Genomic DNA, 60,265 nt, shown 5'->3' with positions numbered 1-60,265 from the left:
CACAAATTCCCAAATTCAAAATTTTTACCAGGAAGTAGTTGGGTTTGGTATGAGATTTCATCCAAAATCCCAGAAAATTCGGACGAGGAGCAGGGTGGGCGGTTGTTGCAGAGAAAGCTGTTGTTTGTTGACATTTTGGACTGTCGTTGCCTTGACGTTTTTGGGTTTGCGTCTGGGGAAGAGGAAGACGCTGGCAGGGGGCTGTTTTGGTACTGTAAGGTTGTTGTTTATTGTATCATAGCGTTGGAATTGGAAGGGGAAGGGGATGGGATCGGCTGGAATTGCTACTGTACGTATGTTGGTGTCGGCTGGGAATGTTTTGGAATTGCTCTTGTATTGTTACTGTAAGTAATGGATTAAAAATATTGGGTGTTTCTTTGGTGAACAATTGAAAATGGGCCTGGGTCAAGTGGAAAATGTGGGCTGGGAAATTGAATTGGAAATGGGCCAAAATTGGCCTGTTGAATTGGGTTAAGGATTTGATCGATTTGATTGAAATCGTAGCCAATTAAAATTAAGAACTTAGTCGAATTGAATTTAATTAGCAAATTCGACCGAACCTTAAATAAGACGAATTAATATTAATTAATTAACGAGCTTCTTAATCTTAACGAAATAAAATAATCAACTTAATTAGCAAAAAAAACTAATTATTTCAAAAATATTATAAACTATTATATGACTAAACTAATTAAAATATAAAAAATATAAAATCTTGTTGAGATGGTTTTCGAATATTCATAAAATACATTAATTATATACATAATTACATAAAGCATATATATTATCTAAAAATTATAAACAGTGACAAAACTATTTAAAATAACTTGCAAGCTATATTATTATTATCACTATTATTATTATTTTATTTATTTTTATTATTATTATTATTATTTTTTTTTTGAAATTCTATTAAACTAATTATTTTAAATCGTTTGAAATTGGAGAAGCTCGAAATGATTAATTTATATTGTGGAGGGTCAAAATTGGGTGTCAACACTAAGTCTGTAACTCTAGAAATTTTGTGAAGGGAAAAGTTAGAGTGGGAAGGGGTGTACAAGTCTAAGCAAGCTAAGATCATATCCTTCATTCGGGCTAGGAAACTGGTAGGGCAGGGTTGTTTGGCTTATCTGACTCATATTCTGGATATGGAGGTTGAATCTGTAACACCTCGACTTTTCAAAACGTCTAAATTAACTCGTATCTTCGTGGAAAGATAAGGAGGGTGGGTAATAAATTTAAAATGATGTGGTATGTCATATTTTAAGTGTTCAAGGGTTGTATCTCAAGTTTTGAAGTTAAATAAGTGGCAAAATAAAAGTTGGCGAAAGTTATCGTAGGTTCCTTTTTAAAGATTTCTCTGAAACTTGGGTCAAATGTATTGGATGTTTTCTCCCAATATATAAAGAGTTAGAAGGCCTATTACCCATTAAATGGATGTCCTACGAGTCTAGTTTGCAATGCACAAAACCCCGTATCAAATCAACATCAGAGTAAAAAAGTTATGAGGGTTTTACTAGGGACTGCCGGGGAAGAATCCGGGTTGGGTAAAAAATATGGTATGTCGGCATATTTAACGTCTTAAGCCATGAAAACATTTCATTTCAGTTCCAAACCAGAGAGAAAGCTTAAGAGAGGGTTCCTATGGAATTCTAGCATGATAAAAGTTAGTTTTTAACGATTTCTACCATAAAACATTACCCCTCGTGCCTAGAAACATAATCCCTACACGTGGTAATCATTTTTCCCTTCTATTAGCTGCATTTGAAGCTGGTTTTTGAAGATATAAATTTGTAGTTATTGGTGTTTCTTCAAGGTTTACACTTGGTTAACTAAGGTAATCATCTCGGGACTCTTTTATGATTGTTTTTATGAATTTCTATGGACGTTTCGACAAGTTGGGGCAATATGGAAAATCTGCCGATTTAAGATTATTTATGAACTATTTATAGGTGCGTACCAACTTTGTATATATAGTGTTTGCGAAGCTTAGGACATAAGGAACAACTTTCGTGAAGGAACTATGGTCTTTCGAGCGTTAATTAGAAAGGTATGTTAAGGTTATTCCCTTCGTTCGACATGTTTCCTTAGAGGTAGTTAACGTTGGTGATCTTGTTGATGTAATTGTTAGTGGTTGGCTGATTGGGTGATATAAACCCTTATTTTAGGGACTCACGATCTATTAAGAAAGACCCTAAGTTAGGAACGACTTGGACATTATTCATACATATTGTTTATAGCTAAATTGCTCTCATTTAGCCTATTCAATTGTTTGTTGTCGCGCTTAGGGCTATTGTGGTTAGTTGTTGAACTATGAACTGCCTATGGGGGCTATGATCTTGTCTAATAGGACTATGTTATTGCCATAGAGGACTATATGTTGCCCACGGGGCTATATTGAAGCCAAAGAGGGTTATGCGTTGCCTACGGGGCTATTTTGATGCCAAAGAGGGCTATATGTTGCCCGCGGGGCTATATTGATACCAAAGAGTATTATGTGTTGCCTACCGGGCTATTTTGATGCCAAAGAGGGCTATGTATTGCCTATAGGGCTGTGTTGATGTAAAAGAGGGCTATGTGCAGCCCACAGAGCTATGATGTTGCCTAGGAGGGCTATGTGATGCCTACGGGGTTATATCGTTGCCAAAAAGGGCTTTGTGACTTCTTACAAAGACAAATGGCTACCGATATGGGTATGTATATTGATTTGGCACCTTTTGGGCTTATGGGGGCCTAGGTAGGTGGTATGTTGTTTGTACCTGCCGAGCTTATGGGGGCTTGGTTAGGTTGATGTTTGATCATTTTTGTATTTTTAGATTCAGTAGTGGGCTAGCATGCTTATTTAAAATTTTGGTTTCCTTACGTGATTGTTTTTTGTATTTTATGATACTTGCTCATTTATTCTATAACCTTTCATACTCTATACATTATTTTGTACTGACGCCCCATTGCCTTGGGGGCGCTGCATTCATGCATGCAGTTCCTGACAGACGACCTAGTAGACCTCCTCAGCAGTAGGTTTGACCTCTATCCGATTGGCTAGCCCCTTTCCTCCGGAGCTGCCAGAGTTGGGAGGTTTGTTACCTTTTGTTGTATATATCTTTATGGGTAGGCTGGGCCTCTGTCCCGCCAATCTTTACTACTCTTAGAGTCTTGCAGACTAGTGTGTGGGGTGTATAACTACGTTATAGCCATACTGGTCTAGGTTGTTGCTTTGCTGAAGCTTGTGAGTTGTTTGATGTATTGTATTGATATATTCCTGCTGTTAGTTTTGGTATGGATATCATGGTGGCCTCGACGGCCCAATCAGGACTTCTGTGCTAGTTAACTATTTATTTATATGATATCCTGGGAGTAGCTATGTATTTTATAAATCAGTTGATAGGGGCCTTGCCGGCCGAGGGTTTAGTTTTAAGCTGAGATATACTTGTTGATTTCCTTGATTGCGTATGGCTGCCATGCGCTAGTAGCAAATGGTTCAACAGGATCAGCTCGAGCTTAAGTTTTGGCATTAGGATCCAGTTGCGCCCTTCGAGTTTGGGGCGTGACAAAATCTCCATATATTGAGTCTATTCCTGTGGTGTCAGAATTTAGAAAAGTGTTTCTTACTGATCTGCCTAGTATGCCTCTGGATAGAGACATAGATTTCTGCATTGATTTAGAACCTGATACTCGTCCCATTTCCATCCCTCCATATCACATGGCTTCGGTGGAATTAAGAGAGCTTAAGGCTCAAATCTAAGAGCTTCTTGATAAAGGATTTATTCGTCCTAGTGCTTCCCCGTGGGGTGCTCCAATTTTGTTTGTTAAGAAGAAGGATGGTAGTATGAGAATGTGTATTTATTACCGGCAATTGAATAGGGTCACTATTCGAAACAAGTACCCGTTACCTCACATAGATGATCATTTTGACCAATTGCAAGGTGCATCAGGTTTCTCCCAGATTGATCTAAGGTCTGGCTACCATCAATTAAAAATTAGGCCTGATGATGTGCCAAAGACAACGTTTAGAACCCGTTACGGGCACTATGTGTTTCTAGTTATGTCTTTTGGTTTGACTAATGCGCCCGCAACTTTTATGAGTTTAATGAATGGGATGTTCAAGTCATTTCTTGATTCATTCGTCATAGTCTTTATTGATGATATTTTGGTCTATTCAAAAAGTGAGGAAGAGCATGCCGACCATCTTCGTATTGTTCTAGGTGTTTTTGGGGAACAAAGGTTGTATGCGAAATTTTCTAAGTGTGAATTTTGGTTGACTTCTATTGCATTTTTGGGACATGTAGTTTCAAAAGAAGGGGTAATGGTAGATCTCCAAAAGATTGAGGCGGATAAGAATTGGGTTCGTCCTATCTCTATGATGGAAGTTAGGAGTTTTGTGGGGCTCGCTAGCTACTATCGTCGATTTGTGAAGAACTTTGCTTCTATCGCCACTCACTTGACAAATTTGACCAAAAAGGAGATGTCATATGAATGAACAAAGAAATGTGAGAAGAGCTTCCAAAACCTCAAGACCCTCTTGACCACCGTACATATTCTAACATTACCGGTTGAAAGTAAAGATTTTATAGTTTATTATGATGCTTCACATTCTGGTTTGGGTGCTGTGTTAATGCAGGATAAGAATGTTAAAGCTTATGCATCGCGACAGTTGAAGGTTCATGAGAGGAATTATCCAACGCATGATTTGGAGTTGGCAACGGTAGTATTTGCTCTTAAGATCTGGCAGCATTACCTCTATGGGGTCATGTGTGAAGTATTTATTGAATATCTTAGTTTGCAGCATGTGTTCACTCAAAAGGATCTGAATTTGAGACAACGAAGGTGGATGGAGTTACTTAAAGATTGTGATGTCACCATTCAATATCATCCGGATAAGGCTAATGTAGTGACAGACGCTTTGAGTCGAATATCGATGAGTATGGGTAGTTTAGCTTGCTTGGTGTAACCAAACGACCTTTGGCTAAGGAATTCAGACCTTAGAGTCTAAGTTTATGCAGTTGGGCATTTCAGAGAAAGGTGGAATGTTAGTTAGCATTGAAGTTAGGGCCACATTCATTGAGGAAATCAAGGCCAAACAATTTTAGGATAAAAAATTGGTTGAACTTAAGAAGAAGACTGCGACTGGTAAGGCACAAGAGACCACTCTTGATGCGAAATGTGTGCTCAATTTTAAAGGAAGAATTTGTGTTCCTTGAGGTGATAACTTGATTCAGAAATTGTTGACAAAATCCAATGGTTCACGATATTCCATTCATCCGTATGTGACCAAGATGTATCGAAATTTGAGGCGAATTTATTGGTGATCGGGTATGAAGAAGGATATAGCGGAGTTTGTGGCTAAGTGTCAAAATTTTCAACAAGTAAAGTATGAGCATCAAAGGCATGCATGTTTGCTTCAGAGAATGCCAATTCCGGAATGGAAGTGGGAAAGGATAGCCATGGATTTCGTGGTTGGTCTTCCCAAGACTTTGGGAAAGTTTGATTCTATTTGGGTAGTGGTTGATAGGTTGACTAAGTCAGCCCATTTTATTTCGGTAAGAATAGATTATAATGTTGAACAATTGGCTAAGGTATATGTGAGAGAGATAGTGAGGTTGCATGGGGTGCCCCTTTCTATCATCTTAGACCGTAGTACGCAGTTTACCTCCAAGTTTTGGAGGAAATTACACTATGAATTGGGCACACACTTACTTTTAGTACAGCCTTCCATCCACAGACGGACGGGCAGTCAGAGAGGACTATTCAAGTGTTAGAAGACATGTTAAGGGCATGTGTGATTGACTTTGGAGGGCATTGGGATAAGTTCTTACCTTNATTACTTTTAGTACAACCTTCCATCCACAGACGGACGGGCAGTCAGAGAAGACTATTCAAGTGTTAGAAGACATGTTAAGGGCATGTGTGATTGACTTTGGAGGGCATTGGGATAAGTTCTTACCTTTGTGTGAGTTCTCTTTTAATAATAGTTATCACTCCAGCATTGATATGGCACCGTTTGAAACACTCTATGGGAGGGGATGTAGATCACCCATAAGATGGTTCGAGGCTGGAGATGTGAAACCATTGTGGGTTGATTTAGTGAAGGATGCTTAAGAGAAGGTGAGGAATATTCAAACTAAACTTTTAGCAGCCCAGAGTAGAGAGAAGAAGCATGCAGATCACAAGGTGAGAGACATGACATTTCAGATTGGTGAGAAGGTTCTTCTTAAGGTATCACCCATGAAAGGGGTGATGAGATTTGGCAAGAAAGGCAAGCTAAGTCCGCGATATATTGGTCTCTTTAAGGTTCTCAAATGTGTAGGGCCAATGGCGTATATATTGGCTTTACCTCCTAACATATCAGGAGTTCATTCGGTATTTCATGTGTCCATGTTGAATCGATATCATGGTGACGGGGATTACATCATCAAATGAGACTCAATTATGTTAGACAAAGACCTCCAATATGAGGAATAACCGATTACAATTCTTGATCGTGATGTATGTAAACTGAGGACCTAGGCGATTAAGTCCGTGAAAGTTCAATAGAAGCATCGTCCAGTTGAGAAAGCTACTTAGGAAACCGAGAGGGACATGCGAGACAAATATCCCCAGTTATTCGTCGATTCAGGTACAACTCCATTCCTTCCTTAGCCTATTTTTCCTAAGTTGTCACTCGGGGACGAGTGATGAGTAAATTGGTATCTATTGTAACGAGCGGATTCCTTCGTTATAGAAAAGCCAAAAGGGAAAATTTTTGGGTCGGAAAAGTTTTTCGTAGTAACTTGGAATTTCCCAACCTAGTCCAGATTTGGATGAAATCAGAGTCATTAAAATCTAGGGAAATCTGGTAGCAATTGGGTGATCTAATTATGAATTTGATCATATGAGTAGATAGCTGAGACATTAAACAACTAGTATGACTTTACGAGATTAAATTCGGATGAGTAGAACTCCTGAAATTGATCTTAGCGTGAACGGGTAGTTTTTGAGTATCGTTGGTGGAAGGTGTGTTGTAAAATGGGGGTCTTGGAATTATTAATTTTGTTGACTGGTTCTGTGCAAACCGCTAAAGCGGGATTTTTCGCGCCAGGGCGAGACCGTTGTAGAGGCCGCCATAGCGGGACAAACGCTACTTAAAGTCGAAAATAAACACAAAAACATTTTATTCTGCAATTTTCGAACTTGAGAGCTAAGGAACGAACCTAGGGGTTTTCTTAACAGCTTTCCACCATTCTTGAGGCTAAAGGTAAGATTTTCACTCCCCGAATCCATTTTTCGATCTGTAGAACGTAATCTAGCGGGTAATTATCGATGGGGGAGGGTTTTGTATAGAAGTTCTGGTGGAAAAAGCCCTAATCTGGGTACGTGGATCATGGGTTTGATCTAGGGTTGATAAAATTATTGGTAATTCGGGTAATTAGTTATTTTTTATTAATTCCTATGTTATATTAATTGTTTGTAGACCAAGAACAAGCGAAACGAATCCGAAAGGGGAAGAATGAAGTTTCTTAGGGGATTCAAGCTTGTTTTGAGGTAGGTGATGGTTATGATTTCATGATTATGTGATATATGTTTGTTCTTGCTTCATTTTAATATGTGTATGTATTCGAATGTTGCACTATTGATTACACTAGTTGTAAATGAGATAGATGAATGATGAATGCCATGAATCATGACTTAATAGTATGATCTTGAAAATATACTGATGATTGTGATTGTGGCTTGTTGAATGGATCGGGTGTTGCGTTCCAACACCTTAACTTGGATCGTTTGCCACGTTTTGATATAAATATGGGATCGGTTGCCATGTTTTGGCATAAACATTGGATCGGGTATCACATTCCGGTATGCTAACATTTTGGGTTTGGGTTCAATGAGAGAACCAATGACTTGATGTAATTGTGAATCTTGAGAAATGTGACATTGCACGTTGTTTATAAATAATGATGATATTGTATATGTTCGGTGTATGCATGTTATTATTATTTTGTATTGACTTATATATGTTACACTTAGTGGGATAGCCGCGTTATCCGATCAGTACACTATAGTTGTGTACTGATACTGCACTTGCTCTTTCTTTATTGAGTACTGGGCATCTTCAGGCGGTTATTGACAGACCTCGCTTAGAAGATCAATGATCGCTTTGAATTCAAGCGTGAGCCAGTTCTTTCGGGCTGTCATGAGCTCTCTTCTTGTTCAGTCCATTTCATTCGAACTTAGAGTAGTTCATTAGTTATCTTATGTTTAGTTGGGTTGTACGTATTTTCCTTTAGACTTTTGGTTCATTGTTAGAGTTTTGGTACATTGACTTTCAAGTTCTAGGTATTTACTTCCGCATTTGTTTAGTTGTTAGACTATTGGTTTGGAGTTTATGGGAGCTCCCTATTTTTTTCCTTAACATTTAACTTGTTTACGTAACTTAAATGCCTTAATATTTGATTAAGTTGGTTAGCTAATTAGTATAAATGGTTCTCCCACTGGAGGGTTAGTGTGGGTGCCAATCACGATGGTGTGGGTTGTGACATTAAAAATATTTAAATGGTCTATGACCCCAGAATCCTACCCCACTTTTTCTCACCTTTTCACCTTTTCATAACCTAACCCTAGAAAATAAATCCAAAAGAAATTAGTGGTTATTTATCAAAATGAATTTTGGTAGTGTCCCTTTTGCCAATTAATCTCACTCGAGATTAATTGACAAATGGGACCCTACCAAAACTCGGGTGGAATCACACTTGACATTTGAAAATAATGTTGAGGCAAGACCTTCACAAATGTACAATGATAATATTGAAGCAACTTTGGTTTTAAAGAATGATGATTTTAATGACCTCAATGATATTACTCATTTGGAGGTTGAAGACTTCTTTGGAGATTGTAACTGATGTTTGATTTTATTTTATGATGTAGAATATGTTGTTGTTTTTATGTGCCTTTGATTATCATTTTTTTATGTTACTTTTATTTCAAAATTTAAAAATAAATAATATAAAGACTTAAGTTTTCTTGCAATGTTGCTAGTTATCTTATTTCTTATGGTGTACTTTTATTTTATGAAGATAATAAAATTTCTCAGTCTTCAATTGGATCCAAGATGAGTAATGGAGATGCGTGCCTTCTGAATAGTTCTACAACTCATACTATATTGAGAGAAAAGAAATATTTCTCTCATATAATTATGAAAGGGGCAAATGTTAATACAATATCTGGTAGTACAAAAATAATTGAGGGCTCTGAGAGAGCATCATTATTACTACCCGGGGGGACAATATTGACCATTAATAATGCTTTGTATTACAGTAAGTCTTAGAGAAACTTGTTAAGTTTCAAGATTATTCGCCAAAATGGTTATCATATTGAGACTGCTAATGAAGGAAATGTTGAATACCTTTATATTACTACAATAAAAGAGGGAAGAAGATTTGTGCATGAAAAATTAAATGCACTTTCTTTTGGGTTGTACCACACAAGTATTGATGTGATTGAATCACATATCAAGATGAATAAAAGGTTTATTGATCATAATGATTTCATCATTTGGCATGATCGGTTGGGTCATTCCAATATAAGATGATGCGCAGAATTATTGAAAATTCACATGGGCACACTTTGAAGAATTCGATATTTCTTGAACCTAAAGAATTCTCTTGTATTGCTTGTTCCCCAGGGAAATTGATTATTAAACCATCAGCAATTAAGGTTGGGACTGAATCCCCTACATATCTGGAACGTATACAAGGTGATATATGTGGACAAATTCACCTTTCACGTGGACCATTTAAATACTATATGGTCTTGATAAATGCATCTACAAGATGGTCACATGTGTGCTTATTATCAACTCGCAACATGGCTTTTGCGAGATTGTTGGCTCAAATTGTAATGATTATTGTATGTCCATTGGAATAACAGTTGAACATTCGTTGCTCATGTTCATACTCAAAATGGTCTAGCAGAATCATTGATTAAACGTCTTCAATTGATAGCTAGACAATTACTAATGAGGACAAAACTTCCTCTTTTGGTATAGGGGCATGCTATTTTGCATGTAGCAGCACTTGTGCGCATAAGGCCAACCAGTTTTCATGATTTCTCACCATTACAATTGGCTTTTGGGAAGGAGTCAAATATTTTCCATCTTAAATTTTTTGGATGTGTGGTATATGTTCTAATTGCTGCATCGCAATGCAGAAAGATGGGTTCCCAAAGAAAGTTGGGAATATATGTTGGGTATGAATCTCATTCTATTATAAAATATTTGGAACTTATGACTAGAGATTTATTTACAACAAGATTTGTTGACTGTCATTTTGATGAATCCGAATACTCAACATTAGGGGAGAAACATAAGAAATTGGAAAATGAGATAGATTGGAATGTAGTATCACTATCTCATTTAGATCCTTGAACAAATCAATGTGACCAAGAGGTTCAAAAGATGATTTATTTGCAAAATATTGCAAATTAACTGCCAGATGCATTTACTAACCTTCCAAGGGTTACTAAATCTCATGTTCCAGCTGCAAATGCTCCAATTAGAGTAGATATTTCGATAGAACAAATTGTTAATGCAAATGAGTCTAGACCACATCTGAAACATTTTAGACCAATTGATTCTAAGGATAAAAATCCTCGAAAAAGAATAGATGAAAATGATCATAATATGAAAGCGCGCGAGTGCTCAAGGAGAGCCTCAAGACATAACAAATGATGAGACAACAGAAAATGTTGAGATATCTGAAAATAATGTGAATGAAGAGATCTCAATAAGTTATATCTCGACAGGGAAAAGGTGGAAGAGAAATGATGTTGTCGTTGATAACATTTTTGCTTATAATGTTGCTATTGAAATAATGCAACAAGATGAGGATCATGAATCAAAATTTGTCGATGAATGTAGATAGAGAAATGGTTGGCCAAAATGAAATGACGCAATTCAAGTAGAGTTAACTTAACTTGAAAAACGTGAAGTTTTAGGATCAATAATCCAAACACATGAAGGTGTCAGGTGATGTTTGCATAATCAAGACACAACATCTGATTCAAGTGTCTACGATTGTACAATAGTAATATAACCCAACTGAATCGGTAGGGGTTGAGTCCCAAGGGAGCGGTTTTTGAGAATTAAGAGTTAAGCACGAATATGCTAGAGCTAACCATAGCTAAAACATTATCGAGTAAAAACATAATAAATTAAGGGGTTGACACGAATGTCAATTATCAATAGGGGTTTATAGTCGATTAACAACTAAAACAGCGAAAATACAAAGATGTGAATATAGGAGACGAGATTCTTGGGATGTGATAGAAATACGGGATAAACAACACAATCGGGTAAATGCTATTGATAACCAATTGTTGAGCATTTGTAACTAGGCTAGACTTTAGTGGGGGTAAATTCTCTCTCGAGCAACTACCCCGAATCAACTTGATTTCTCTCGAACACCAAGTTGCCACTTTTAAGCACAGCCTCCGCCTTAGCCCATTCACTCTCTCGAGCAGAATGTGTGGGAAAAGGCCTAGGATTTACTCTCTTGAGTTGAACCCATGACGACCCAATAACCACCGGCTATCAATTTAGTAGTCTTAGTTTTAAAACCTCTCTCTCGAGCAAGCCAAAAATACTAAGATGAAATCGTATTTGCAACTACAATCCCATTAAGTTCAAATATAACTACTAAACGAAATTACATTTAAACAGCAAATAGACTAACAATAAGCAATACCCAACAGGAAATTTAACCCATATTCACAAAATCACACCCTAAGAATTAGGGTTTTAGCTAGACATAGAGAAAAGGAAGAAAATGATACCAAATCGAAGTAACATCAACCAGGTATGATTTATATTCACTTCAATCGAGTCTAAGATGAAGAATCTTCAACACCCACTTCCAATTTCTTGGAATTGGAAGTCTTCAAATCTCCAAAATCTAAGCAAAATATTCTCTACTTGAAAACTTGGAAAAATAAAATGTTGTATCTGAAATTACACACTAAGATTAAAATTCAAACTAGTATTTATAGTTGTCAAAAAATGTGCTGTGAAGGATCACTCGGCGCAGTTAGTCGGGATCGCCGAGTTTGGTCTGCTTCATCGCCTTTCAGCTCTTGCCTTCAGCATCTTCGCGTTCTGGATCATTGGGTGATTTAGTACTGCTTTGCGGAACTATTCGGCAATACGCCGACTGCTCCTTTTCATCGCCGGCTTGATCTTTTCTTTCAGGGCGAAGTTAAGGCCATTCCAAATGCATTAGGTGACTCGCCGAATGCATTAGGCGATCCTCAGGCCTTCTTTTATTCGTCTTTTCAGCCGTTTTGTTCCTTTTTGCCAAGTAGTGTCCATGCTTTGCCTCAAACTCCAAATACCTGAAATATAAGGATTTACATCAGTTATTGAGAAAAAATATGCATTTGAGGGCACTAATTCTATTAAAACAAAGCCCTAAATGAGTCCAAATTGTGGACTCATCAACACCCCCAACTTAAACTTTTGCTTGTCCTCAAGTTCGGCAGTTCAAAAAGGATGTCTCGAACAGTGTTACATAAGACTCAATCATGAATGCACACACCAAACTCAATTTACTCATGCGAAGATCAAATGTGCACTCAAAGTTTCAAGTTGTGACACACCATTATCAAAGAATCTCCAGCTCACTACACTTGCTTCAAATGCAAGTTCAAGCTCAACAAAGGAAATCAAATGCCTTCACACAAAAGAATGATTCCATAGCCACATATAATGGTTCAACAATTTAAGGTTCCGGAATCAAATGCAACGCTCACACTCACAAAGAAGAACACAATGCATGCTTTCACCCATAGGTTTGCCCGTATTTTCCAATAGACAATTGTTTCAGCTCACTCAAGATCAAAAAGATCTTTTGAAGGCTTGTAATGTGGTTGAGTGCAAATGTATGGTCATTTAGGTTCAGTGACTTCCATCCTTATGAAATGTGGTGCTCACAACACTTCATTTCCTCTTCATTCATCATTTTCTTTAGTCCTCATAAGTCATTCCATTATTCACTTTCCATGGATTGTTCGGAAACCTCATTTCCTTTGTACTTTATTCCACAACTTTTTCATTCTTTTTCTTTTTCTTTATTTTCTTTCCCTTATCTTTTTTTTACATGGAGGGGTTCCATTTTTCTCAAAACCATGGGTTAAAGAAGACTTTCTTGCACTTCTTGACTTGCCTTCTCTTTTCACCACACCCTCAACTTAGGCTTTTGGCCTAAGTTGGCTATTCACTCAACCAAAAATAACGAGAATTATAGGTAGTAATTTTTTAAGAAAGGTCATGTTTTCATCAAGTTTCTTCCAAACAAAGGTAAGGCTCAAGGGGTGTTCAAAAGAGTTTCACTCACTCACAAGGTAGGCCACAAAAGAGGTATATGCCAAATTGGCTCACACTGTTCGAAGTTGCCTAAGATCATATCAAGAGATAGCCTTACTTAGTCGGCCGGACTAACGGGGGCAAATTCTAGGTGTTGTCATGCATGGTTCACAGTAAGCTCATCACACAAGACATAGACACTAAAGTGAAACAAGACTCCACAATTTTGCGAGTGTGCAATAATCATCACAAGAGACTCGATTTGATATTTGGCTAGTCAGAACGAGATGCAAAGAGTTCACATATTGTCTATGCAACTTCATTTGGCCTCATCGTAGCCGCACATTCATGTTTGTTCGATTATGAGCACTATTTAAGTTAACGGTATTGATCAAAACCAATACTCAAAAAGGGGTGGCAAAAATATTTTGGAAGGGTCAAAAATCATTTTTAATTTAAAATCAAAGAGCCACAAGCTCAAACCTTCCACAAAAAGCAGTGTCAACACAATTTAAACTAAAAACCCAATATATAAACAAAATAAGTCATAATCAGTACACAAAGGTGGGCATCACCGCACCACAAATAAAAAAAACATTTGTCCTTAAATGCAAATAAAAATATCCAAAAGTCAAAATAAAGTAAGACAGAGAGGGAGGTAAAAAGGGGATCCTGTCTATGCAGTCGCTCTATCTGTCTGGCATCAGTGCCCGATGTGGTAGTCTGGCCTTGGGCATCAATGCCCGGAATCACCTCATAAGCAACAACTCCACTTGAGACAACCATGGAGGTCTCTGCCAGTGATGTCTGCACAACCGTCCCTGTAAGATCTGGCAAATCTTTGAATATGTTCTCCGCATGTACCCCAATCTGCTCCTCGTCGGTTTCAGCATTCTACTCCTCAACTACAAGCTCATCCCAGGGTGCACTGCTAGTAGTATCCGGAGGAATCCCTGATTTCTAAAGGGCATCCACGTCATCTGTAGCCTGAATTAATAAAGTGAAGTCTGTAGACTTCAAATAGTCTATGTCCTTCCTCAAATATGCTACCTCGGCTTTTAAAGTCGTCACCTCGGATGCTACCCCATGTCTACTCTCACAAGCTATGACTCTCACAGCCAACTCATCACCAGAAGTCTGAAGGGGGTAAGTGTAGCAAGAATGGCACTCTCGATCATTTCTGGGATGGATCTCTCAAGTCGGGTCGCCCTCACATCAGTTGATTCGGCCAAGCGTCCCATCTTCAGGATCATGGCCTGAGTGATTTTGATAGGCTGGGAGCAGGTGGAGGTGCCCGAAACCTGTGAAGAAGTGGGAGGGGTAGAAGTGCCTGAAGTCCTGGAGGCCGGAGTAGGCAGGTAACGAATCAACATCAATCTCCAGAGAAGCATTTGTTGGAGTTTCTCTCCTCCCGTCAGCCTCCTCTCGTGTGTACTCAGCATCAATACGCCGTATGTCAGTGGAGGAAGATGGTATAACCTCAGTATTTATTGCCGCATTTCGAAGTACATCAGCGCGCCAACACAACTCAGTGATCAGGACCGGCAATGGAAGAGAATTTTGTCTCTGTTTGGCTCTCATGGCTATCTCCTATGAAATCAGAAGTCCTAGGTCGATGCTCCTCTTGGATATTATGGACCCTAGGCATGTCGCCTTAGAATGGCGGAGAACAGATTCATTCTGGGATGGCATAATGCTGCTACTGATAAAGCCAAACCAGAACCGGGCAACAATATTCAAAATCCCTCTTCTCAGTAAGGGTGCCCGTCTCGATCCACCTCGGGTTGGTATCATAAATCAAAGGTACCAGCCACCTCTTCAGATCATCCAAGGATTGCGCAATAGGCAATCCATCATACGGGTGTGTAGAGTGCAGATCTCCACCTAGTACAACATTAATGTACTTATTGTTGCACCCGACCTTCGTGCGTCGGACCATGACCGCCTTAACCGATCTGAAATCACTGGCCTTCTTCTTGCTCTTGGGAACCAGATCACAATAAGCTGTGTAAAACTCATGAACCCAAGATGGAATATAGGGGTCTCGGGGCCTAGTGAACTGCTTGAACCTGTAGAATTTGAGGGTCTCCTTCATATTTGAATACTTCCCCTCCAAGCCTTCTATGGAAATCAACTTTTCCTCGAGGATGGTTCGTAAACCATCACCTTTCAATCTATTCAGAAGCCTGGGAGGAGGAACAACAGGAAGCGTAGGGGTCACATGAGGTGCATGCGTTGGCACTGATTTTGTTGTAGGAGGGGTGGCAGCTGAGGGAGCTATGGTGGACCTGGGTTAAGATCTTTCTCGTATCTCTTCTTTTCGGGAAACTAAAGGCTGCTCGTCTTCACGCTCAGACAAATTAGCCTAGGTGTCAATAGCCACTCTCTCAGCTGAGTGTTTCTTTCTTTTGCCTTTTTCTCCCTGTGGGAGTTCTTGCCTTCTCCTCTTTTGAGTGTTTGCTCCCACTTCATTTATGGTAATGCCCCTTGTCTTTTTCTGGGATGGCCTATCTATATTTGTTCTCACCATGTCTGCAAAACATCGGAGAAAAGTTAGTAAATATTCATATCAAAGCACAGAAAATTTACTGCAGACATACTCGCCGATCAAGTCAGCGAATCGCCGAATCTCTTTAGTGGGCTAGATCGGGCTTACCGAAGGGATTGGCTAAAAAATTATAGCAAGTCGGCGATGGGAAGCTCTTTTCGGTGAATCGCCAAAAGCTACCAGCGAGCAAGGGTTTAGGGGTGCAGACAAAGAACGAACAAGAAGCCTTTCAGCGAGTCACCGAGTGCTTTTGGCGATATCAGACTGCTCAACGAAAGTTATAGAATCATTCATCAAATGAAGAATGAAATTAAGGGCGAGATAAGGACATTAGGTGAACCGCCGAGTGGTTCGGCGAGCTCGACCCAGCTCGCCAAATGGCTCAACGTGCCTATTTTCAACCCAACTTCTCGAATTCAACCCCGCAACCCCTAAAAACAAAATCAAAGCATGAACTAGTACAATTAAGCCCAGACCCATGACACACATTGCCCTGAGATATTCAGACTTTTCCCAGTTTTGCTAAATTTGGCCATTTGACGACTTTTGCCCTTAAGAATGGTGTAACCCACTCCATCATTGTGCAATTTACTCCATTTAGCATAAATACGAGCAACTCAATTTAAGACAAGAAAATACGAGCAACTCAATTTAAGACACGAAATACGAGCATTCGACGATCAAAACAATATAAGCAAGATTATCAAATTAAAATTGGCATTTAAGCATTGTAATCCTATCAGAGAGGCCCAGCACACGACAATATGATATGATCATTGCAAATGAGTACCAAAATTTCAAAAGTAAACTCGGGGTTTGGAAAACTAACGTTTGTGCCGATTAAAGTACTTTGAAATGCTAGGTGGTAATGAAATCCAACTCCGAGCACAAATCAACAATCAAAATTCTTATGGAATGCAAAAGTATTTAAAATACTAACTTGGTGTGAGTTTGTGAAGTTTAAAAGCGAAGGAAAGTGAAGAGTTTGAAATTCTAAAACCTTTGGTCATAAATAACCGTCCAGTTCGCATCCATTCGGTGACATTAGTATTGCTCATCGATCTACTTAGCGAAGCGCCGAGTGGTCACTTACCTCACCGAGTTTTACAAGACCTTCAGTCAAAGTGAGGGTCCAAGCGGCGGTTTACATCGGGATCGCCGACTATGTCGGCAATTCGCCAATAATTTCATGTGTTCGCCGATTGTTACAGACTCTGATGTAAGAGTTTCTTGAGTCTAACGGTGGTTTGGGTCGGCGTCGCCGACCTCCTTGGTGATTCGCCGACTGGACTTATGTTCCCCAACTTACACTTTTCAAACACTATCCACACTTCAACCTGTAAAATCAAAATACCATTATATGTAAAACAAAATTAAAGCATTAAAGGGTTTTGGGTTGCTTCCCAAATAATGCCTTAGTTAACATCGTGGCACGACGCAAGTCACCATTCAAATCTCTTAATCGGGGTTAACCCTAGTATCACTAGGCAACCCCTCTTGGTGTTGTGACTAAAGACGAGACAAGACAACATTTGGCCTATTTGGGCGTCTTGTAGCTGAATGATCATGGAATGGGAGGTCGTCATATGAATTAACATTTCAACATTCTATTTTATCTCATTCAACACTCTATCTTGTTCCTCAATTTTGTGTAGAATGAGTGAGAGAACCTCTCCATTTTGTCCACCCTCATGTTAATTCATCTTTTTACACTTGCGAGCGGGAAGGTACTTGCTCTTCTTGTTGGAACTTGCTTCCAACTGCATTACTCTTTTGGACAGTTCGTCCAGCTGAATCAACAAGTCGGCCCCTTCTTGACCTTTCTTTATTTCCTTGCTGGCTTTAACCAATCCATCAAGATGCTTGACTACTATTCCATAGGGTCGTTGTGTCAAACACCCTCCAAACAGTTGATCAATCACACTTCTATGCTCGGGACTAAGACCTCTATAAAAGCATTCTAGCAGCAATTTGTCTGGCAGTTCATGATTTGGGCATTGTTGTAGTGATGCCTTAAACCTTGGACACATATCATGAATAACATCGCCTTCCAATTGTTGGAACGTTAGAAGGTTATCCCTAAGATTCAACAACCTCAACAGAGGGTGATCCATTTGGGTAACACTTTCACCCTTTATACTCATTTCTCCTCTTTCAACACAAAAACAAGCAAGACAAAACTAAAAATTAAGTAAGTAAACTACGACTAACAAAAGAAAAATTCAACTCTACTAATAACTCTCAAGTAACACCACTCTCCGACAGCGGCGCCATTTTTGATGTTTGCGTAATCAAGACACAACTTCCAATTCAAGTGTCTACGATCGTACAATAGTAATATAACCCAACCAAATAGGTTGGGGTCGAGTCCCAAGGGAGTGGTTTCTGAGAATTAAGAGTTAAGTGTGAATATGCTAGAGTTAACCATAGCTAAAAATATTATTGAGTAAAAATATAATAAATTAAGGGGTTGACACGAATGTCAATTATCAATGGGCAGTTTGTAGTCGATTAACAACTAAAATAACAAAAAATACAAAGATGTGAATATAGGAGACGGGATTCTTGGGGTGTGATAGGAATATAGGATAAATAACACAATCGGGTAAATGCTATTGATAATCAATTACTGAACATTTGTAACTAGGCTAGACTTTAGTGGGGGTAAATTCTCTCTCGAACAACTTATCACGAATCAACTTGATTTCTCTTGAACACCGAGTTACCGCTTTTAAGCACAACCTCCACCTTAGTCCATTCACTCTCTCGAGCCGAATTTGTGGGAAAAGGCCTAGGATTCACTCTCTCGAGCTTAACCCATGGCGACCCAATAACCACCGGCTATCAATTTAGTAGTCTTAGTTTTAAAACCTCTTTCTCGAGCAAGCCAAAAACACTAAGATGAAATCGTATTTGCAACTACAATCCCATTAAGTTCAAACACAACTACTAAATGAAATCACATTTAAACAACAAACAGACTAACAATAAGCAATACCCAACAGGAAATTTAACCCATATTCACAAAATCACACCCCAAGAATTGGGGTTTTAGCTAGATATAGAGAAAAGGAAGAAAATGATACCAGATCGAAGTAACATCAACTGGGTATGATTTATATTCACTTCAATTAAGTCTAAGATGAAGAATCTTCAACACCCACTTCCAATTTCTTGGAATTGGAAATCTTCAAATCTCCAAAAGCTAAGCAAAATATTATCTACTTGAAAACTTAGAAGAATAAAATGTTGTATCCGAAATTGCACACTAAGATAAAAATTCTAGCTAGTATTTATAGTTGTCAAAAAATGTGTTGCGAAGGATCACTCGGCGTAGTTAGTCGGGATTGCCTATGCACTCGACGATCCGCCCTTTGGTCTGCTTCATCGCCTTTTAGCTCTTGCCTTCAGCATCTTCGCATTGTGGATCATTGGGCAATTTAGTACTGCTTCGCAAAACTGTTCGGCGACATGCCGACTGCTCCTTTTCATCGCCGACTTGATCCTTTCTTCAGGGCTCAGTACACTGGAACTTTGGGCGAGGTTAAGGCCATCTAGCGACTCACCCAATGCATTAGGCATTCCTCAGGCCTTCTTTTCTTCGTCTTTTCAGTCGTTTTGTTCCTTTTTACCAAGTAGTGTCCATGTTTTGCGTTAAACTTCAAATACATGAAACTTAAGGATATACATCTGTTATTGAGACAAAATATGCATTTAAGGGCACTAATTCTATTAAAATAAAGCTCTAAATGAGTCCAAATTATGGACTCATCAGTAAGCTAGTGGGATACAAATGGGTTTTTGTGTGAAAACGAAATAAAAAGGGTGAAGTGGTAAGATATAAAGCACGACTTGTAGCCCAAGGATTTTCGCAAAGGCCTTGCATTGACTATGTAGAAACATATTCCCATGTGGTTGATTCAATTGTCCTCAGGTATCTAATGAACTTGGTTGTTCATGAAAATCTTGAAATGCACCTAATGGAGGTGGTCACTAGTCACTGCTTATTTATATGGCTCATTGGACCACGATATTTTTATGAAAAATCTTGAAGGGTTCAAAGTGCCAGAAGTATACAAAGATTCTCAAAAAACTTGTTCAATAAATCTTCTAAAATCCTTATACGGATTGAAACAGTCAGGGTGAATGTGGTATAATCGCCTTAGCGAATATTTGCTGAAAGTAGGATTTAAAAATGATCCAATTTGTCCTTGTGTCTTCATGAAAAGTTTTGGGGCTGAATTTGTCATAATAGTTGTGTATGTTGATGATTTTAATATTATTGGGACTCCTGATGAGTTTTCAAAGGCAGTAAAATGTTTGAAAAATGAATTTGAAATGAAAGACCTTGGAAAGACAAAATTTTGTCTTGGACTACAAATTGAACATTTTGAAAATGGGATATTTGTTCACCAATCAACGTATACTGAGAATATATTTGAAGAGATTTTACATGGATAAAGCACATCGATTGAGTAGTCTGATGGTTGCGAGATCTATTGATATTAATAAAGATCCATTCTGACCTCATGTAAATGAAGGAGAACTTGTTGGTGCTGAAACATCATATCTTAGTGCAATTGGTGCATTAATGTATTTTGCTAATAATTCTAGATCAGATATAGCTTTCTCGGTAAGCTTCTTAGCAAGGCTCAATTCTTCTCCAACACGAAGACACTGGAATGGAATTAAGCATATATTCAGGTACCTCCGAGGGACCATTGATATGAGATTGTTTTATTCAAATGAATTCAAGTCACAATTGATTGGTTATGCAGATGCATGATATTTATCTAATCCCCATAAAGGTTGTTCGCATGCAGGCTATTTATTTACATGTGGTGGTACAACTATATCATGGCGTTCAACAAAACAAACTATGGTTGCCACTTCTTCAAATCATGCAGAGTTAATAGCCATTCATGAAGCAAGTCGAGAATACATTTGGTTGAGATCAATAACTCAACACATTCAAGAAACATGTGGCCTTTCTTTGAAAAGAGATATTCCAATAGTATTGTATGAAGACAATGTTGCATGTATGGTTCAACTAAAGGGAGGATACATTAAAGGAGATAGAACAAAACATATTTCACCAAAATTCTTTTTCACTCATGCTCTTCAAAAGAAAGGTGATAAAGATGTTCAACAAGTTCGTTCAAGTGATAATTCAGCAGATATGTTTACTAAGACATTGCCAACTTCAACCTTTGAGAAATTGAGATACCAAATTGGAATGTGTCGTCTTCGAGATTTTAAATGATGTTTTCATCAGGGGAAGTAAATACGCACTGCACTCTTTTTTCCTTAATCAAGATTTTTGTCCCACTGGATTTTTTCTTGATAAGGTTTTTAACAAGGCAACAAACAATGCGTATTAAGAATAACTATGTACATTCTCTTTTCTTCTTCTAGATTTTTTTTTGTACATATCCAAGGGGGAGTGTTGTAAATAATGAAATGTGGATGCCATGTAGCAAATCCACACTTCATGACTTTGGAGATTCTTCATGACCTTGGATATTTCCTTCATGACTTTGGACATCTCCTTCATGACTTTAAAGGATTAGAAATATACTCCTACTTTCTATATATACTCATCTTATATGTAGACACACATGCATTGAAATATTGGAAGAAAAACATTACTACTCTTTCTCTCCATTTCTTTGTTATTTAATTTATACTACTTTATTTTATAACAAGGGAATTAAAACAAAGATTGCCTTCTTTTTTATATAAAAAAAAGTCAAATATTACGATTGGGTGTAATTTGAGTTGACTTACTAACGTTGTAAAAGTGGATATTTAAATTTTGTTAGTATTGTACATCATAAATATAATCAATTGTATCTCATCTTGCCCGGTAGATGATGGAACGTATAGATTGACACTCCAACATTTGTAAGGTATATGCTGATTTATTTATTTTTTTGCTTTAAAGGTCTATGTTGGTTGGTGCAATGATAAACAAAATATTAGTATATATAACAAAAAAGTAAATAACTACATAAATTATATTATATTGAGGACTATCAACTGAATTCACTATATATCTAAACTGCATGCTTTATCAATAATATATTATATGAGTTTATAGCTCTTACTAGCATATTTCCAAAAAAGAAAATAATTAATTAATAAAAAAATAAATTATTAAAATTTAACACAGCTAAACGAGCTTAAACAAACTATATGATCATATAAGAGTCCACAGTAAATTGGGAACGACAGTCAGAGATGTATGAGGATGGATAGTGGTTATATAATTAACATCCTCAAAATAATATTTACTAAAGCACAAGTATGTTTTGTGAGGATTTCATTTGTTCAACCACAACTCATCCTCTTACATGTTTGATCGTTATCTTCAATTTATGTGCACTCTTATATGATTATATGACTTGTTTAAACTCATTTAATTGTATAAATTTTAATAATTTATTTTTTTATTAATTAATTATTCTCTTTTTAAAATTATACTAGTTATGGTCTATACATATGTATCCTAACCTAGTAAGTTTATTATGGATGAAGGTCTTAGGATAAAATTGATGATAAGAAGTCGAGTACCAAACTAAGCATAGTCTAGCCTATACTAAGACCTCCATCCATAATAAACTTACCAGATTGTGATGCACATGTATAGACTATAACTAGCAAATTTTTAAAAAGAGAATGGTTAAATAATAAAAAAATAAATTATTAAATTTTACACAACTAAATGAGTTTAAACAAGTCATATGATCATATAAGAGTCCGCATAAATTGGGCATAGTAATTAGAGATGTATGAGAATGAATTGTGATTGAACAAATGAAATCCTCATAAGTCATAACATACTTGTGTTTGATCAACATTATTATAAGAAAGTTGATTGTATAACCACTACTCATCCTTACACACCTCTAATCATCGTCTCCAATGTATGTGAACTCTTATATGATCTTATGACTTGTTTAAGCTCATTAAGTTGTGTAAATTTCAACAATTTATTTTTAATTAATTAATAATTTTCTTTTTTGATAATGATGGTCTCAGTCAAACGTAGACTCCGTAGACCATATAATTTATTAAGTATAAATTCATCGAATAATATAGAAACTTTCAATATATTATGCAATAAGTAATACATAAATCGAATAGACAGTATGCATAATATATGCTATATTTTAGTCTATAATTATAGAAAGGGATTAAAGTTGAAAAAACTGACATGCCACTAATTATACCAAACTGCATAGTCTCAAATTACATACATTACCTTGAGTTACAAAAATAAAGTGGGACAAGTCTATCTAGGATTTATTGTTATTACATATGATTCTCTTGTGTCAGGAACTATTACATAGTAAACACTTATTCCTTCTCTTGGTTTTGAAAGTCTCACCGACATCCTTAACACATTTTATTTTCTTTCTTTCGAGCTTGGTATCGACAAAGGTGAAGGAATATTTACATCTAATAATTCATGTGGCACACACTATTCGGACTCAACAATGATAACATTAATTAATTTTGAGTACGCAATAAGGTAGACATCGACTTTATGCATAGGTGAATAGTACTCGTAGATGCTCAAACTATAATGAAATTCTTTGAAAAAGAATTCCCTGAATTTTAGTGTATAGACCCTTTCCGTTTCCATACAAATTTCACATAATGTGACGTAATGACTTTCATTGAGATTTCTTTATGGCTGTGTGTGGCATGTTTGACACCACTGGTGTGATTGCCAACATATTTATAGATGAAATTATGATCGAGAATTTATACTTCCTCGCCTGCAGCATCCAGACACAATCAGGGGATATATATTTCACCTTGAACCATTTACTAAAATTCATCAACGTAGCATAATCAAAATAATTCCTCGTCGACACTTGGTCTGGCAATATTTTCTACCCATTCCTGATGTTAAATGTTTGTTCTATTTGAAATTTAGTTTCATCGGAGAAGCTGTGGTTGGATTATGATCCTGACCCACACTTTCGCTGCTTTTGTCGAAACAATTTGGGATCGTCCGATTTCTTTGGGATGAACATCCATATTAATGATCACCCAAGCTTTCATCTTAAATCGAATCATCTCCATCGATTGTAAGATGTGGTGATGGGGGTACCATAGACCTCAAGATGATATTTTACTCAATATTGGCCTAGTGCAATCGGCAGTGACATCCAACATGTACAGAGACACTTGACTGTCATTTTTGTATGAATGTTGAATGTATATTTTTTCCTTTCATTCATTAGATAGCTAATCAAAACTTTGCTATGAACTTTAGTAAAAAAAAGAGACACAATTCGGGTTCATATTTTATTTCGCTTTAATACGAACTTTAGTACAAAAAAGAGTTTTGGTCTTTTGAACATTTTAATATTAATTTATTATTAAATTGTCTCATAATTTCCTAGACTTATTATGCCTTTGTGAATATGTTGTATAACGTTGAAAGGAATAGGCAGTTTCTTTGATCGTCTCTTAGTGGTCTTTTAATTGGTGTGTTACTCCATATTGGAGTTAACAATTGCATTACTCCGTTTGTTCGAGTTAGTGCTATATTCAAGTCCTTTCTTGCAATAGTTTTAGCCATTGATGCATTTGACCTTTATTCTTATCAATTAATTTTTTATTTCTCCATTATACCTTGTAACATATTGCAATACCTCGATATTTGAAAGAACAAGAAAGAATTAGAATTAGAAAGAAATTGTTTTTTGGAAATAATCAAATTTGGAAGGTTTGACAAAGTTAAGCTAAGTATGAGTTTTGGGTCAACTTCAAACAATCAAAAATCCTAGATCAGGATGATCTAGGTGTGCTACAAGATACCATGGGAAAGATATTTGAATTATCTTTCCAACTCCGCCAAGTTTTCTCAATTTCAAGTTCGTATGAGGGAGATATGCCCATTTGAAGTTGGGATGTCTAGATAAGGCAAGTAAAAACCGGATTTGAGAAGAGTATTATGGTTTTTTCATTACCCAATTAAATTATTTCGTTTTTAGTAAGTTATTTGGGTCTAAACTGAGTTAGTTCAGTTACGCAATTAAGAAATACGCTAGGGCTTTGAGAGAAGAGAAAAGAGGTGAAAAGAGGAGAAAAGTCAAGGCGTTCTTAGATATTTCTTGCGGAATCGAAGTCGTTTCGACAAGGGTTGATCCCTAAAGAGGTATGTGAGACTTTCATAGTATTGGGTTCATTCACCCATGCGTCAATCATGTTTGTTTCAATGAAATTCGTTCTAGAAAGTTGAAAGTATGATGTTTCTTGAATTATGTTTTTGAAATTGGCTTTAGTTCTTGAGATTTGATGGGATTGTTGAGTTCTTGATGGAATCGTGTCGATTTTAGAGTTGTGTTTGATTAGATTCCTTTGCAAATGCTTTAAACTTGTTTTAAAACTTGAGTTTTGAGTTAAGTAAGAGTAACAAATGAAGTTCAGGTCTTCAAAAATAGTATATNTGTTTGATTAGATTCCTGTGTTCATGTACTGGGTATCTGAAACTAAAGAGAAATTGAGAAAAATAATCAAATTTAGGCGAATTGGGGTTAAAAAATGAAGAAGGAGAAAGTCGAGCAGAATTTGGCACGCAGGTCTGCGTCGCGGACTTGCTCCCCCAGTATCCTTGAATCCATAAATTCAAATTCAAGGAAAGTTAAGAGCCAAGTCTAGAGAATTCCTAGAGTCCTTTCAAAATTCCTTTGCAAATGCTTTAAACTTGTTTTAAAACTTGAGTTTTGAGTTAAGTAAGAGTAACAAATGAAGTTCAGGTCTTCAAAGATAGTATATGGGAACTAAGTATTTCCAAACAGTAAATGTTTTCACATTTAATTAAGAGAGGAAACACTAATTTCCAAGAAAGCCTTTGAGCTAGTTTTTGAGTAATTATCTCAAACCATAGAAAGAGTTTTTATTTTTAAACATATGAGCTGAGTATTTTGGGAATAGTATTGAGCACCGATATGGGGACGAGTTCATAATAACTCAACTCTCCATAAACCATGTAGCCATCGTGGGTAGAAAGGTTCATATTTTTTAGATGATTCCTTAGTTCTTTTTAGCATAGACTAGTAGATCCACTTAGTTGAGGCGTTCTACATTCTGACAAGTTATAGGATAGTTATGGCAGCGTGGGCTAGACGTTGTATCATCACATTAGCTCATAGTGATGGTTGTCGGTTAGAGAAACTCCCACAAAATTATATTACTTTATTATATGATTAATTTGAGTTGATATTTATTGTTTAAATGTTTTATATAAACTGTACCTTTACTATGGTTTAATTCTACATTTGAGTTGAGTATTCAAAAGATGAGTAAAGTTGAGGTTAGTGTTCTTTCAGAAATCATTTCAAGCTTATGTCGTGTTTAGTTTTCCTCTCACATGCTCATACATTCAATGTAGAAGCCATTTGGCCTACATCATTTTATGATGCAGATTCAGCATCCAGCGCCTCGTTGATCTAATCGAGCACTCAGAGTCAGTTGGTGAGCCTCTTTGCTTCCAAAGGATCCCTTTGGTTATGTTTTGCTTTATTGCCTTTGGTTATTTCAGTTGTTAGGATGATCGGGGGTCTTGTCCCGACATCCCTTTTAGTATATAGAGGCTTCATAGTCAGTTAGATATGAGTTCTTTAGTCTAATATTTTAGTTGTTTGATGTTGAGACTTGAGTTGTTATTTTGGCTAGTTGAATGTTTCTTTTAAGACATTCTAAGTTTATTGCATGAGTTAACTTTTGAGACTGTTTCAAGTTATTTAATACTTTCGCTAAGTTTTAAGCCAGGACAAGGGTTCACTTTGGGCCAACAATGGTTCTCGAGTGCCAGTCCCGCCCAGGGTGTAGGCCTCAGGGAGTGACAAACTTGGTATCAGAGCATAGAGTTCAAGAGTCCTAGGGATTCTATGAAGTCGTGTCCGTAGAGTCCTAGTTATCGGTGTGAAACGCACCACATCTGTAATTAAGAGGTTGCGATATTTAGGAACTATCTCACTTCTTTTACATTCATTTCGTGCGATAGAGTTAATCTCTATGAATTTTCTCTCTAACTCGTGCTTGTGCGTGTCTTTCAGATCATGACTCCACTAAGAGTTGTCTGAGGTTGTCCCGCTATGAGGAACGTTGAAGAGCAAGGGGTGCCTAATGCACCAGAAGTGCAACCCCAAGGAGAGGTCACCAATGCTGAATTTCGGGAAGCCATCCGAATGTTGAGTCAAGTTGTGACCAACCAAGTGGGACAAATAGGTGTTTGACAGGATGTAGCTAATACGTCTAGGATCCGAGAATTTCTAAGGATGAATCCTCCGAGCTTTACTGATTCAAGCATCACTGAGGATCCGGAGAACTTCATTTGAGGTGCTTCAGAGGGTTTTTAAGATTATGCATGTCACTGATGCTATGAGAGTGGGATTGGCCGCATACTAACTAAAGGGTGTCGCTAGAATCTGGTTCGATCAATGGAAGAAGGGTAGAGTTGAGGGTGAACCGAATGTGAGTTAGGCTATGTTTGAGGAGGCTTTCTTAGAGAGTTACTTTCCCTGGGAACTGAGAAAATCCAAGGTATGAGAATTCCTCACCCTTAAGCAGGAGTCAATGAGTGTTCATGAGTACAGTCTTGAAGTTCACCCAACTTTCCTGTTATGCCCCGGAGATGGTTGTGGATATGAGGAGTAGGATGAGTTTGTTTGTTGTCGGATTGTCTCATCTATCGAGTAAGAAAGGTAAGACTGCGATGCTAGTAGGTGATATGGACATAGCGAGGTTGATGATTCATGTGCAGCAGGTTGAGAAGGATAAGCTGAGGGATAGGGAATAATTCAGAAACAAGAAGGCTAAGACATCGGGGAATGAGTCCGCGCAACAAAAGAATATTGTGAACCGGTCTTCTTTCTAACAAAAACATAAGGGACCTACTCTATCATCCGCTAGTGCACCTGTACCAAGGAACAAATGTGAGAATAATAGTTAGAATTCACAGAATTTCAGAGCTAGACTTGCTCAGTCTCAGGGTAGTGTGGCACAAGGAGGTAATTAAGCTCCTACATGTGCTAAGTGTGGTAGGAACCACCCAGGTGCTTGTCGCGATGGCCGTACTGGATGTTTCAAGTGTGGTCAAGAGGGTCACTTCATGAAAGAGTGTCCTAAGAACATGCAGGGAAATTGAAATAGGGGCAATAGAGCCCAATCTTCTTCGGTTGCTCCACCAAACAGGGCTGCACCTAGAGGAGCTGCTTCAGGGACTATCGGAAGAGCAAATCGCCTTTATACCATCACTAGTCGTCAAGAGCAAGAGAATTCTCCAAATGTAGTCACTGGTATGATCAAAGTCTTATCTAAGAGCGAGTCTATCTTTTGTGACTCCTTATGTTACGATGCATTTTAATGTTCTTCCTGAGAAACTTTGTGTGCCCTTCAGTGTTTCTACACATATTGGGGAATCCATTCAAGCTGAGAGAGTCTATCATGATTGTACTATTTTCGTCAATCATAAGAACACCATGGTTGATTTAGTGGAGTTAGACATGGTAGATTTTGATGTTATTTTGGGTATGGACTGGCTTCATGCCTGTTATGCCTCCATTAATTGTAGGACTCGAGTTGTTAAGTTCTAGTTTCCTACTGATCCAGTCTTTGAGTGGAAGAGTAGTTCAACAGTGCCTAAGGGTCATTTCATTTCGTACCTTAAGGTGAGAAAGTTAGTTTCCAAGGGGTGTGTCTATCACTTAGTCCGAGTTAATGATTCTAGTGTTGAGACACCTCTATTAAGACAGTTCCTGTTGTGAGTGAGTTTCCTAAGATCTTTCCAGATGATCTACCCGGAGTCCCTTCTGAGAGAGAAATAGACTTTGGTATAGATATTTTTCTCGATACTCGTCCTATATCTATTCCGCCATATAGAATGGCCCCAGTAGAGTTGAAAAAGTTGAAAGAAAATTTGAATGATCTCCTAGAGAAAGGTTTCATTCGACCAAGTATCTCACCTTGGAGCCCTCCGGTCTTATTTGTGAGGAAGAAAGATGGTTCCCTTAGGATGTGTATAGATTACCGTGTGTTGAACAAGGTTACTATCAAAAATAAGTATCCTTTTTCTGAGAATTGATGATCTCTTTAATCAGCTTCAGGGTGCCACGTGTTTCTCTAAGATAGACCTCAGATATGGCTACTATCAGTTAAGAGTAAGGGAATGTGACATTCCAAAGACAGCTTTCAGGACCCGATTTGGTCATTATGAGTTTCTGTTCATGTCATTCGATTTAACTAATGTGCCTGCAGCGTTCATGGACCTTATGAATAGAGTATTCAAGCCTTATTTAGATATGTTTGTTATCGTATTGATTGATGGCATACTAATCTATTCGAGGAATGAGGAAGATCATGCTACCCACCTCAGAATAGTTCTCCAAACTCTAAAGGATAGAGAGTTGTATGCTAAGTTCTCTAAATGTGAGTTTTGGCTTGAGCCTGTGGCATTCTTAGGCCATATTGTTTCCGGTGATGGGATTAGATTTAACACTCAGAAAATAGAGGCAGTGTAGAATTGTCCTAGACCCACATCTCCAACTTATATTAAGAGTTTCTTGGGGTTGGCTGGATATTATAGAAGATTCGTAGAGGGGCTCTCATCTATTTCGTCCCCTCTGACCAAGTTAACTAAGAAAACAGTAAAGTTTCAATGGTTTGAAGCTTGTGAGAAAAGCTTTCAGGAATTAAAAAAAGTGGTTGACTACTATCAGTATTGACCTTACCAAAAGGTACTCAAGGTTTTGTGGTGTATTGTGATGCGTCCAGAGTTGGTTTGGGTTGTGTGTTAATGCAAAATGGCAAAGTTATAGCTTATGCCTCCTGACAGTTGAAAGTTCACGAGAAGGATTACCCAACCCATGATCTAGAGTTGGCTGTCGTAGTATTTGCTTTGAAAATATGGCGTCATTATCTTTATGGTATGCATGTGGATGTGTTCACCGATAACAAGAGTCTTCAGTATGTAGTATGTGTTTAGTCAGAAAGAGCTTAATCTCAGACAGAGGAGGTAGTTAGAGTTACTCAAGGATTATGACATGAGTATTCTCTATCACACAGGCAAGGTTAATGTTGTTGATGATGCCTTGAGCAGGTTGTCTATGGGTAGTACTTCCAATGTTGAGGAAGAGAAGAAAAAACTAGTAAAAGATGTGCTTAGACTTACACGATTGGGAGTTCACCTAATGGATTCCACAGAAGGAGGATTAGTGGTGATGAATGGGGTTGAATCATCATTAGTGTCAGAAGTGAAAGAGAAACAAGACCAAGATCCTATTTTTCTTGAATTGAAGGCAAATGTTCATAAGAAAAAAGTAATGGCTTTTGAATAAGGGGGAGATGGCGTATTAAGGAATTAAGGTAGGTTATGTGTACCAAGGGTGGATGAATTCCAAGAGAGGATCATGGAGGAAGCTCATAGTTCCAAACATTTTATCCATCCGGGTTCCACAAAGATGTATCGTGACTTGAGAAAAGAAAAGTTTATTGGTGGAGTAGTATGAAGAAGGGCATTGCAGAGTTTGTTGCTAAGGGTCCGAATTGCCAACAAGTTAAGGCAGAGCATCAAAGGCCTGGTGGTATGGCTCAGAATATAGAGATTCTGGAATGGAAGTGGGAGATGATCAATATGGTCTTCATTACCGGTTTGTCGTGGTCTTGCAGGTAGCATGATTCCATTTGGGTAATTGTAGATCGAATGACAAAATTAGCCCACTTTTTGCCGATAAAGACTACCCATTTAGCAGAGAATTATGCCAGAGTATATATTCAAGAGGTATTAAGACTTCATGGAGTGCCAGTTTCAATTATATCAAATAGAGGGGTACAATTTACTGCAAAATTCTGGAAGTCTTTCCAGAAAGGTTTAGATTCGAAGGTGAACTTGAGTACTGTTTTTCATCCTCAGACAGATGGTCAAGCAGAGCCCACTATTCAGTCTAACTTGAGTACTGCTTTTCATCTTCAAACAGATGGTCAAGCAGAGCCCACTATTCAGACTCTAGAAGATATGTTGAGGGCCTGTGTGGATTTCAAAGGTAATTGGGATGATTACCTACCTCTCATTGAGTTTGCTTACAATAGTTACCACTCTAGCATTCAGATGGCTCCATATGAAGCTCTTTATGGGAAAAGATGCAGATTTCCTATTGGACGGTTTGAAGTTGGTGAAGCTGGGTTGATTGGACCAGAATTAGTTCATCAATCTATGAAGAAAGTGAAAGTTATTCAAGAGAGGTTGAAAACAGTGCAGAGTCGTCAGGAATCCTACACTGATGTTAGGAGAAGGGAGTTAGAGTTTGAAGTAGATGATTGGGTATTCTTGAAAGTTTCACCCATGAAGGGTGTTATGAGATTTGTTAAGAAGGGGAAGCTTAGTCCCCGGTATATTGGCCTTTATAGAATATCCAAAAGGATTGGTAATGTAGCTTATGAGATGGAGCTACCACAAGAATTAGTTGCGGTCTATCCGGTATTTCATATTTCCATGTTGAGAAAGTGCATGGGAGATCCTTCACTTATCATACCAACTGAGGATATTGGTATCAAGGATAACTTGTCTTATGAGGAGATCCCTATTCAGATTCTAGACCGTCAGGTTCGCAAGTTGAGGACCAAGGAAGTTGCATCAGTCAAAGTTCTTTGGAGAAATCAGTTTGTTGAGGAAGCTACTTGGGAAGATGAGGAGGATATGAAGAAAAGATATCCACATCTCTTTGAGCCCGGAGAAACACCAGACCAAGGTACTAATTCTCTTCTTAGTACTCTTTAATTGATATGTTTAATGTGTTAAAATTGCTTGTTGGGTGTTTGAGCGGAATGTTAGATGTTACACTCTTGGCCTACTAAGAGTAATCTAATTCGAGGACGAATGTTCCCAAGGGGGAGATATTGTAACACCTCGCTATTTGAAAGAACTAGAAAGAATTAGAATTAGAAAGAAATCGTTTTTGTAAATAATCAAATTTGGAAGGTTTGACAAAGTTAAGCTAAGTATGAGTTTTGGGTCAACTTCAAATAACCATAAATCCTAGATCGGGATGAGTTAGGTGTGCTACAAGATACTATAGGAAATATCTTTGAATTATCGTTTCAACGCCGCTGAGTTTTCTCAATTTTGAGTTTGTATGAGGGAGATATGCCAATTTAAACTTGGGATGTCTAGATAAGGAAAGTCAAAATCGGATTTTAGAAGGGTATTATGATATTTTCATTACCCAATTAAATTATTTCATTTTTAGTAAGTTATTTTGGGTCTAAACTGAGTTAGTTCAACTACACAATTAAGAAATATGCTAGGGCTTTGAGAGAGGAGAAAAGTCAAGGCGTTCTTGGAGATTTCTTGCGGAATCAAAGTCGTTTCGACAAGGGTTTATCCCTAAAGAGGTTGGGTTCGTTCACCCACCAATCATGTTTGTTTCAGCGAAATTCGTTATAGAAGGTTGAAAGTATGATGTTTCTTCAATTATATTCTTGAAATTGGCTTTAGTTCTTGAGATTTGATGGGATTGTTGAGTTCTTGATGGAATCGTATCGATTTTAGAGTTGTGTTTGATTTGATTCTTGTGTTCATGTACTGGGTATCTGAAACTAAAGAGGAATTGTGCAAAAGAATCGAATTTAGGCGAATTGGGGTTAGAAAACGAAGAAGGAGAAAGTCAAGCAGAATTCGGCACGCAGGTCCGCGTCGCGGTCTTGCTCCCCCAGTGCACAAAAATCACCTCCGCGTCACGAAGAGGACGCGGACTCCTCTGTTTCAAAAATAAATTTCGCGACCAAATATTTAAATGTATCTCTGCGTCACGGACTTACTTCCAGATAGTGATTTCTTGATTGTTTATCATGTTTAACTATCTAAAAACACTCCAAAACATCATGAGATCTTTCCGATCACAAATCACAATCCTTGAATCCATAAATTCAAATTCAAGGAAAGTTAAGAGCCAAGTCTAGAGAATTCTTAGAGTCCTTTCAAAAGTCATTTGCAAATGCTTTAAACTTGTTTTAAGACTTGAGTTTTGAGTTAAGTAAGAGTAACAAATGAAGTTCATTTCTTCAAAAAGAGTATATGGGAACTAAGTATTTCCAAAGAGTAAATATTTTCACATTTAAATAAGAGAGGAAACACCGATTTCCAAGAGAGCCTTTGAGCTAGTTTTTAAGTAATTATCTCAAACCACAGAAAGAGTTTTTTGTTTTTAAACATATGAGCTGAGTATTTTGGGAATAGTGTTGAGCATCGATATGGGGACGAGTTCATTATAACTCAAGTCTCCATAAACTATGTAGCCATCGTAGGTAGAAATGGTCATACTTTTTAGATGATTTTAATTAGTGCTTTTTAGCATAGACTAGTGGATCCACTTAGTTGTGGCGTTCTATATCCCGGCAAGTTATAGGACAGTTCTGGCAGTGTGGGCGAGATGATGTATCATCACATTAGCTCATAGTGATAGATGTCAGTTAGAGAAACTCCCATAAAAATATATTACTTTATTATATGATTAATTTGAGTTGATATTTTTTGTTTAAATGCTTTATATAAACTGCACCTTTACTATGGTTTAATTCTGCATTTGAGTTGAGTATTTATGAGATGAGTAAAGTTGAGGTTAGTGTTCTTTCAGAAATCATTTCAAGCTTATGTCGTGTTTAGTTTTCTCCTCGCATGCTCGTACATTCAATGTAGATGTCATTTGGTCTACATCATTTTATGATGCAGATACAGGTAATTAGGATCAGCATCCAGTGCCTCATTGATCTAGTCGAGCACTCAGAGTCAGTTGGTGAGCCTCTTTGCTTCCGGAGGATCCCTTTGGTTATGTTTTGCTTTATTGCTTTTGGTTATTTCAGTTGTTAGGATGATCGGGGGTCTTGTCCCGACATCCCTCTTAGTATCTAGAGGCTTCATAGACAGTTAGATATGAGTTCTTTAGTCTAATATTTCAGTTGTTTGATGTTGAAACTTGAGTTACCATTTTGGCTAGTTGAATGTTTCTTTTAAGACATTCTAAGTTTATTGCATGTGTTTATCTTTTGAGACTGTTTCAAGTTATTTAACACTTCCGCAAAGTGTTATGTTAGGCCAAGGGTTCGCTTGGGGCCAGCAATGGTTCTCGAGTGTCAGTCCCGCCTAGGATGTAGGCTCGGGGCGTGACACATATGTAACTCCAAGATCTTCACTATTTACTACCCCATTATCTTCGTATTTATTCCTAGGAAGACTTCCTCAACTATAAATAGTGGTGGTATTCATTTGTTTAGAATACAAGAAAATAGAGAGTGCATAAAAGTTTGTCAAAAAGAGAGTTCTTATTAGTTGAAGGGAGGTGTTCTTTTTGTGGAGCTTTAGACTCAACTCTTGTCCAGAGTTTGTTGAGTTATACTTGTGATTAGGTTGTTGTATCCTGGAGGAGACAAGTTAAGAGGACTACTACTAGATCGGTGAAAAATATTTGTTGCAGTGAGCTTGAATCTCTTTAAAGAGAGTGAGATACCCGCGTCTCAGCAAAAAGATTTTTATTTCTTCATTTTATTTTCAATTATAATCTTGTAATTTTTCACTAACAATTTTAAGGAGATTCAGTATGGCTACAATTGAAAAATCTGTGAATGATAAGATAGGAGATCTTAACCAGTCATTTTGGTTCAATGGTAATCATTTCACGAGATGGAAGGGTAAAGTACTTTACTACTTAAGTCCTCTCAATGTCTCTTATGTGATAACTAAGAAGAATCCTAATAAAGTTATCATCCCCTCTATGAATGATGATGAAACTATTTCTCATCTAGAAAGTGGAAAAGTAGATGGTGATTTCTATAAGTGTCAGTATTATATTCTTAATTATCTATCTGATAATTTTTATGATCATTATGATAGAACTTACTCTAGTGCAAAGAAAATTCGGAAAGCATAGTCGGGTAAGTATGATACTGAAGAGGTTGGAGCGAAAAAATATGAGGCTAGTAGATTTTTTCGTTTCCAAATGGTGGACAACAAATTAGTGGTAGACCAAACTCAAGACTTTATAATGATTGTTGGAGAGCTTAGGTCTGATGAGGTCAAAATTGGAGATAACCTTATTATTTGTGGCATAGTAGATAAACTTCCACCTTCTTGGAAGGAATTTCAAAAAACTATGTGTCACACACAAAAGAATACCTCTCATGAAACGTTGATAATGAAAATCTATGCGGAAGAAGAGGCAAGAGGCCAAGATGCACTTTTACAATCAAAAGAGAGCAAACATCACAACGAAGGTAAATTTTATTACTTCAAATAATGCTACTCCTAAATCTCACAAAAATACTTCTATGAAACCTAAGAAGAAAAAATTCAAGAAAACTAATGATAGACTTCCCAAGAAAAATAATGGTGAAACTAACTAAGCACAAAATCAACAAGTTCAAGATAAAGGACCATGTTTTGCTTGTGGCAAGAGTGGGAATAATTCTCAATTTTGCAGATTCTAAAAATGTGGTCCTATACCTTAGGTAAATGTTACCAAAGTACCTTTTATGGCAGTTGTTACAGACATAAACATGGTTGAGAGTGTTGATTGATGGTGGGTTGATTCTGATGCAAATCGTCATGTCTGTTATGACAAAGACTGGTTTAAAAAATATACTGATTTTGACGAGCCCAAAATCATCAAGCTTGGTGATTCTTACACTACTCAAGTACTTGAAACGGAAGAAGTCGAATTGTGTTTTATTTTTGGAAGGGTATTAACTTTAAAAGATGTACTTTATACTCCTTACATGAGAAAAATTTGATGTCTAGTTTTTTTCTTAATAAAACAGGTTCTAAACCGATTATTGAATCTGATCAATATGTAATTGTGAAAAAAGGTATTTTGTGGGAAAAGGGTATGCTTGTGATGAAACGTTCAAACTGAATATTGAAATGAATAAAGTTTCTACTTCTATTTATATGTTTTCTTCTACTAATTTTTGGCATGCTCGTTTGTGTCATATTAATGATTGTTATGTTGGAATCATGAGTAGCTTAGGATTAATCCTAGTGACTAAAAAGAATTTTGAAAAGTGTGAAGCTTGTAGTAAAGCCAAAATCACTAAAAAGCCTCATTTCCAAGTTGAAAGAAAAACTAATTTGTTAGAATTAGTTCATACTGATATTTGTGAACTATGAGAAATTTTGACTTGTGGAGGTAATTGATATTTTATCACTTTCATTGATGATTTTTTGAAGTTTACGGACGTCTACTTGATGAAAAATAAAAGTGATGCTTTTGAAAATTTTAGAACTTATCTCCATGAAATTGAAAATCGATTTGGAAGAAAAATTAAAAGAATTAGAAGAGATAGATTTCGTGAATATGAGTCAAAAGAGTTTAATTCTTTTGTTAGATCATTGAGAATAATTCATAAAACTACTCTTGCTTATTCTCCTTAATCTAATGGTGTAGCAGAAAGAAAGAAAAAATAAAACTTTGGTCAAATTGACTAATGTCATGCTATTGAGTCGCATGCCCCTTTAAATTTATGAGGTCGAGTTATTTTGACTACTTGTATGTGTTGAATCGCGTGACTCATAAAAAGTCTAAATTGACACCTTTTGAATTGTGAAAAGGTCACAAGTCAAGTTTGGAATATTTAAGAGTTTGGGGTTGTCTAGTTTTTGTGAGTCTAATGGATCCCAAGATTACAAAGTTGGGTAAGAAAGTTACTACTTGTGCTTTTCTTGGTTATGCTTCAAATAATACACCCTATACCTAATTGTATTCTACCAAATTAAACAAAATTAAAAATATACATAAATCAGCCATATAACAAACTAAAAATAGCTATTTTTAATAAATATTGAAAGTTTAGCTAAGGAGTCTATTAAATACTAAAATATTATTGTTTTTAAAATTTTCCCTTTCACAAACACTCAAAAAAGGGTGAAAAGAGTTAAAAACAACTTTTTGAACCATCCAAAAGGGTGTCTCTCTCTCTCTCTCTCCCTCTCTCTCTCTCTCTCTCTCTCTATATATATATATATATAATAGAAGAGTATACAAACACACATGTCTTCGTTATGTGTGCTTCGTGGAATTCAAATATTATTTAAGGGCATCTTTTGTCATTAGGTATTAAATTATTATAAGAAATTCCCAATAAATTATATATTTAGTAATTATGGAAAAAAATTACAAATTACAATAATAAACAACTTAAAATATTTTTAAAAATCATATAGAAATTTATGATCAAATAAAAATTTGATTAACTCTCACACAATATGTATCACTTGAGCTAGGTAACGTATCTCTTTTCTTTTCCCTTTTTTTCTTCAATACAGTACTGACTTTTCGTTGCTCCTCCAGGTGGGGTCTTTTTGTTGGATGATGTCTTAGGAGGTAGTCATTCAGAGTTTGCAGTTCTTCCAATTTAGAGAGTTAATTGAAAGAACTGCGAACTCTAAATAACTACCTCCTAAGATCCCATCCAACAAAAAAGATCATTTCACCTGGAGGAGCAACAAGTCAATATTGTGTTGAAGAAACATGGGCAAAGAAAAGAGATACATTACCTTGGTCAAGTGAAATGTGAGAAAAATAGAGACGAGGACGTCGAGAAAAGGATCTAAAACAACCTATAAAAGAAGAAGGTGCAGAGTAAGATTCAGGCGAGCATACAGAGGCAACATAGTAACTATTGTGAAGAAGAAAGTGAGATCATATGGGAAGCTGGAGTTAACATTTATAGATAGGTTTTTTGTTAGGAAAGTGGGCTTTGCCCTAATCAGATATAGAAATAAGTTTATGTTTGTTAATATTGAACTTGGGCCAAAACTTTATTATTTTTAGTCTTTAAATAGAAAGGCCGAATCGACCAAAAATTTATTTAGAAAAAAAAAAGAGAGGAGAAAGATTAACTCTTTAAATTTCATCCATGCCACATAAATTGGGATAGAGAGTAAAGATATTTTCAATAATTAAAAAGATATTTTCAATAATTAAAAAAGACATTTTCAATAATTTATATATTTACATATTGCATTTAATATACTATAAACTACAATAACTAACAACTTATAATAATAAAAAAATAAAAAATTATGGTCAATTTTTTTTATTGACTCTCAAAATTCTATCTGTGTCATATAAATTAGCATATGATATATTAGGCCTGTGACATATAAAAAATATGTTCAGAGAAAAAATTGATTGCTCCAAATTTTATTTGTGCCACATAAATTGGAACAAAGAGATTTTCAATAATTTAAGAATTTTGAATAATTTATATATTTTCAAATTACGTTTAAAATATTATAAATTATAAAAATCAACAACTTAAATTAGTTTTTAAAACAAAAGGAGTAATAGGCATTGGGCTCGTACTGATACAAGCTCTTGTATCTAGCATGTATACATATGTATGGTTTATTTAGATTAATAAATAAAAGACAGAAAGTGGAGGATGTTAATTGTGGAAAGGAATTGAACAATAATTTTCTTTTTTTGAGTAATAGAGAAGATAATTGATTGTTTGAACCAGAATCTAACATTACAATTTAGGGACAATTTTTAGAGACCTCTCTTCATATTTCTCTCTATAACACTCACTTTTCCTGTGATTTACGATATTATACATACCTCCCTTATTTTGATTTTGTTGTAACCATTCTTTTAAAGGGGAATTTTCACATATAGTCACTCAAAAATAGCTTAATTATGCCACATAACTATAATTTGCTAATTACGATTCGTAGCTACATGTTATAGGGAGGAGAGTGGTGAGTTAGATCGGGAGAGGGAGGAGAGAGGCAAACAAGAGATGGCAGAGAGTGGATAGAGGTGAATTATATATGTATATTGGTTAGATAATTGTATATGTATGTTGGTTAGATAATTGTATATATGTAACTACTATGTATATATATCAATTATTGTATGTGTATATATGCATACAATTTGAATTAATATACAATTGAATTGAGTTAAAACATTTGTATTTGTATATTCAATCTCTCTCTCTTTTTACACAAACACAGATTATACAAATACAAAGGAGAACTAGGCAGAGAAGATTTGTATTTGTATAATTATAAGTGTATCGAGCAGAGCTATATGTATTTATATTTGTATATCCCGTCTCTCTCACTTTATACCAACACAAATTATACACTTGTATTTGTATAAAGTGAGACAGATATTGACAAAAGAGAAGCGAGAGAGAGACTGGGTAAGGAGAGGAGAGAGACGAGAGAGAGATGACTGAAAAATAGGAGAGTGACGAGATGAGGCGAGAGAGAATGTAATCATAGCTAGAGGTAAATTCCGAATTGTAATTAATGCAAACTGTAGCTATATTAGTTAATTAACTAGTATATGTTTGTTTAACCGCATAATTTTCCCTTCTTTAAACCTATTTAAAATAAAAATAAAGCAATTATAACTTGACAAATTAGTCCTTGTTTATATTAATTTCTTCATATTATTTAAAAAAAACATAACTTATGTAATAAATATTTTAAAAATAAATTAACACAAATAAATCAATATTATAATCTCTCTCTCTATATATATATATATAATAAAGGAGAAACATAGACAAGGTGATGTGACACTTCTCTATGGCCTCCATTTGCATTTATCCTTTTTCTCCTTTTAGGCTTTTTTTTTTCTTATTTAAATTAATTACTATATTATAAAATCAAATTACTTAATTTATTACAAAGAAATATTTTATTAATGGAGTAATATTTATAACAAAAACTCTTCATATTCTTTTTTTTTCTTTATTAGCCTCACTTCTAATGATAAAATGATAATATATTTTAATATTTCAAGTGTTTTTCTCTTTATTATTTTATTATTTAATTTATTTACGAGGAGTAATCATCCATGACATACACCTCTTTAATTTTTATTTTTAATAATATTCAAGACTCATAATTTTTCATAACCATAACCTCCAAACATTAATTTGTAAGTTTATGATGTCTTATGGTATTCCTATATTTTGCCTATATGAACTTATATTTAGTTTCATGGAGATTCACATTCAAGATTATCCTTAATTTTCCTTCTTTATCATATTTTTTTTTTACCCTCCCTAGGAGCTCCCACCCCTTTTGCTCCCTTGGTGACTCGAACTCGCAACCTTCGGGTTGGAAGTGAGGGATGCCTACCATCCGAGAAAGTCCCTCTCGTCCTTCTTCATCATATTGGTTTGTGAATTAACTAATATTTAACAAAAAAAAGTACATGAAGGTGAGAAATATTTCATTCTCTAGTCTTTCTTTTCATTTTCTACATTTTGCCTATATAAATTCATATTTAATTTCATGAAAATTCACATTCAAGAATATATTTTCTCTTTTTATGTTTTTGGACATGCTTTCTTAATATTTTATTCATGCATGTATTATCATTCTCCAAGCAAGTAAGCCAAGTATGATTTTTAAAAAAAAATGTTGTAATAATCAACAATGTGTTGTTAGTATGTGATTGTTCTCTTTAATAATGAATTTTCGGAATATAATACAGTTTGATTACAATATTTGTTAGATTTCAAGAGATGATTATCATTTATTGTTAGTACAATTGAAAAATATAATTTATAGATATATTACATATAGTTTAGATTTCTTTCTTTTGGTATAATCACTTTCAATTGCTAAGATATTTTATTTACTCATAATTATGTTTTTTTATTCAATTGGTAACATATGATGAAGAGTTTGACATATGGAGCACAGAATATGACGGCAGATTTACTTGCAAAGGAAGATGGTAGAAGAAAAAACATTTTTTTATAGCATAATTAGCGATTATTTTTGCTAGATTTTTTTTACTTTGACCTGTTTTGGTGAGGTAGCTACTTTTGCTAGAATTAAGCATAATTAATATAACTATCTCATTTCAAAAAAAAAAAAAAAACTATGATGATCATGAGCTTCATTTTTATTATGCTTGCAAGAAAATAATTAAAAAATAAAATTTTAATTCTATGATGTCTTTTTTTTATATGTAACAATATGTTTTTGTCATTATTCTTTTTTTGTTTGAAATATATTTATATTTTATATGCAATCACCAATTAGTTTTTTTTGTTCATTATTGTATTTATATACATTATTTTCACATATATTTTACCAATAAAATTAATACATGATTATTCATGTAATTAATGTCTAATAAAATTCATAACTCATGTCTCTTCATTTTACTTCATGTAACTTCTACTCTTAAATATTTTTATAACTTTTTCATGTTTCTTTTTCATAATTTTATAAATATTTAATTAATGTTTAAAAAACTATAGTAAGCAAATTCAATAACAAAGACACAATAAAGAACTTCAAAAGCTTTTTTTACGAAATCGGATTTTGTATAGAGGATCGTAAAAAATATGTAATTCAATATAACAATTTCAAAATATGATCTCTTATTTCATTTACTTCACCACGGTTAATATTTTATTCTAATATATATATATATATATATATATATATATATATATATAGAAACATGATGAGGAGGACGACCAGGGGTATATTGATCATTTCACTCAATTATAAAAGTGATTTTTATTCATTCACATCACTGTTTTCCAGATAAATCTAGAAAAATCTACCAACTCTCTCTCACAACTATATAGAAAAATACTCTCGCCTCCAGACTTTCAAGGTTGGATTGACTTCTTCTCTCAATCTATGAACTCTCTCAATGTCAAGCCAATTTCAGGTAAGTTTTAACCACAATTTTTTAACTAATATTCTGGTTGATGCTTATTACTATGCCCAACATTCATCTGCTCCCTTTTCGCTTCTTTTTTGGAATGATCGATTTTTTTCCAAACTTTCAAAGACTACTCTTTCAGTTCTCTTCCTCCTCTCTGTTTGGGTGTTTCAATTTTAGTTCGTTTTTCTTTTAATTTTTCTTTAAATTTCTTCGGCTGAAATTCTTGATTGATGTGATTATTGAGTGAAGGATTTTTTTACCGATAGTGAATTAAAATTGTGAAAGTTTATGTGGATTGATTTTGTATCGAAAGATATATCGATAGCTTGGGTAGTGAAAAATTTCAGTTCGTTAAGAATATAATGCTACGACTTCTGCTTTTAGTTCCAACTCTACAGTACAATTGATATTATATTTTGTGTAACTATCAACTGCATTGTTAGTACACCTTATTATTTACTTATTAATAATATAAATTTACGTACTAAAACAACAGGGAGGTACATTGTATATATGCTTCAGTGCTTTGTCGTGTGTATGTATTGTAGTGCATCTGAGAATGAATTTAGGTGGATCTTTACTCTTTTAGAGTTAGTCTATTATATTCTTTTATTTATGTGTGTCATAAGCTCACTCTTTTAAATAGAATCATTTATATCTTGGTTAACTTTCAATATTGAATTTTAAATTTGACTTGGGATGTGTTAGAAGTTGTCCAATAGACTTAGAAAACAAAAGAACTATCTATTAAATCTAATGAAACTTCAAAAAAAGAACAAAAATATGTTTTGATCTTTAAAGGTTTTTTTTAGATCATGTGAACATCGATCAGAGCATGTATGCTCGAATCTGCCTCTTGGAGGCATGACAAATGGAGCTATTGCCTCCTCAATTGAGTGAGGGGAATGGGAACAAGAGAAACCTTGTGGTTGTTTCAGCTGATAATGAAAGCAAACCACAAGAATATGGGTCTCTAACTAATAAATAATTTTCTATTTAGGAGCTCTTTTTTGCTCAATTTAGTGTCCAATGCAGCAAGCAGTAGTAGAGAAGAACATAATCATTCTGCAGCATATTTCTATAATATAGAAGAGCGAAGTGAGGGACGACCAATGACATATTTGTAATTATATTGACATGCAAGGGTAAATAGTAAATATTGATAAAAAATATCCACAGCCTATTCACTTCAATATTATGTCCCCTATCTAAACCCTCAAGATAGTTGTGGAAACATCTTGTTATTTCCAACGGGATCCCCAAGAATTCAAAAAATATGAATTCCTTTACCGTTCTTCATTCTTTCAAGTGTTCTTTGAGTTCTCGCCATTTCGTTGCAATTTCAAGTCAATGTTTCTTTCAATTTTCCCCTAACAGTTTCAGTTCTCTTCGAATTCCTAATTCCATGGTTGTTATCCTTTTTATTATTATTTTTTCATTCAAATGCTTTTATTTTTCTGCAAAAATATATTTCATCTATATTCTAAATACAAAAAGATTCATCAGTATTCTCAGTTCTCTTCATCGACTACCCATTTCGTGATTGTTTTCAAGTTTGCTCAATATTTTCTGACTATTGAGAGAAGAAAAGACCAAAATAAACTTAAGTTGTCAGTTCAAGAAGTTTATGAAGTTGGTCAAATTTTTAGTTACAATATAATTAGCTTTTCAAATTGTAATTATTTGTGACTAATGAAGAAGCATTTATACACTTTAAAGTAATATTTATTTTTCATGTTCCCTCCAAATGGGATAAAAACTTGGAATGGTGCTAATTTCATTTGGCTTAGCCCTATTTTTCTTGCAATTGATTCTTTCGGTAACACTTGAAGCTCTTAAAATGGAAAATTTGTGGTTTTTTGCTAGGATTTGATAGAACATTTTTAGAATTTCAGTTTTAAATATTATAAGCAAATAAAAATACATATAAGCAATAAGATGGTAATACCTTGCATTTTTTTTAAATATTGTTTTCTTTTTCTTTTTACTTACATTTGCTACATTTAGCCTGCGGGTTTTTCGGAAATAATCTCTCTACCCCATGAGACAATGGTAAGGTTTGTATACACTCTAGCCTTTAGACATCACTTGTAGGATTTCACTAGATATGTTATTGTTGTGCCTTTTTTACGCTTTCAAAATTTATCGGACTTGTCATGCTTCCCTATAGATTGTTATGGTTTTGCTTTTTGGGTGTTTAATCTAATATCGTGGACTTCTCAAACTTTTCACAATATATTAATGGTGGTTCAATTTTTTTCTTTTTTGGCACAACTTCATGTGCTATGTTGCTTCATCTATTATAGATAGCTGCCTTTGGTGTTTTATTTCGTTTGCACTTAGTCTGTATTGCTAATTTGATGATCCAATTCAGTCCATTTCTATGCAATACCAAAAGCATTGAAATTTGTTTAAGGATACATTACTATTAAAGGTATACATTAATATTTTCATAAAAATATTTCATGGTTTATTGAGAGAGCACTTACAATATTATTATCGCTGAAAGAACTGATAACAAAATCATTAAGACTATGCGACGTCTATTATTAATATAGCATCTGGTGCTCCTCTTTTATTAGTGCAGGGTAAATAAATATTAATACTTTTGTGTGTTTTGAGAAGTAACTGAAAGAGTTTCTATTTCAGATGCAAACTTTACTAATTCAAATTGTTTTGGTATGATACAGACTAATTTATGTTTGGTCCGAAATATTAGGTGCATCATTCTTGAGTGGAAGTGTAATCTGAAAGTAAGCATAAACTAAGTTATGTGTTCTATTCTTTCAACAGTAAGTTTCAATAATCTATTTATCTGCATTGTTGCTACATAAGAAATAATTATTAGTCTTATTCGAAAACCATTTAATTAACCAATAAAAAGCAACACTCCTCGGAATTTTCTATACCTATTTCTTGTATCAATTGACGAAATGTTTGTTTAAAATTCAGTAACCTATTTCAATTTTCTTTGATTTTGAACTTATATATTTTTTTTAAAAATATTTTGGATTTATCTAATGCGGGTTTAGCTAGACGTTGCGAATGCAATTTATGAAAATTTTCTTTAATTGTGCAAGACTTTTAACTTTTAAGTCAGATTATTATTTCTGTTCTCATTATATTAGATTAAGATTTTAATTTGATTATATGAAGGATAAGTTGAGATTGTAATGCCTAGAGATGTCTAATTTCTTCCTATCATGAGGACTGGTTCAATTACTATAAAGAAAATCTGAAGCAATGTGTATTACCCATATGATGATCAAATAAGAACCCACTTAGATAGATATTGTGTCTATTTGTTATTGCATTTCTGTTTCTATTAAGAAGACATGTGATTAGATGTTATCTATAATTATATTTGAAGTGAACTTCTTAAAACATAACACCGGAAAGTAGTTGATTCATATTGGTTAAGAAGACAAAATACATACCTTGGTTAACTTAAGATGATGAGTGTTATCATGTCAACAGTAAATAGTTGAGCATCTTTGTCTATTTGTTGAGTATGAGGGCGAGAGATAAGGCTGCGGCTAATCAACATCATTTTCTTCTTGTAATTGGATAGAGAGAATGTTCTATCAAGATTAAAGTTCTGTATTTACTTAAAACTTTCTTTATGCTTATAGCTTATTAGACATTATAACAGATGATACTGAACTATGTCTACTATAGTTAAATTATACAAGAGCATAACTGCAGGGATTTATGTTCATTGTCACCAATTACTCCTTGATGTTCAAAAAAATGTGAGTATATGTTTGACTTCTTTAGAGGTCATTAAGCCTTTATTTTCATCTTAAGGCATATGGATTTTACTCTGGATTGTGATGTTAAATTGTGTAGTTACTCCCCTGAAGATGGATGTCAACTAAAGATGAAAAGTAATTTAAAAGATTGGGAGTTAGCTACTCTAACTTATCGTCTTTTGCTCATGCAGGGATATGGAGGTAATTGAGATGAAAAAGATAAGAGTATGGTGAATTTCTAGCAGTAAAGGTGAAAATATCGGAGAATGGCTAGAAAAACATATCTAGTAAAGCATGAGAAGGACGACCAAGGGTAAGAATGTCATTTAACCTATAATTTAACTGCTACATTGCTATCTTACTATATGTGTTCCCGGCCCTTCCTCTCCATCTCCATCTCATGTTCTCTCCTTCTCTCTTTAGAAATAAACACTGAACTTTAACCTTACAACACTTGACAAATTCTAATTCAATTATGATTAATGGGTACCTGAAAAGTTATTTGCGTGTCTGTTGATTTAGAACCAAGATTTTGGGGAAATTTTCTTGGAGCTGAAGGAAAGAACCATGAAGCTACATAACATAGTTAAAAAGGCGCTAAATCCATTGTACCTTAACACCGTTCACATACAAGCCGATCAATGGCTACAGGATTTTCAACGCACTATTGATGCTTGGCAGGTTTGACAATTTTTATCTAATTATTTTAGTTAGGTCTCTCTAAATTTAATTAATAGGAACAATTGTTAAGAGAAATGAGATATAGATTTCAATTTTGAGTATGCCATTACCATGCTCATTAATAATTTTGATTTATATGAAGCGGACAAGAAGAAACAAATTTTCATTTCAGATTGGCTCGAATAGTGGAATGGATAAAGAAGATTTTGATAGTGAAACCAACTAATTCGGGATTGCAATATACTTCATTGATTTATTTTTCATTGAATTTATGGTTTTCAAATAAGAGAAACTTCTTACATAAGTGGTGAAAGAATTAGAGTACCATTTATCTATAGTAATATAAATTGAATAATTTGCTTAATTTTCGACTTCTTAATCTCGCTTCCTCCATCAGTCGTATACCACAGATCAAGTACGAAAGAATCAGAGAAAGTATACATCTATCAATTGGGAATAATTCTACTAGAGGTACCAATCAACTCAATATGAAATAGAAAATGTGAAGCTTCATGTAAAAACGATAAGACCCTCTCTTACTTGAACACTCAATATTGTTGTTCTTCTAACAGAAGGATTTTTATATCTAAGGAAGGTTATGGTTCTGGAGATATAATTTATAGTAGTGTTAGATAATGTGTTGATTCTACTAGTAGACACAAAGCAGTAGACATAAGATTGACTTCCAAAAGATAATGTTAGGGCATGATGCAACAAAACTGAAAACATTCTTCTTATACCCACCCCTCTCCTAATGCATTAATGTTATTGTGTTGTAGAACATCATTTATGGTAACTTCTTACAATATTCTTATATTTAAGTCAACAACGTGGGACAAACAATGTAATATTTAAGGGAAAAGATTCTGAAAAATATTTCAACTTTGGCCGAAATTGTTGTTATGATACCAAACTTTGGAAATGACCTTTTACCCCCTGTACTATTTAATAGTGTATTTTAAAGGTATATATGTGCCTACGTGGACATCATAAATATTGCTTCATTTTAAATAGTAATGTGTCCACATGAGCAGATATATGCCTTTAAAATACACTATTAAATAGTGCAGGAGTAAAAGGTCCTCCATAAAGTTTGGTATCTTAACAGCAAATTTGGCTAAAATTGAATTATTTTTCAGACCATTTTCCCTAATATTTAATTGTAGAAGATGTTACGTGAATTGCACTACAAACTAGATAAGGAGGACGACCAAGGACACTTTTGTCATTTTACCAAAATAATCAGCTTAGAACAGTTGTACTTTCTGCTGCAAAATTATTGAATTCTCCAAATACCCAACCAAGTTGTTATTATTATGATGGTCACGTGTACTTCCTAACATGAAAAACATAAAAAATATAATAAGTAGTTGTACTATCTAAAAATGGTGGGACCCATTTTTTAAATCAATTTATATTACACTAACACATTTATTTTTTGCACTAAAATAAATATAAAACGAAACAAAAATGATTTAAAATGTATTAAATGAAAATAAAGATTTTTTAATTTGGGAGCATAAAAATAAAAATTAATAAATAAAATGGATTGATAAATTAAATAAAATTAAAGTAAAGTAAGAGTCTCAGTAAATTTTAAAATAAAGTAAAATTATGCGAATCAAATATTGAAGAGAAATAATAAGTATTCTTCGTGTTCAATTTACGTACATTAATGATAAAAATATTTTAATAATAGAATATTTTAAATCTTAAGATTAATATTTAATTAATCATAGTAGATTATTTACTTAATATTGCTATTCTTTTGTCTGAAATAAGAAGTAAAGAATCGAAACACATGAAAATCAATACATTAATTAGAAAAGTCAATAAATTTAAGTAGATTAATATTTAAAAAGAGATGACCAAAATAGCAAATGTCTATTAGTAATTTTTAAAATTGTAACACCCCGACTTTTCTAAATGTCTAAATTAATTCGTACATTCGTCGAAAGACAAAGAGGGTGAGTAATAAATTAAAAATGATGTGATATGTCATACTTTAAGTGTTCAAGGGTTGTATTTCAAGTTTTGAAGTTAAGTAAGTGGCAAAATAAAAGTTGGTGAAAGTTATCGTAAGTTCCTTTTTAAAGATTTCTCTGAAATTTGGGTCAAATGTATTGGATGTTTTCTCCCAATATATAAAGAGTTAGAAGGCCTATTAACCATTAAATTGAAGGCCTACGACTCTAGTTTGCAACACACAAAACCCCGTATCAAACCGACATCATAGTAAAAAGTTATGCGGGTTTTACTAGGGACTGTCGGGGCAGAATTTGGGTCAAGTAAAAAATATGGTATGTCGGCTTATTTAACGTTTTAAACCATGAAAGCTTTCCATTTCAGTTTCAAACCAGAGAGAAAGCTTAAGAGAGGGTTCCTATGGAGTTCTAGCACTATGAAGGTTAGTTTTTGACGATTTCTACCATTAAACATTGCCCCCGTGCCTAGAAATGTAATCCATACACGTGCCAATCATTTTTCCCTTCTATTAGCTGCGTTTGGAGCTGGTTTTTGAAGATATAAATTTGTAGTTATTGGTGTTTCTTCAAGGTTTAAACTTGGTTAACAAAGGTAATCATCTCGAGACTCTTTTATGATTGTTTTTATGAATTTCTACGGACGTTTCAACAAGTTGGGGCAATATGGCAAATCTGCCGATTTAAGATTAATTATGAACTGTTTATAGGTGCGTACCAACTGCGTATATATAGTGTTTGCGAAGCTTAGGACATAAGGAACAACTTTCGTGAAGTAACTACGGTCTTTCAAGTGTTCATTGGAAAGGTATATTAAGGTTTTTCCCTTCATCAATATGTTTCCTTAGAGGTAGTTTACGTTGGTGATCTTGTAGATGTAATTGTGAGTGGTTGGCTGATTGAGTGGTTATAAACCCTCATTTTAGGGACTCATAATTTGTTAAGAATGACCCTAAGTTAGGAACGAATTGGAGATTATTCATATATATTGTTTATAGCTAAATTGCTCGCCTTTTGCGTATTCAATTGTTTGTTGTCGCCCTTGGGGCTATTGTGGTTAGTTGTTGAGCTATGAACTGCCTATGGNCTTGGGGCTATTATGGTTAGTTGTTGAGCTATGAACTGCCTATGGAGGCTATGATGTTGTCTAAAAGGACTATGCTATTTCCAAAGAGGGATATGTGTTGACCACGGGGCTATATTGATGCCAAAGAGTGTTATGTGTTGCCTACGGGGCTATTTTGATGCCAAAGAGGGCTATGTGTTGCCTACAGGGCTATGTTGATGCAAAAGGGGGTTATGTGCAGCCCATAGAGTTATGATATTGCCTAAGAGGGTTATGTGCTGCCTACGGGGCAATATCGTTGCCAAAAAGGGCAATGTGACTTCTTACAAAGCCAAGGGGTTACCGATAAGGTTCACTACAAAAAAACCCCAAATTGCCAACAGATTTTACTAACAACTTAAGTTGGTTAGTATTCTACTAACAAATTACCAACATATTTCTAACTGAATTATATTTTAAAACCTAACAACCAACTTCTAACAGATTACCAACCAAAATCTTACTAACTAAGTATTTTAGTTGGTAAATATGGCGGGAAAAAATGGCGCCAAATTTAGCAACATTTTATCAATGGATTACCAACTGAAATATTACTAACGCACACCTTTTGTTGGTAATATTACCAACGAAGTATATATCGGTTGGTAAATATGATAAAAAATTGTTTATATAATTTATTAACATTTTACCAATGAATTACTAACCAAACATTTACCAACAGCAAGATTGTGTTGCTAAATTTACCAACCAAATATAAATGTGTTGGTAAATTAGTAACGAAATGTAATTCGTTGGTAAACTTGCCAACCAATATCCAATTAGTTGAAAATTTTGTCGACAAATAAAGATTGTAGTTAGTAAATTACTAACATCATTAAAATAGTTGGTAATATACCAACCGATCATTAATCCATTGGTAAAAATTACCAACATATTAATTATTAGTTGGTAATATTACATATGAATGTTTAGTTGAATAGTAACTATTACCAACTGTGATAAAATTTATTGGTAAATTATTAATTATAACTTATATTTGAATAGTTGATAAATTTATCAATTGAAGTTAAACTTTTTGGTAAATCAGCGTCTAGTGTTGAGGCTTTCATATTCAGTTTGTGTCGTTAGGCGTTTTAACTTTTAAAATTTAGCCAAAACTTGACTTTGGTCAATATTTTTGGTAAACGTGCTCAAATTAGAACTTTGTCAGTGTCATTAGCTTCGAAAGGTCATTTTTTATCTAACAGGAAGGTTGGTTCAAGTTTTGAGGCTTCCGTTTTTTATTTGTTCCGTTAGGTGTTTTATATCTTATGTTTTGGCCAAAATTTGACTTTGGTCAATAGTTTTATGAACGTGCTCAGGTGAGAATTCTGTCAGCGTAATTAACTCCAAAGGTAANGATTAGAACTTTGTTAGTGTCATTAGCTTCGAAAGGTCATTTTTTATCTAAAAGGAAGGTTGGTTCAAGTTTTGAGGCTTCCGTTTTTTATTTGTTCCTTTAGGTGTTTTATATCTTATGTTTTGGCCAAAATTTGACTTTGGTCAATAGTTTTATGAACGTGCTCAGGTGAGAATTCTGTCAGTGTAATTAACTCCAAAGGTAAATTTTTTTTATCTAATAGGATGGTTGGTTCGGGTTTTGAGATTTTCATTTTTAGTGTGCCGTTAGGTGTTTTAACTTATAAATTTTGGCCAAAATTTAACTTCGGTCAATATATTTGATAAACGTGCTCAGATGAGAATTTCGTTAGTGCAGTTAGATGCGAAAGGTCATTTTTGATGTAATAAGATAGAGGGTTCAGGTTTTCAGACTTCCATTTTTAGTTTGTGTCGTTAGGCATTTTAACTTCTAAGTTTTGGCCAAAATTTCACTTTAATCAATATTTTTGGTAATCGTGCTCAAAATGAATTTTTGTCACCGTGGTTAGCCATATAAGTTCAGTTTTGGTCTCATAGGATGGTTGGTTCAGGTTTTGAGACTTTTATTTTCAGTTTGTGTCGTTAAGCGTTTTAACTTTTAACTTTTGGCTAAAATTTGAATTAGGTCAATTTTTTTGGGAATCATGCTCAAATTTGAATTTCGTCAGCGCGGTTAGCTCTGAAAGGTCATTTCTCTCTTATAGGATGGTTGGTTTGGATTTTGAGGTTTTCATATTCAGTTTGTACCGTTAGGCGTTTTAACTTTTAACTTTTGGCCAAAATTTGACTTTGCTTAACATTTTTAGTAAACGTGCTCTGATGAGAATTTCGTTAGCACGATTAGCTTTGGAAGGTCATTTTTATAACTAATAGGATGGTTGGTTCAGGTTTTGAGGCTTCAATTTTCAGTTCTACTGTTAGGCGTTTTAACTTTTAAATTTTGGCCAAGATTTAGATTTGGTCAAAATTTTTGGTAAACGTGCTCAAATTAAATTTTTTGATATAATGATATGTGTCTTATTGAAATTAATTTAACTCGTTATCATAGATTTTGCATTATTTCATTCAAATATGATTTATAAAATTGATATTAATATTTTTGGATTTATATTCGTGCTCTTAGATTTTTAAATGCAATAAATTAATAAATATTTTACTATTGGATAATCATTCAGTTAATGATATTTTGAACATATTGCCAATCAATTACTAACCTAACATTGAACTTAATTGAATGATATGTTACCAACAAACTAACAATCAATTAGTAAATTTATTAGAAAAACAAATAATCATACTAACGTATTTAAAATTTATTACCAACAAAGGTTGTGGTGGAGTGGTAAGTACTCCTTCATCCTTAACCAAGAGGTCTCAGGTTCGATTCCCCTTGGGTACGGAGTCGCCTTGAATGATATATTAACAATAAACTAACAATATTAGTAAATTTATTAGAAAAACAAATAATCATACTAGCGTATTTAAAATTTATTACCAACAAGGGTTCTGATGGAGTGGTAAGTACTCCTTCATCCTTAACCAAGAGGTCTCAGGTTTGATTCCCCTTGGGTACGGAGTCGCCTTTGTTAGGGAGCGCTTTACTCCCCAATGTGGGACTTCCTGGCGTGAATCCGGATTTAGTCGGGCTGCGGTGTGGGCCAATGTGGGACTTCCCGGCGTGAATCCGAATTTAGACGGGCCGCGGTGTGGGTACCGGACACCGGATCTGAAACAAAAAAAATGTATTTAAAATTTATTGGTAAATTACTAACATAAATTTACTATAATTACCAACGTATTACCAACGGAATCGAATAATGAAGAAAAAAAATTTACTAACTCCTTTTCAATTCGTTAGTAAAGGTACTAACGATATACTTACCAAAAATTAGTTGGTGAATTTACCAACGGAAATTTCAGGGCCATGTTTCAAAATTTTGTAGCAACATCTTTGGGTGTTTACCAACTGATTTTTGGTTGGTAAGTTTACCAACAAATCAAAATCGATGTAAGATTTACCGACGAGCCTTTTAGCAACAGATTAATATAAATTAGCATTTGGTTGGTAACTCAATTTGCCAACCAATTTGATCAATTTACCAACAAATTTTTTTGTTGATAATTGGGGTTCCTTTTGTAGTGGTTATGTAGATTGATTTGGCACCTTCTGGGTTTATGAGGGCCTAAGTAGGTGGTATGTTGTTTGTACCTACCGGGCTTATGGGGCCTTGGTTAGGTTGATGTTTGATCATTATTGTATTTTATTAGATTCAGTAGTGGGTTGGCATGCTTATCTAAATTTGATTTCCTTACCTGATTGATTTTGGTATATTATGATACTTGCTCATTTAGTTTACAGTCTTTCATACTCTGTACATTATTTTTGTACTGACACCCCATTGCCTGGGGCGCTGCATTCATGCATACAGGTCCTGACAGACGACCGAGTAGACCTCCTCAGTAGCAGGATTGACTTCTATCTGGTTGGCTAACCCATTTTCTCCGGAGCTGCCAGAGTTGGGAGGTTTGTTTCCTTTTGTTGTATATATCTTTATGGGTAGGCTGGGGCCCTATCCCGCCAATCTTTACTACTCTTTGAGGCTTGCAGACTAGTGTGTGGGGTGTACAACTAGGTTATGGCCATACTAGCCTAGTTTTGTTAGTTTGTTGAAGCTTGTGAGTTGTTTGATGTATTGTCTTGATATATACCTGCTTCCAGTTTTTGTATAGATATCATGGTGGCCTCGATGGCCCAGTCAGGATTTCTGTGCTAGTTGGCTATTTTTTTATATGAACTCTTGAGAGTAGTTGTTTCTTTTATATATATGTTAACAGGGGGCTTACCGCTGAGGGCTTAGTTTTAAGCCGGGATATACTAGTTTATTTTCTTGATTGTGTGTGTCTGTCATGCGCTAGTAGCAAATGGTTCAGCAGGGTCGGCTCGGGCCTGAGTTTTGGCATTAGGAGCCAGTTGCGCCCCTTGAGTTTGGGGTGTGACAAAAATAATGAATAAATTTTGGAATAAGGTAAAAATATCTGGATAAGGAAATCAATACGATATGTAATGATCTATGTATCAAAATATCATGTTAATTTAACATTTGATTCTAAATAGATTTTTTTAAAAAAAAAAAAAAGAAGAAGAGAAAATGCATTTATATATGTTTGCAATTTTTTCACTAAACTGATAAAAATAACAAAAATACTTATTTCTATAGGTTATTGTGCATGAAAAAAATAAACCAAAAATGCATATTGTATCATGCTAAAATAATTATGTTCATTAAAGATAAATTATACATATATATAACTTCATAAGAGAGTTTATGTGTGAGTGATAAATAAAAAATATTAATCTCTCTATTTCAATTTGTTTGTTCTATTTTGACTTGGCACATGAAGTTTAAGAAATTAAGGAAGATTTTTGAATCTTGTGGTTTCAAATTAAAAGTATGTGAAATATACTAAATGTCTTTTAATCTTGTGGTCTTAAATATGTTATGTGAAGTTAGAACTAAGAAAAGAAAAGGAATATTACTTTTTTAACAAATTATAAAGAAAAATATGACAGATTAATCGAAATGAATAGGATAAATTTCAAAATGATAATACATAATGATTCATGATTAATTTTTATATAAGATATAATTCAATCTAATAGACAAATTAACTTCAAATCCTAATAAATTTGTGTCATCATAGTAAAAAAATATAATTAAATATAGACTTGAGTGTTTTACAACTTAAAAAACGAATCTACCCATCGTTAATACCAATTAAACTTTAAAATATTTTTGGGTTAATTTAATTTAATATTTTTTATTCAGTATTCGATATTCATATTGGAGTTCGATTAATTCTAATCTGCACCGAAATAATGCCCGTTCGGATATAATGCTCCTTATTAAGAATTTTTTTCATATCCAAAACTCAAAATTAAGATTTTAATTAACGCAGGAGCAACACCATTCAATTCGTGATGCACTATATTCTTTGATGATTATTTTAATATATTTTTTATACTAAGTTTTTTACAAGGATCAGTATTAATTAAATTTGATCAGAATGCTATAGAAATACCTTTTAATATTTGTTAAATTACGACTAATAATCAATTCTATTGTGCCCGTATCATGGGCCTTAAGAATCTAGTGTATATATATATAGTTTGCACCTAAAAGATGTAAAAAAAGTTTGAATTTTATATGTTTAAAAAATATGTAAAAGTGTATCATATCGCAAATGAAGAGAATATCAATATTGTCTATATATCTAATACTAACATGAATATAAATATTATATATTGTTATCCAATAAATATTCTTATAGTCACGCAAAGCACGGACAATTTCACTAGTATACATATATATAATAAAGGAAAAACATAAATAAGGTGATGTGACACCTCTCTATGACCTCCATTTGCATTTATCTTTTTTCTCCTTTTTTAAAATTGAAATTAATTATTTTATTGTAAGTTATTGTACTTTAAAAGTAATTACTTAATTTATTACAAATAAATATTTTATTAATGGATGAACATTTACACTAAAAACTCTTCACATTCTTTTTTTTTATTTGTTTGTCACACTTCTAATCATAAAATGATAATATTTTCTTATACTTTAAGTATTTTTTTAATTTATTCACAAGGAATTATTACCCATGACTTACCTCTCTTTAATTTTAACTTTTAATAATATTCATAACTCCCATAATTTGTTTGTCCATAACCTCTAAACTTAAATTTGTAAGTTTATGATGTCTTATGGTATTCCTATATTTTGCCTATAAATTCATATTTAGTTTCATGAAGATTCACATTCTGGATTACCCTTTCTCTTCTTCATCATATTGGCTTGTGAATGAACTAACATGTAAGAAAAAAGAAGTACATGAAGGTAAGAAATATTTCATTCTCAAGTCTTTATTTTTTTTATTTCCTCTATTTTGTCTATATAAATTCATATTTGATTTGTGTCACGACCCGAGCCTACACCCTGGACGTGGCCGGCACTCGAAGACCATTGCTGGTCACCAAGCGAACCCTCATCCTGGTTGACTACAAGCGGAAAACTGATTCAAGCAACAAAGCTTAAAAACTGAAATAAAAGTTCATAAGACTTAAATACAAACTTTAAGTCCAAAGAAAACTATGTATAATAAAATATATACAACTCGCCATAAAAAGGCAACTTTAGTCTTTAAAACATTTAACAAAATAAATGAAAACTTCTAAAACTCTATTGTCTATCTATGAAGCCTCTAAATGACAATGATGGAAGTATGGACAATACCCACGACCTCCTAACAACTGAAAGTAAATGGAATCCTCCGGAAGCAATGAGGCTCACCATAGCTAACTCGAACTTTCGGATGTATCAACGAAGCGCTTGTTGCTGATCCTGAATACCTGTGTCTGCATCATGAGAAGATGCAGGCCAAATGGCTCAGTACGTGGAATGTACGAGCATGTAAGGGGAATTCTAAAACATAACATAAGCTTGAAACTTGATAAAAAGGAAACATACTTGCCTCTTTTCAATCTTACTCAACTCAAGGAATACTCCAAACTACTCAAACTTACTCAACTCAGAAGTACNTGAACTAACATGTAACAAAAAAGAAGCAAATGAAGGTAAAAAAAATATTTCATTCTCAAATCTTTATTTTTTTTCATTTGTTTTATTTTGTCTATATAAATTCATATTTAGTTTCATGAATATTCACATTTAAAATTATCATTTCTCTTCTTCATCATATTTGTTTGTGAATTCTCTAACATGTAACAAAAAATAAGTACATGAAGGTAAGATATATTTCATTCTCAAGTCTTTATTTTTATGTACTTAGACATGTTTTTATAAAAAAAAATTTATATAAGTATTATATCTCATTCACCAAGCAAGTATAATAAAAAAAATTACCTTTGTAATTATTAACAATGTGTTGTCAGTATGTAATTGTTCTTTTCAATTGTCAGTTTTTAGGATATAATGTAGTTTAATTATAACATTTGTTATATTTCAAGAAATGATAATTATTTAGTATTGTTAGTACTATTGAAAAAATAATATACAAATATATTACATATAGTTTAAATTTCTTTATTTTCTTTTGGTATACTTATTTTTTAATTGGTACATGATATTTTATTATTCATATAATATTTTTTTATTCATATAATATTTTTTTTATTCAATTGGTTGCATATGATGAAAAGTTTGACATATGAAGCAAACTATGGTGACGGATCTACTTGCAAAGGAAGATGACAGAAACAAAAAAAATATGAAGCATAATTAATAATTATTTTTGCTAGATCTTTTTTTTTATTTACTTTGACTTGTATTAATAACTTAAGCTACTTTTCCTATATTTTTTTAAAATTTTGATTTGTATAAATAATTTAGCTACATGTATTGTCAATGTTAATCATTTGGTCTTTTATTATTCTACTTTTTTTTTTGTTATGATGCACAATTACTATAATTATCCCATTTCAATAACAATTTTTTTTTTTATGATGATTAGGAATTTCATTTTTATTATACTTGCAAAAAAGTAATTGAAAATAAAATATTAATTTCATGATACCATTTTTTTGTGTGTGTAACAATCTATTTTTGTCACCATTCTTTTTTGTTTGAAACAAATTTATAATTTTTATGCAATCACAATTATTATATTTTTTTTGTTCATTCGCCCCTTATTTTCATTTATTTATTTTTACAAATAAAATCAATAATTATTAATACATTTAATGTAATAACATTGTACATTTAAATTATTTATAACGCATGTCTCTTCAGCTACTTGTAACTTCTATTCTCTATGATCTCCATTTGCATTTATCTCTTTTTTTTTCTTATTTAAATTAATTATTTAATTATAAAAATAAATAACTTAATTTATTATAATAAATATTTTATTAAATGGATGAACATCTATAAGGAGTAACTCACACCTCTCTAGTTTCTACTCTTAATATTTTATATTTTTTTAAATATTTTTTTGGACTTTCTTCTAATTTTAACTTGACAATATTTTTTTAACATATTAAGTATTTTTTTTCTTTATTATTTTAATTTATTTATAAGAAATAATTATTCATGAATTATATAAGTATCTCTTATATAAGATTTTAATTTTAATCAATGGCTTAGAATATCATTTATTTATTTATTTATTTATTTTGAATTTTCCTTCAATTATTTAATTTTAAAAATTCAAATAAAGCATTAGCGTTTTCAATAATTTTCCATTTCCATTACACATTTATTTAATGATAATAAAACAAGAATTTTTTGAGTCTCTCACCTTCTCATGCAATAATTATAGAACCCCAAAAGTCTAATATGTGTTTTGTTTTGAACTATAAATCCCTCTTAATTTACAATGGATCTCAGAAATATAAGATTGTTTACTCTATTTTTGTATTGCTATATCAGAATTATTGAGACACAGGTTTGATTGATATATTATTAGTATGGCAAAATGTTTTTAGTTTGTAAGTTCTTTAATTTTTTATTATTGTCGATGAACTTTTGTTTTGATATGATGTGATATTTTTTTTGATTAAAGATATTAAACATAGATTCAATTGCAGGAACTGATTAAATTCGATGATACCATATTATTAAGAACATACAAAAGAGGAGTTTTTTGGTGTTTCATTATTTCTGAAAGGAAGAAGTAGATAACAAGTTATTCATTGTAAAAATAATTTACAATTACATTATTTAGCCTATTACTTACATGAAATTGCTGTAATTAGATTAATGTAATGGTTTATTTTTAGTTTTTTTTTTTTTTTTATATCTTTATCTTGCTTTTTTTCCCTTTCATTTTCCTCATTATAATTAGCATATCTACTCATCCTTTTGTTGATTAAATAGTTAATTTTTAATGGCAAAATGAAAAAAAAAATTCCAATTTGATTTTGCAAAATATGACAAGCGTTTTGTGACAAATATTTTTAATAACATTGATAACTAATATAAGATAGAGAAATAATTTCTCCTTTATCATGTCCAATTTAGATCTTCAAAATGTTTATCATCTTCATTTATAGATATTTATCATTTAGTTTTGAGAAAATGGTCTAAAGCCCCCCAATCTATACCCGAAATCCCAACTTCACAGATGTTGTATCACTTCACTGAATATTTTATTTGTCTATTTACTACATACTTGTGCTACTCTGTCCACATAAACCAAACAAAAACAAATTGTCTCATGTGTGTTGCACGCGCGGGTCCCCACCCACTTCAACCCCCAATTCTTGTTTTTTCTCCATTTCCCTCCTAAAAACGTAAGAAACCCCAAAGAGAAGTTTTTCATCTCGTTTTCTCCATTTGAATCGAAGCATTTCTGGTGATGATCGAAGCATTTTTATGTATATTTTCAACTTGATTACGTAGTTTAGCAACTGATTTAGTAAAGTTCAAATCTTGTTCCCGGATTTAATCTTGACCAAGAAGTTTGCAAATTAAGCAAAATTTCATGTTTGCATCTCACTACAGCATTGAGCATTGGGTCTGATTCATCCATACAAAACTTATTCAAGTTTTCATTTACCATTTTTAACGAATTTCGAGAAAATTCAAAATTCAAATTAGAGACCCTAAATAAGAAATTAGAGCAGATTAAAAACCCTAACTTCAAGATTTAAAGTAGAAATGAACATAAACACCTAAAACCTACCTTAAATTGAAAGAAAATCGTGAAATTTTTAAAAGAGGAACAAGGTTAATGGTGGGGAAGAAGGAAAAATGGTTTATTTAACTTGGGGAAGATGACTATTGGAGAAGTACACTTTTTTTGGTCAAAATTTAAGGTTATTGCCTCTTCTCACGTGCCTAGATGAGGTGTTCTCACCTCTTATGATAGGTCAACACTCAAGTGTGTAGTAAATAGACCAATAAAATATTTGGCGAGGGTGGGAACGGTGATAGGACACCCATAAAGTTAGAGTGTGTAGTTAAAATTTTGGGTATAGGTTGAGGGGGCTTTAGGCCATTTTCTCTTTAGTTTTCTTTTAGTAGACATTTATTTTATCATGTTCTTTTCCTAAACTTTTACTGTGAAACAAGTCTTTTATATCTTAAAATTTTGTTCCTTGCAATCTCGCATTCTCTTGAGAAGATTGTACCTTTCTTCTTGAAAGGATGTCGTCCGATAAGAAAAAAATAGCTCAGTTCACGCTTGACGTTTTTATATTCATATAACTAAAAAAGTTAACAAACAATTAAACAATAAAAAGATTAAAGTAGGGAAGATTATTGTTTAAATAATTGGTGCTTAAATAATTTATCCTATAATTTTTCTCTTTTCTTGACATGTATATGCACAAGTTTATTACTAACGAACAACAAGGTCATCTTCTCAAATCAACTGTAACTTATATGAGTACAAAAAAATATTTTGATTTTCTTAAATAAATTTTTTGAAGTAAAATAAAAACATTGTTCATCATTTTTTTCAAAAAAAGAAGGGTCAAGGAGGACCACGCGAAGCGCGGCCAAATTTACTAGTCTTAAATATTATTCATAACTTTTGTATGTTTCAGTTTTCATAATTCTTATAAATATTTAATTAGCGTTTAAAAAATTATAATAAATCAATATAATAATAAAGACATAATAAAAAATTTAAAAGTTTTTTTACGATATCAAAATTTGTATAGAAAATTAGTACTCCTACAAAAGATAGAGGAAATTCAAACATATAAAATATTTTCAACGTAATACATTATATTGTTATTTCA

General features: G+C 34.0%; 1 long non-coding RNA gene across 1 annotated transcript; it reads left to right on the top strand.

Moving 5' to 3' along the window:
- The first annotated feature begins 42,831 nt into the window (after positions 1 to 42,831).
- LOC125842897 (uncharacterized) lies at positions 42,832 to 46,318 on the top strand. The gene is made up of 3 exons (XR_007443949.1): positions 42,832 to 42,942; positions 45,540 to 45,661; positions 45,871 to 46,318. It is a non-coding gene; the product is annotated as an uncharacterized LOC125842897 (long non-coding RNA).
- Positions 46,319 to 60,265: the final 13,947 nt, after the last annotated feature.

This window comes from Solanum stenotomum, chromosome 1 (genome assembly GCF_019186545.1).
Source record: "Solanum stenotomum isolate F172 chromosome 1, ASM1918654v1, whole genome shotgun sequence".
Lineage (NCBI taxonomy): Eukaryota > Viridiplantae > Streptophyta > Magnoliopsida > Solanales > Solanaceae > Solanum > Solanum stenotomum.
The sequence above is the reverse complement of the archived record's forward strand: the minus strand, read 5'-3'. Positions and strand labels throughout refer to the sequence as shown.